We start from the raw sequence: 72089 nt of genomic DNA on the forward strand, positions 1-72089 counted from the left end.
GGAGCTCTACTGACACTGGACTAGTTACTATTAAGAAATGTGTAAAAAAGTATAACAAGGGATCAGGAGATAGAAAGCAAAATCAAGGTTATGGACTTTCAAATACCAAATTCCTCTTGCTCCAACCAAACTGGACAGACATGTTCTAATATCATTTTAACTTGCAGACTATTTCTTGTAGCAATTCACAGAAGTTTTATATTGATGGGAAATGAATTTGTGATTTTATTTCTAAAACCAGCAGGCTCTTAGAACAACGAATGCACATAGGCCCCTTATCAATAATCACTCTTATTTTTACAATTGAATATTACATAATGCATAAGATTTTCCAACATCTCAATGCACTATATTTCTTTGTCTTTTATGAGTATCAGTAGCTCACAAGAGCAATGCCACACAAGCAAATGGCAACAGATAACACTTTCAATGTGAGCAGTTATTGTTCTAAAATAGGAGTGTTACAGATAGCTAATTAGCCAGCACATGAGCATCTAGAATAAATCAGTAGAATACATTCATGTAAAAAAAACCAACATGGCAATGGCATTCTCTTTTTACTCTTGTATATGTGTTCAATTTAGGACTAGAGGTATGAATAGTGAATCCTTCACTAATTCGACTGTGGGTTGTTTTTAGAAAGCCAACAAATACATGACCTAAAGAAATCAAAATGAATCCCTAGTTTCTAAAATTAAGATAGTTTAATAGATTGTAATCCTTGAACTACAAAATCTCTTTATTTTTGGCTGCCATCACACAGCTGTACAATTGGCATAGATTCTTCTCAATGAAATGTGGTACCATCACAGATGGAAAAGTTTAAGGGTTTGTCTTGCACAGAGAGTAGGTGTTAGAATCACAATGCTACAACATTTCCGCTAAGCAGCATGACACTTTTCCTTCTTGCAAACAAACCACGTGATAATTTGAAAATTTTGCACCTGTCTTGGCACCTGCAGCAATATTTGTCACAAAGTTTGAATAACACTATGCTCCTACTTTGTATCTCTCTAGATGGCATGGGATGCTTGGGCTTACGGTACTTCCTACATTAGTAGCAAAATCAATACAAGGTCTAGTACAAACACACACACAAACACACACACACAATACATATAAAGGAATATTTTTGTTTTCTTAAGTAGATGCTAACTTTCAGTTGTTTTCATTAGATTTTTTTCTTATAGATTCACAAAGGAGATTCACAGCTTCTATCAAATGTTTGAAAATGACTCGGAACATTTTACTTCACAAGAAAAGTTGCACTTGGGATTTGTTCCTAAATAACTGTCACTTAAGTTTTATATTTCAGAGGTTACATTTTTTCCAAATTCATCATATTTAAGTTGGGAGAACTCTTGGATTTTATGTAAGTAATAGGGTGTGCCACTATAGTTTCAGCTCTAGAATGGACAGAAGGCATACATTTTTATTCCTTTTGCTATGAGAGCATAATATACAACAATGTTGCATTTTGTTGGATATCATGGCTAGCTGCAGCATCAACACACTAAATAAAAAGCTGTATGATTTCTGTGATTGCTTTAACAAACTAAAATTTTTGAACTCAATATTTCCTGCTTCCCTCAGTGCAAAATTTATTTACTGACTTTAAGAATTCTCCAAAAACATAAAATAATATAAGAATTCTCCTATCAATCCAGATGCACCTCCCATAATTCTCTAATACCCACTACTGCCTTGGCTAAGTCATTTTATCTTGCTGTCACTGAAATAAGTTCTCTTCAATGGAAAACACTACTTCAAAAAGATATATGCATCCCAATGTTCATGGCAGCATTATTTACAATATCTGAGACATGGAAGCAACCTAAGTATCAACCAACAGGTGAATGGATAAATAAGATGTGATATACATAAACACACACGCACACACTGACAAAACACAATGGAATATTACTCATCCATAAAAAAGAATGAAATTTTGCATATGTAATAACATGGATGGACCTCCAGAGTAGTATACTTAGTAAAGTAAGTCAGAGAAAGACAAACATTGTATGTTTTCATTTATATGTAGAACCTAAAAAAAAAAAGAAAGAGTATAACAAAACAGAAACAGATTCATAGATACAGAGAACAAACTAGTGATTCCTGGGTGGGGAGGGGCAAGATAGGGGAAGGAGATTAAGAGGTACAAACTACTAGGTTTAAAATAAATAAGATATGGGAATTCCAAAACAAATAAGTTATGGGAATTCCCTGGCGGTCCAGTGGTTAGGACTCAGCGCTTTCACTGCCGTGGGCCCAGGTTCAACCCCTTGTTGGGGAACTGAGATCCTGCAAGCCACACAGCATGGCCAAAAAACAAAACAAAACAAAACAAAAATAAAATAAATAAAATACAAGGATGTAATGTACAGCACAGGGACTGTAACCAATATTTTATAATAAACTTAAATTGAGTATGATCTATAAAAATATCAGACCACTATGTTGTACACCCAAAACTAATATAACATTGTAAATCAACTATACTTCAATTAAAAAAAAATAACAGGTTCTTTTCTACCTCTGACATTGACCAGTGTTCCACTTCACCTTGAGAATGTCAAAACTACCCTCTCCAAGGACTCAAACATCATTCCTTTGATAATCCACATGTGTAAGTGATACATGTTTTCAATGAGTAGTGAATAACCAAATCAAGAAATATTATTAATGATAAATTTTGTAATTCTCTAAGCTTTCTATACTACCTGATTATAGAAAGATTAAAAGTTTATTAAATAAAATATCATGTACATTCAAAACTTCTTAAAGAAATAGCTTAATACAAAATTTTCCTAGTATTTTACTGCATAGTGTTAGATATTATGAAAACACAAATAACTTTAAAGGAAAACATTGGGTAAACATAAACGCATACATGTGCTTGTGTATCAGTTATCATCTCGCTAATTTAAGTTGATAGCTGCTCCAGGCTCAGTTGTTTCCTTTAACTTTAGTCCAGCACACCCAAGGCAGCCTCGGGATGAATTCCTAACTCTGGGAGAGCTGGGCTTATTAGGCTTCAGAATTCCTCGGCATGTTTATTTACCCTGACAGAAGTTCCCAGGAAATTTCCTAAGGGCAATTTTGCAGAACGTTTGATTACAGAATGTCCCTTTTTAAAAAATCTAACTTCTCCCCTTCTTCAGATGAAAGATAAACTTGGAGAGTTGGTAGGGTTGCCAGACCAGAGGGGGTCATGGAGAAATGGAACAGGTGGGAAGGAGCTTGTAGGAACTGTGTGGAGACAAATAGTTAAGGACCTGACAGTGAGAGTACCAAGTTTCAAGGGTGAAAGTGTCAGAAAAACCAAAAGTTGGGGTGGTGGGCAGCAGAGGAAAGGGAAAGAAATTCAAAAAGGGAATGGAGGTGCTGACTGATATCACACCAACTACAACAATGTGTATGTTTTGTACTTAAAAGTACCATGTTATGGCAGATATTAGAATAATGAAGGTATTATAGCAATCACTACTTCAGAAATAATCCTCATACTTGGACAAGTAGTAAAAAATGGCTTAGTTAGTGCTAGTTTTAAAGAGATGGGGCCTGGATTAGAGAACTTCTCAAAGTGACTCTCTTTGAGGGTAGGTAAACTGAACCCCGATGCAAGCTGGCAGGGTAGAGGTCAAGAAGCTCCTACTTCAAAAACTCTGCGAATATATTTGAATATGTGGATTTTACAAACACTTAATTCCATTAAGGAATTCACAAAAAATTACCGATCCAGCACCTTTATGTGTCAGACTCTGTGGCAGGTGCAGGAGGAACCGAGCTGATGCTGGCTTGTACTGAGAGTGGTTCTGTAGAGCATCCTTTTTAAAAGTATTACAACCTGTTCTCAGGGATTCATTCCTGTGGGGAGCTGAAAAGCCAGCTCTCTGCCCAAACTTAAAATGAAGCAGTTTGGACCAACAAGAGTCACCTGAGAGAAGTAAGTCTTAAGACAAAGGGTGAGATGACAAGCCACAGAGCACATGGTAAACTGAGCAGAGTGGAGAGCTGGATTCTAGAGGCAGGTGGCTACTTGATGTGCCAACAAGGATCAGAACTTACGTACATGCATTCTCTGGAGATTGCCAGAAGTAGGGTAATCTGGTAAAAGCCTGGACATAACATAGGTGGAATTCCAGCTGTATGTACACTATGCATTAGAGGGAAAAATCATGTGACTTGTCGATTGAATTCTAGGATATTTAGCAGGCATTATCATTAGATTAGTAACTATATACATAATAATTATATATATATAATGAATATATAATTTTTTATGTTTTAAAAAGAGTAAATGGGTCCAAGACATTTTCATTCTTGTGTACTTTACCAATTAAATATCCCAGGGCTTGAAAAAATTTAAAGGATATATACCTCTCAAATTAAGTAACTTTAATTATGCATTCACCTATTAATTTCAACTTCTAAAAAGTCCTCTAATTCAGAGCTAATGCTTTTTCTCAGTAAAATCTTTAAAAATAAAATCATTATCTCCCAAATGCCTAAATAGCTTCCTGCGGTTTGCTCACTCAGTGGCAGGGAAACTGATTCAATTCAGTTGGAAACCTAGAAATGAATCTGCCCATCAGTCTTGGACTATATGTGAATCAGGGGTGTGCATAGGTAAACAAGTAAGGGAGGAAGACAAGAATCAAAGAGGAAATAAAATGAAGAAGAGAAAGAATTGTAATGACAAACTTACCCTTCTCCTTTTCTCTACTTTAGACACTAATGCAACCCTAGGTGCATTTTAAACATTAATGGATTCTACTCTGGACACCTCTTCAGATGTGTTTACACATAGGAAATAAGTTAACACATTATATCCCCCACCTATTAAAAAGAAGTTGTATCTTCTTGGACCCATGTAGCTTACACATTACTCCAGAAGGAATAGAATTTCAGAGGATATATTTTAGTTAAGAAAAAATGATATGACAATTCTTACCTAAAATTTTTTCTCTAGGTAAGGACTGTGATACCATGTATTTTTTTCCCTTTGGCTATAGGGTGTTCCAAGAAAATGCAATACATTTAAAATAAGAAAGTGTATAGTCCTATCCCTATCATATATATTTACTAATTTTGTGTTTCAAGATACATTGTCTAAATTTATATTTTAGGAATCTTGAAAAGCAAGAAGCCAAGAAATTAAAAAGATATTTCTGTGCTTGTAAAATAAAAATATGATCTACTTATAATTATTAATATAAATTAGAGTTGCTTCACAGATGCTAAAAATAAAAACTGCTGGTGACTATTTTAATAATACCATAATTATTACACTGTGCGTAGGATCTTATATTGTGACAGCTTTACAGCTATTTTAACTTAATAGAATATAGTTATATGTTCATAGGACTGTGAATTTTATTCTAACCGAAAATTTTTCTAAGATTCAGTGTAATTATGATTTTTCCAAGAGTAGAATAAGTTGTAAAACTTTAAAAGTTGTGAATCTTGGGGCTTCCCTGGTGGCACAATGGTTGAGAGTCTGCCTGCCGATGCAGGGTACACGGGTTCGTGCCCCGGTCCAGGAAGATCCCACATGCTGCGTAGCGGCCGTGCCCATGAGCCATGGCCGCTGAGCCTGCGCGTCCGGAGCCTGTGCTCCGCAACGGGAGAGGCCACAACAGTGAGAGGTCCGCTTACCGCAAAAAAAAAAAAAAAAAAAAAAGTTGTGAATCTTACATTTAATCCTTAAATTCTTTTCATCTAATTTACCTCAGCAAGTCACAAGGTAGTTAGTTCTTTTCATTTACAGAGACTGAATCCATTAAGAAATATGGGTCTGAGTCGGGTCAGAAGGACATGGATTCAAGCAATATGGAAAATGAATGAACGACTATTATTATTTCCAATTGACAGTGAGATTTTCTAAATCAAGAGAGATAGAGAATTCTAATTTTTACCTTGTTTCATTCATTTTTTAGTGGTAACTCAGATATTTAACTTCAAATCTTTGTTGAGAACTGAAATTTATTTGCAATTTTAAACTATTTGTTGTTATAGTCCCATTGATTCCAAATATATAATTCAACAAATAACTTATATTCTACTCTATCATTTACAAAAATGTCATCCTTGATTCCTTGTAATTACATTCTTTTGTAATTATATAGTATTTATCATTTAATCCACAACTATTCCGAAGTCAAGCTGTGTGCTCCATTGGTTAAGAAAGAAAACATTATTATATCCAATTTCCCTTGCTTACACAAAGGTTCTTATTGAATTTGATGTTTCAAATAACACACTTGACAATTTTATTGTTGTCACTGATAAGAGTGCAGCTCAAACAAAACAAATGTCCTTTGCTGTCAAAAACAAGGATATCTCATGCCTTGAATGCCAACACAGACAGGAAATTGCTAGTACTGGTTTGAAACAGGGATTTCAGGAAGGAAAAGGGAAAGGCTTCTTGACAAACTGCATTCTTTACAAATTGCCCATCAATCAAAGAAGAAAAAATTTCTTTAGATTAGATGTTAACTTTCTTAACAGATGCATATGGTTATGCCAAATATTCTCCATGCAAGAAAAACCTAGGAACTGTAATAATCAGAAGGGCACATTCTGAAAAACTTAATGAGTTTTATTCATTTTGTTGAAATACTGCTAATTAAATTATAGGTAATAAAATGAAACTGTATGGAAACAGACATGTTAACTATAATTTTAAGTCATGTTGGTTAAATGCAATGGCAAAATGTGTGAAATTTCTGAAAAAACATAAACCTTCACTTCTAATTTTTTAAATGTATTCAGAATGTATAATACATGTATTTTAAAAGAAAAAATGCAAATGATAAACAAATCACCCAAATATGTTAAAGATCATGAACTAGGAATCAGCTTTGGGTATATGTCTTGTTCTGTTACCTAGGGTGAAATCTCAATTGACTGGCAACTTATTATCCAGGTACTTTTGCTTCCACAACACAAGGCCTTTTAATGCATTTTCTTTCCCTTGTGCACGGCCATAGTATTTTTTATCAAGATATACTATTACAAGTGGGTTCAGCACATTTTGACGAGGAAAAATCTTCCCTTTTCAATTGCCTTTGGGATGTGGCAAGAAAATTAATTAAATGTATTATATCATGCTATTGACTGGAAAACTTCAATGTCATTACTTACGTTTCTCAAAATATTGCTACATTTCACAAAGGCATATCTGATTTATGAAACAAATCTTAGCCCAAGAGAAACGGGGTTAAAATGTACTTGTTCACAAATGAGTAGGATTTAATCAATACTCCTTGGTAACCTATCTTACCAATAAGTTATTGCAGAATTCATAAATTTCATAATAAAAAGATATAAAGTAAAAACATCACATTACTTTGTCTCTGAAATTAAGAGAACAAGAACATAAAGATTTAGGAAGCATTTGTATGTTTTGGGCTCTGTGTGAGTGAGGTATTGGATGCATTGGCTAACAAAGAGCCTATGCTTAAACCTGTAACTGAACTGGAAAAATATTTTCACTCATGGAAAAAGGGGCAAAGGCTTTACATCTTTCCTGTATTCCATCTCGCTGTGAAATCAGTGGGGTGAGAAATATAGGCAAGTACAGGACAAAGATTCATGACTGAGAACTCACAGAGAAACAGTTTAACGTCTTAGAAAGAACAGAGAAGGCATCCCTAGTCATTAATTACTGAAAAGTCACAATAAAAAGCATTGCATTACATTGTGAAAATGATTATACTACCCAAAGCAATCTATAGATTCAATGCAATCCCTATCAAATTACCAATGGCATTTTTCACAGAACTAGAACAAAAATTTTTACAATTTGTATGGAAACACAGAAGACCCCACATAGCCAAAGCAATCTTGAGAAAGAAAAATGAAGCTGGAGGAATCTGACTCCCTGACTTCAGACTATACTACAAAGCTACATTAATCAAGACAGTGTGGTACTGGCACTAAAACAGAAATATAAATCAATGGAACAGGATAGAAAGACCAGAGATAAACCCACGCACATATGGGCACCTTATCTTTGACAAAGGAGGCAAGAAGATACAATAGAGAAAAGACAGCATCTTCAATAAGTGGAGCTGGGAAGTCTGGACAACTATATGTAAAAGAAGGAAATTAGAACACTCCCTAACACCATACACAACAATAAACTCAAAATTGATTAAAGACATAAATGTAAGGCCAGACACTATAAAATTCTTAGAGGAAAACATAGGAACAACACTCTTTGACATAAATCACAGCAAGATCTTTTTGACCCACCTCCTAGAAAAATGGAAATAAAATCAAAAATAAACAAATGGACCTAATGAAACAAAAGCTTTTACACAGCAAAGGAAACTGTAAACAAGATAAAAAGACAACCCTCAGAATGGGAGAAAATATTTACAAACGAAGCAACTGACAAAGGATTAATCTCCAAAATATACAAGCAGCTCATGCATCTCAATATCAAAAAAACAAACAACCCAATCCAAAAATGGGCAGAAGACCTAAATAGACATTTCTCCAAAGAAGACATATAGATTGCCAACAAACACATGAAAAGATACTCAACATCATTGATCATTAGAGAAATGTAAATCAAATCCACAATGAGGTATCACCTCACACCGGTCAGAATGGCCATCATCAAAAAATCTACAAACAATAAATGCTGGAGAGGGTGTGGAGAAAAGGGAACCAAAGGCACTGTTGGTGGGAATGCAAATTGATACAGCCATTATGGAGAACAGTATGGACGTTCCTTAAAAAACTAAAAATAGAACTACCATATGACCCAGCAATCCCACTACTGGGCATATACCCTGAGAAAACCACAATTCGAAAAGACTCATGTGCCACAATGTCCACTGCAGCAATATTTACAATTGCTAGGACATGGAAGCAATAGGTTCTATGGAACCTAAATGTCCATAGACAGATGAATGTATAAAGAAGATGTGGCACATATGTACAATGGAATATTACTCAGCCATAGAAAGGAATGAAGCTGAGTTATTTGTAAGGAGGTGGATGGACCTAGAGTCTGTCATACAGAGTGAAGTAAGTCCGAAAGAGAAAAACAAATGCTGTGTGCTAATGCACATATATGGAATCTAAAAACCGGTACTGATGAACCTAGTGGCGGGGCAGGAATAATGATACTGATGTAGAGAACGGACTTAAAGAACACAGTGGGGGAAGGGGAAGCTGGGATGAAGTGAGAGAGTAGCACTGACATATATACACTACCAGATGTAAAATAGATAGCTAGTGGGAAGCAGCCGCATAGCACAGGGAGGTCAGCTCCATGCTTTGTGACCACCTAGAGGGGTGGGATAGGGAGGGTGGGAGGGAGGGAGAAGCAAGAGGGAAGAGATATGGGGATATATGTATACTTATAGCTGATTCACTTTGTTGTACAACAGAAACTACACAACATTGTAAAGCAATTATACTCCAATAAAGATATAAATTTTTGTTTTTTAAAAAAGCACTGCATTGAACCTATTATCCACCAAACCAGTAACATTTAGCTGGAGGCAAAATTATGTAGGACTCTGAACTGAGATTTGGGTGTCAGACAACTCAGGCTCTTCTTCTAGTTTTGTCACTCCAATGTTTTGTAAGCTTGGCAAACCTAATTAATCTTTCTTAGCCTTCATTTCTCCATTGACAAATGGAGCTAATAACTACAGTACTGAAGTACACCCATGGCTGCAAGTGAATTTCTGCTGCTTTAGTCAGTGGGCTGATGAACCTTGTAAAACGACTTACTGTAACTTTCTGCAAGTCATTAATGGATAAAAATCCTGTTGTACTCCATCAGTTATTGATAGTCTTAAGATCTTAAAATAAAGATCTGCTCAAAGTGATCACTTTTAAAGTTTTACAGTAAGTTAAAAAGTATATACTTGCCAATTCCTCTAGGCAAAGGAAAAGAGATATGTGATTTGACCAAAAAAAAAAAAAAGAAAAATCCTACCAGATAACCACGTTAGGTGAACAAGTTCAAACTGTCCAGGATAGCTGACATGAGGAATAGATAGTATTTCCTTTTATATTCAAACAGAAGTATTTGAATGCTATTGACTCTTTCATTTCTCACTATAAAGTGCTAATAGAACTTTATATAAAATTTCTAGATATTCATGTCTATAATGAACAATATTTCTTATGAAAACAAGCCCCATTGTACATGTAGAACATATGACTTGATCTTGCAAAGAGTATCTAAGAATCATTCACAATTTTTATAATTAATTATAATAATTCAAATAAACACTGAATATAAAATTAAGATATATTTGTTATTAAATAAGAAATTGAAACATTGAAAAGGCCAAATAATTTATATTATTATAGTCAGATTTATTCTAGCAAATACATTAAAATCATAATACTAACTATTCTGCTCTATGCCTCTCAGATGCCCATTGACCTTTCTGTTCTGTAACCACCTCAGACATGTTCCAACATCCTGACCTTTGCACTTGTTCCTTTGGATACTCTCCCTATGAGTATTCAGGTAGCTGAATCCATCTCATCATTCAGATCTCAGCCCAACTGTCATTTTTTCAGAGTCCCTTGTGGACCATCCTACCCAGAGTTCCTGTCCCAGTCACATTCTATCACATTCAGCGTTTGTATCCTTCAGAACAACTATTGCTCTCAGAAATTACCCTTATTAAATCACTAGTTACATATTTATATTTGTCTCCAATACAGTCTAGCCAATATAGGAGACATGCCTCAAGTTTAATATCCAGGGATAAAGAGTGGGAAGCGTGGGAAGATTCTAGACTTAATTGCCAGTGGCTTGTTTTAGAAATTGGGTAATTAGAGCCCATTTATCTTTAGCGTTAAGCCTCATACTCAATTTTGAGACAGCAGAGAAGCTTCACATAGCTTACACTGACATTGCTATTTGACAAGAATCTAACATGTAATCATGAATAGGTGAGCTAGAGGTGGGGTACAGGGCATAGTTTGCCTCGATTCACACCTGACTGAGAAAATACATCTCATTCCAATTATACATTAAGTACTGTTGGCAGAGAAAAAAATTTTTTTTCTGAACTAATGGCAAAGATTTAAAAAATTTTCAGATAAACTAAAGACAAAGATGGATGAATAACTGTATTACAATCCTGTTAATGGTTTCCTTATCTAACTTTAATGTTCAATACTATAAACATATATACATTTATATATATATAATATATATATAGCTTTTTATAGAGATATAACAAATTTCAAATCTCTGTTAATTCTTTGTGTGTTAAAATTGAACAAACTTTAATAAAATTATCCTTCTCATATGTTTATGTATTACTGATTCACTTTGTTATAAAGCAGAAACTAACACACCATTGTAAAGCAATTATACCCCAATAAAGATGTTAAAAAAAATCAAAAAAAAATTATCCTTCTCACTTAGTAATTAGCAGAATTACTTGTATCTTCTATTTTTCCCCAATACCACTAGATTCATTGGCTTTTTTTTTTCATTTTTTCTTTTTCCTTTATTTTTTTTTTTCTATAGACAAGTAGAAACCCACATCTCAGGATATCAGCAACTAGAAGGTTTCAAGGGACCTGGGGAGCAAGCTCTGTAATCTTTCATATGTGCTTCTTTCTGATAACATGTTTAAATAATTTTTCTCAACATATCTACTTTCTCTACTACTCAGGTCACATGAAAGAAGGAAGATGACTGCCAACAGTTCCTTAAATTTACATGAAAGAGGTCCAGTCATAAGGAGAGAGACCAAGTTTCAATCTTTATTTTTCTCTCTCTCCATTTCTGTAGCCCAACTCCAAATTTTCTCCTCCTGTCACCCCATAAAAAGGGTTTTGGATTGCTTGCATTGTCCTTTGCCCATCTCCGGACCAACCAAATGCTACCAAGACCCTCAGTAATGGATTCTCTTTACAGTTAAGGGAATTCTTTTGGATAGCAGTGCAATCCCCAAAGATATATGGGGTCAATGGGATAAAACTTGCATGTCATCCTGAGGTATCTGGACTTCTATCGGTTGGTAATTCAGTGCCATTTGAGATTTTCTATCTAAAATTTGGAGGTATTATATCTGTGTTTTGTAGTAAAAATTAATGGAAGTGGAGAGAATAGTTCAGAGCTAGACAGATTCTGAAGATAGGCACAAGAGTCAGGAAGCTATTTTAATAGATCAGAACACAGCTGTGGAGTTTCTGACTTAAAGCAATGTTTGGGAGGTTGTGATCAGAGAGGACAAATTTGAGAGATATTTCAGGAAGAATCTTGACAAGACTCAATGAATGATTATGAAAATGAAGGGGCAGGCAAATGTTAAGGACGGCTCTCGTTTCTATATTGAGTCATAAGTTAGATGGTATTTCCATGCATTGAAACAAGAGTCAGAAGAGCAGATGTGGACTGTGGATAGGATGAGTTCAGGGACGAAGAGAGATGAAACAATAGATAAAATCTATGTAAAACTAGGTTAGCATCCTCTAGCTGTAAAATCCGGGATCCACCACAAAGAAATATGAGTCTAGTTCTTTACACACTGACCAGTCAGAAGCATTTGACTATAGGTTTTCTTGAAAGTGTGGCCAAGGATATCATAAACTGTGCCATCATACTGGTAAGCATTTTTAGAAGTTTTCCTTTAGACCCTCCTGCTTCCAAGTTTCATTTTCAGGGTATTAAGAATCTCTCTTTCCTTCCACTCTGTCCCAGCATTACTACACTGTCACACTGCTCACCTCTCACTACATCTCCTCCAAATCTTGACATATTTTCAACCATGACTAGTCACTGGAAAAGTGTCATCCATCATCCATTAATTGCATTTTTTTTGAAATGAGCATTTTGCCTAGAATCCTAGTAAATAAAGCCTTCTTTTTAACATGTCATTGATTTGACAGTTATTGATATATGTAACTACTATAAGAAGTAATAAAATCAATGAAAAATTGTGAGAAATGTTTACTAAGTCAAGCTGGGTCTAAGGTGGAAGGAGACAACTTAAGGGCATAAATACCATGAGGCAAGGATCACTAGCAGTCACCAAAATAGGCAAACTAGAAAAATTATTCTCAAAGATTAGAGCTATGTTAAAATAAATTTGAAGAATCAATATAGCAATGTTAATATATAACAATGATAGGCTTATTTCGCTCTCAGTTAAAACTGAATATTATCAAGCCACATTCAACTCATTACTAAATTGCAGTGTTTTAATAAAAAGAATATTTCCAAATGACCTTGTATTTGTCAAAGATATATTTACACATTAAAATATAAATGAAGACCATATTCACAATTATTCAAATAAACTCAGTGGAATCACATAGGCTTTGTAAACAGCCTCAGAGGATATGTTAGAAAAAAAGTCATGTAAATTATAAAACTTTGCCTATTAACAGTCAAATTAAACAGACTCCTAGTTATAAATATGTACAGTGAAATTATTTTGGGAAATTTCCATAAATTCAAACAAATTTACTTGCCATGCCAAAATTTAGCACACATTCTTGAAACTGTGTTATTTCTCCCTCTTTTCTTCTCTCTTTCTCTCATGCACAAACACACACACACAGAGATGTTATTCATCTTTAAAGATGCTTTAAATCCTACCATTGACCTAAGAAAGAGCATATTTGCTTGTACTTTTTCCAAGTGGAGAAATAAATGAAAACAAACAAAGCAGTTTTTTTTAAAAGAAAACAGAGTTGATAGAATAACAAACATTTTCCATAAACACAAAAAAAGAACTTTTTAAAAATCTTAATCCCAACAGAAAATTAATAAAAAATGAGCACAGCCTTATGGAGTTGATAAAAATAACTACACTGAGAGGAAGTATTTGTTTCAAGTGATTTTTAAAACACAGTAAATCAATTGTTCATTCTTAACAGGATATACACTAAAAGGGAGAAAACTGAAAATGAAAAAAATTCTCAAACTATTTTCAGTAATCATGTTTTTGAGAGCTAGCACTGTTTCCCTGAGTGTGCTGTACAGAACATAACAGATGAATAATAATAATGATGTCATTGAAAACTGGAATTTTGGTCATGAGGAAAGAAGGCTCACATGTAAAAGGAATTTGGTTAAGTAAAAGTCCTGAATTCCTGGGCTTTCCTGGTGGCGCAGTGGTTAAGAGTCCACCTGCCAATGCAGGGGCATGGGTTCAAGCCCTGGTCCAAGGAGATCCCACATGCTGCAGAGCGACTGAGCCCATGTGGCACAACTGCTGAACCTGTGCTCTACAGCCCACAAGCCACAACTACTGAGCCCGTGTGCCACAACTACTGAAGCCCATGCACCTAGAGCCCGTGCTCTGCAACAAGAGAAGCCACCACAATGAGAAGCCCGTACACCGCAACAAAGAGTAGCTCCTGCTCGCCGCAACTAGAGAAAGCCCACGCGCAGCAACGAAGACCCAACGCAGCCAAAAATAAATAAATAAATGAAAAAATTTAAAAAAATCCTGAATTCCTAAATTTGTTTAATTTGAATTAGAGCATAAACATGAATATATGATTTAAAAAAATATATATGTCCTACTTCTTTTCACTAAAAAAACCTACACAGGGACAATAAATATCACTTTTAACCAGATTTTGGCTTCCAGATATCATTTATCACAAAGGAAATGGAGCCCCTCAAAAAATTTTTAAATTTCAAGCTGGGGTAGAAATTATGCAAGATGAGCTGAGAACATGTTATCAAACCACACAGTAAGGAGGCAAACATTACTGAAATCATGTCAAAAGGACTCAGAAGCCAACTGGGAAACACTCCTACTATCCAAATCTGGGAAAATCCAAACATAAATAGTAATAATAATTTCAATTGTTTAAAATACATCAAATATTTAAATTCATAAGCTCTTTAAAAAATATATTTTATAGAACTAATTCATGATTTTGCAAGGATGCTAGGAAGCCAACTCATTATCTAGAAATCTGGTAAATAGGGAAAAGACTCAAGCATCTACCCTGTAGTTCTATCCCTACATGCTCTGAGTTCAGATAAACAAAACGTTGATGGGGGAGAATTTTTTATTCATCTAAGTTTTTTCAGATAATAATTGAAAAGGAATGATTGAATTAGAATATCACCCTTTTACAACCCTTTATGAAATAATGGAACTAGCAGTGATCATCTGCTAAATTCACAAAAAATAGACAAGCAGATATAATGACCCTTCCAATGGAAATATTGCATCACCCATCAAGTAGCTTTGTCCAAAAACATCAAGCCTCAATCTGATCAATTTATAGGAAAAAAAGTAGAGGACCAATTTAAATATATCACAAGATGCAATCAGCAAAATTTAGACTGTGGGAAATTCTATAACACAAGCCATAACAAATAACTGTGAGAAAATAATAGTGAGATAGAGATAGAAGTTATAGATTAAAAGAGACGAGATATATCCACCAATTGCTGTACATGGAATTTATTTGGATCATGATTTGAAGAATTAAATTGTTTAAAAAAAGTGAGATACAGTTGTGGGAATTTAAACAATCTTTATATGTTCAATTATATTAAAGAATCCCTCCTAGTCTTTTATGTAATAAGAGAGGTTCTATTTTAAAATGAGCCATCTTTTAGAGATACATCGAAAATACAAACAATGTAATACGATATGTGGTGTTTTCTCCAAAATAACCCAAGAGAAAGGAAGAGGAACAGGCTAGGAATATAGATAAATCCAACTGACATGAGTTGATAATTATAGAAGCTGGGTGATGAATATAAGGGATATATTATATAATTTTCTTTCGAGTATGTTTTTTTCATTAAAAAGACTTGCAATGCGAATTTTTTTAAAAATAAAATAAACATTTGCCTGAGTCTTGAAAGCCATATTCAATCTGAACAGAGATCAAAAGAGAGAAATACAGTAGAGTCTCTAAGGAAGTGAATGGCCAAGGGCAAAGTTTCAAGGAACACTCTATTTCCTATGTCCTTCTCTAGTAGCTTCTTGGCCAGAGACCTCAAGTTCTGCTATCTCTTGTATCTTCTGCCAGGAAGAAATGATGAATTCAATGAAGCTAATGAATTGAGTGGGGAAAAAAATAAAGAAAATACGAAAGCAATCTTAAGATCATGAGCTGTATACACTCAGGCAGTTGAACTGAACCTCAGAATAGAACTTTTAACAAAATTACAAGAAGATAAGAGCAGGGATCAAATCTGTAATAATCATTTCCCTGCAACCCTATCTGAAAAGAACTAAGCATGTCAGAAACAGACATGCTGGACTGAGTGGCTACTGGTATTGCCTCTTCACGCCTTGAATCTGGGAAGTGAGCGAGGGCGCAGCCGCTCCGCCCTTCCCACCACGGGAGCCCCCCCCCTCCCCGTGAAGCTGTGGACGCTCCTTTTTCTGATGTGATTTAGCAAAACCCTCCCGCCCCCTCCCGTGGACTAGGACATGGCTGGTAGCATTTGTGAGAGAAGCAGCTCAAGATGCAGACAGACTCTGTTTTATAATTAGGGAAAAAACAAAGCCAGAACATGGACCTTTGTAAAAAGAGTCTTCTATGTTGGTGTTCTAATTTTGCTAAAAGATCTTAAATCCAGAGGATTCCATGCTCAATGGATGAATGTAGACACAAAACCACAAAACTTGTATGAAGATGTAAAGTGCTGAAAATATTTTTCCTGTTTCCTTTTGTCTTTTTTTTTCTATCTGAATTGTGCCCTGTACTGCAGTTTTTTAAATAAAAGTTTTATTTATTGCCTCAAAAAAAAAAAAAAAAAAAAACCCTATCTGAAAAGAAGAATGAAGGAGGGGACACTGTGTTTCAAGAGAAAACCAGATCCACAATTGTTCTGGCTTGTATCTATTAATTCAGTAGTGTTTAATATCTATGAAAACCAACAAAACTACCAAATAACTGGAGTGACCATAAAGAGAGATGAAGAATGATAAATGTGCTATTTTAACCATTATAGTAGATAGTCAATAGAAGACACTCTCTAAAGTCTATGAATCAGTATAGATGTTTAAGCATATAATATAGATTTATAAAGTTACCTCAATGAGTACCAAAATAAAAGTATAAACCTCCAAAAATAGTAGCAATAGAATTTATAAAAAAACAAAAGTATTTAAACTAAATAGCAGAATTTATAAACAAAGCACTAAAACAGAAAATATAAATGACAGATGTATAACATACAATCATATTGAATATAAACATACTACTATGATAGTAGAAATTATATTATATTTTCTTTTCAACAGATGGTGGAACATTTATACACATTGATCATATGAAATCCTCAATAATTTGCAAAATATATTTTAAACTACAGATTCTATTAGCTAACCATGTAATCATTCTGAAGTTTTAAAACTTAGAAACAAAAGTATCTAAACAATTGGAAATTTTATCTTAAATTACTCTTAAGTTAAAAACTACTTAAGAACCTCTGATTATTTAGAATATAATTGTAGTGGTAATTAGGATTCTTCACGAATATTCTATTTTTGGTGGGCACAGAGTGTATTCCCCTCCTTTTGATATTTCTATGTCAATAAGCATTTTTACAATTTCACTAACTAAATGCCCTTCAATTCTTCACTTACTGATCATGTCATTTCTGTCATAAATTGAAGTGCAATAAATGCATGTGTCTGTTTCCAAATCTTCTGTTTTGTTCTATTCTATTTTATTCCTTACAGGAGTGCCTGTTTTAATGATTGAAGCTTCAAAATAAGTCCTGATGTCTTGTAGGACTCATCTTCTATTCTTAATTTCATTCTTCAGAAACATCCTCATTATTCTTGGCCTTTTACTCTTTCGTCTTAAGAAGGACATATAAAGTTTTATTTTCTGCATTTATATGTTTAGAATATATAAATGGTATTTTGCTGGGAACATTATGTTTTTCTTTCTTTTTTTTTTTTCCCATGCAACACTGTTCCTAAGGGCGATCAAGTTTTATGTGTATATCTAGTCATTGTTTCTAGCAGCTTCATGGTATATTTTGAAGTGTAACCACCACATCACACGCGTCCATTCTCCCAGTGAAAGACAATTGCCTCTAACTCTCTGCTACTACAAATCATCATCAATGTCTCCTTACGTCCTTTGTAGAATTTCTCTGGGATATACACTTAGGAGCTGGATTGCTGGGTTTCGGTGTGGGCATACATAATTACACCAAGTGATATAAGATATCTTGACAATGTGGTTGAACCAGTCTGTACATTCAACATCAGTGCACAAGATTTCTTTCTATCTAAACATCTTCCAGTACTTGGAATTATAAAACTATATCATTTTTCCCCAGTCTGATGGGTACAATTTATACGAGCATCTCTTCATATAACTGTTAGCCTTTTAGGTTTCCCTTATTTGCATTTCATAAGTTGGCCTTTTTTTGAGGGGGTGTGCTTTTTCTTTTAACATAGGATGCTTACAAAGAATGAGAATTGGGCTTCCCTGGTGGCACAGTGGTTGAGAGTCCGCCTGCCAATGTAGGGGACACGGGTTCGTGCCCCGGTCCGGGAAGATCCCACATGCCGTGGAGCAGCTGGGCCCGTGAGCCATGGCTGCTGAGCCTGCGCGTCCGGAGCCTGTGCTCCGCAACGGGAGAGGCCACAACAGTGAGAGGCCCGCATACAGCAAAAAAGAAAAAAAAAAAAAGAATGAGAATTATATAAATATCTTTTCATCAATAACATTGAATCTTGGAACATAACACCATAAAAGGAATGCTATTTTTTTTGAACTTTGAATTCAGTCAGAACAACCCCTAAATTGAAATGTTTTCAGATATACAAGAAAGGGAATTAAAAGATGCAAAAAGAAAGTAACAAATCTTAAAGCACAAATTCTGAAACTAGAAAATAAAAGAAGCATGCAAACTAAACAGAGTAAAAAACAGAAGACAATAAAACCAAATTGGCTCTTTAATGAAAATAAGTATGTATAATTAAAAAAATAAGAATTATCATTTTTATAGATGATATAATTTTCCATCTAGAAAATATAAACTGAAACACTATTAGATCTACTAATTATCATTTGCCATATACTAATCAGGTGAAAATCAATTGTCTTCCTATAAACAACAATAATCAGATGTAAAATAAAACATACTCTCAGATTAGCAGTTGCCACACCATCCTAACAACAAATAAAAAGCTGAACAGACCCCAGAAATCAACAACTCTTCTAGGATTCTTAAGAAAGGGGATGACACAGAGCAATCTGCAGCCCACAACATTGGAGAGACAGGTGAATACAGGAAATGGCTGCTTCCTGAAGTGGAAGACTTATGCTGCAGGAAGCAGTGCTCTGGTAGGAAAATCTGAACTGTACTTGACAAACTGCAGACAACTCTGACAACTAAAAGCCCCTAGGGGATCCTGTCACAGGGGAGTCCCACAATACTGTGAGATTTACCTCCAGGAGCTTGACCAGATTCCCATGGTATATATTGAAATATTTTAGGAAAATACCCTTGGACTTCCTGCAGAGGGAAGGGAAAGGGAGCCATTTTGAAATACACCAGAGCACTCTGTCCTTCTTAACAAGGCCTGCCCTCAGAGGAAACTAGTTAACCAAAGCCTAACCTGATGTAGTATTATCAGAGCCTAATTGACCTGGGCAAGAGAAATTTCTAACTGCAGCAGCTCTGGAGAAGCTGGAAAAGGAAAATACCCAAATCCAGTCCACTCTAGCCATACTATCCCACCTAACAGGAAAAAAAACAAAAACAAAACTGAGACACCCTTGTGAAGTACACAGTCCAGAAGTGCAGGCTCACTAAAAGACTGAGACCCAATCATAGGACTATACACTTCATGTTATATATAAATAAGAATTTAGTACATTATTGAGTTGACCTTTGAAATCAGTAGGGAATGCACAGTTTATTTAACGAATAGGTTAGAGATCACATAAATAAGGCGTTTTTATCTCTTATGTAATACTATGTAGTAATTTCAAAGAATAGTATAGCTATTCTAAATACAAGCATTTCTCTGCATGTATTAAGTTTAAAAATCAGATTGCAGAAAAAAGATGAAAATTATTATTAATTTTATAAATAAATGAATCAGATGTGTGAGAGAGAGGCTATATGTATGTGTGTAAACATGTTCCTTTGTGGTTAAATACAGAGGGCTATGTCTGAAATGATTCACAGCAATCTGACAAGGTTATAGATAGAGAAGAAAGGTGACTTCCTAACTTTTGCATCTATATGATTTAAATTCTTTACAATAAAATGTATTTATAAATTCTTAAATGATTCAGTAAAGCTTAATATGAGTCCATTTAAGCTATGATCTTGAACAATTCAGAAATCTTAAAAATGTTATTTCATTATATATAAAATAATAGGATTACCTAAATATTCTCCAGGTCCAAAAAGGCCTAGAATCAAGTCTAGGTCTGGTTCCCACAACCAAGGTGACCTTTAAATTCAGGTTCCACATGAGTAACTGGAATTATATAGAAGTGGCTAATTTGCAGTGTCTCTGTGAAAAAGCATATCCCGGCAAAAGCTGCAAAATTCAATGTACTGTTATTATTATAATCCTATAACCCTATAAATCTATTAGTGTCATATCATATTGTTCACAGAATAATACAGTTATATATATATAAATATATATATATATATATATTTCTTTACTCTTACTATATCAACTTGCTTCTATAAGATGCTCCTCTATGCCTTTTCAACCTAAGTAAAAGAGCCTTATCTACAAAGAGGCGTCTGTACTGGTAGTATGTATAAATATAAATTAGAATGAAGTTCTGTCTCTCAAGAATCTCCATATACCTTGAAATCATCTTACATTTATTCATAAGTGGAATGTAAATTTTAAGTAAAAGTACTGATTTCTCTCTTTTGACAGAAAAAAAGGAAAAAGAAACAATTTCTTGGGATAGTTTTTACACATCATGGAGTATTAAATAGATGCCAATTGATTTCCCCTCACTTGATTGTCTCCATGTCAAAGTAACTCTAGCTAGCCTCCTCTAACTTACTCATTCCCCCAAAGCTTTAAGGAACTGATTCTTCCTAATAAAACAATTATGCCTTTGTAACTAAATCAATCATTCTTCATGAGGCATGGGCTTACATTTACTTGTCTGGAGCAGGAAGGCTGAGGATAATGAGCCATTAAGAACTATGCTTTCCTAGCCACAAAAAAATCATGAGGCTTACTGGCAAAGAATGGGTTTTTAGATAAGAATGAAAATCTTAAGAGGGTCAATTTGTTTATAATTTGCTTGGAAGACTACCCCCCCTTTTTTTTAAAGTGTCACAGTGACAGAGTTGCTTATTTTTACTTCAGAACAATTATGTTAAATTAGGAGCATACACTTATGGAATTACTGACACTGGAAATCTTTCATGAAAAACAAATAAAATCATCTCTGATTATAAACTTTAACATCAGATTAAATACCCCAAACTATTTTGAAACAAAGAAAATGTGTCTTTGTAAGTTAATGTTCAGTCATTTCTGAACATTAAAATCTGGAGGGCTTCCCTAGTGGCGCAGTGGTTGAGAGTCCGCCTGCCGATGCAGGGGACACGGGTTCGTGCCCTGGTCCGGGAGGATTCCACATGCCGCGGAGCGGCTGGGCCCGTGAGCCATGGCCGCTGAGCCTGCGCATCTGGAGCCTGTGCTCCACAACGGGAGAGGCCACAACAGTGAGGGGCCCGCGTACCACAAAAAAAAAAAAAAAAAAAAAAAAAAAAAAAATCTGGAGAAAGAGTAACTAAATATTTCAAGGAGAAGTCTACTTGATTTTTCTCTTTCCCAAACTAAGAAGTATGTTTAAATTGATAATTCGCCGAACAACAACAACATAAAAAACAAAAAACCACTTCCACTCCCACTTAAACTCAGTCATTTGCAATAAGAAAAATAAGTTCCCAAAAAAGGCAAATGTGAAAAGCTTTCTCCTCTGTAAGAGGTTCATCTCTAAGGTTCCTTATCATGAAATACTATAAACAGTGAACTTAAGATACTGCAGAGATGCACAAACACTCACCGATTCCTTATCAAGAGAAAAGTGTATATGAGAACGGACACACTACTTCATTGAAGCACATAGAAATCATGCCCTTTGTTCCCCAGACCAGCACAAAGGCTCAGTCCATGGTGATAACCTATCTGGGGAACACCTTCTCTCTGATCACTTTTTCCTTGTTTGTAGGATGATGCCACTCAGAAGGAGCAGTATAATACCTAGAAGCTCTTTCTCAGAGAGGCTCTTTATTTATGGACAGGAGGGCTAATGACACCGATGGGAACAGTTGGTAAGAGATTTGCATCTACCAGGTGTATATTAGCCTGGTAAAATCATGTTTCTTTGTTTCTCAACCTGTCGTCCACCTGAAAAGTGACCCGCATTTTGACAGACATTCTTTCAATTCAAACCCTGTAGCAAAAAGCAAATGCCCTTTGAATACAAGGCAAAAAACAAAAGACATTCAAAGGTGCCACAGGATTAGCTTTCATTGTTCTTTCCATTGTATATTGAACTTGATACAGTTAAAAAGAATAAAGCATTGGATGAACTCTGTAGCAATTTAGAAGGCTTTTTGCTATTATTGGTAAAGGAGATAGCCTTTTCAATATCTCATGATTTTTTTTAATTGATAGTGATTCCTTTAAAAAATTATTAGCTAATATCAACTCTTTGTTAATGAGCTATTATTATGTCTAATGGGCCATGTCTTATCAAGAACTGCATTTCTAAGCCCAGATTTATGCTTTTAAATTATTTTCCAAAATATTTCTTTCCCAATAAATCCTTATTTTTATAATTTCATAAATATAAAGTGACACACAGATGGTAAATATAGGACCGTAATTTTGCGGGTGAGAAAGCTAAATCCTATGTGCAAGTTAGGGATTTTAGAATCCCAGCTGTTGATTCAGCTGCCACAGCAAAATCTCCCAAATATGGTATTAGTGGTAGCTACTAGGTGCTGAGCTCACTCACCACTCCTGCTTCCAAGAGTGAACTGATGTGACCCCAATTTGAAAACCAACTTATTTATAAAGTACCTCTTGCCTGAAGAACAAGATTATATCACCTTTCCACACCTTGGTCTCACTCAAACCCTGGGCCAACTCCAAGGAAAAAGCACTTTTCCAAGTCCCTCAGGAAGGCATATAACAAATACTGCTTAAGCTAAAATCCCTTAAGAATGTATAAGGTCCCTGAGAGCAAGGACTTGTCTGTTTTGTCTGATGCTCTATCCTCTGTCTAGATTAGCAATACCTCAAAATAATCATGAGTTTTCATCAAAAAGTAAGGAAACTATATTCTGCCTGACCAGTGGGATAAAAAGGACAGTGGAAGATGAAAATAAAGTTGCTTTTATGATTATACCCTCTAAATTTTTCTTGTTTAATGTACCCACTACACATGGAGTCAGTCCTACTTTGAAGGAAATACTAGGTTAGTTAGTTGGCTTGCATGGGTTTCCTGTGTACATAGAGGATGATGAGATAGAGATAGAGACAGAGATGGTATAAGATGATATAGACAGATGATAGATAGATAGATAGATTTTTTTCCTCTCAACCAACAACATTCCTTGAATGGGGGACACTAATTCATGGTTTCAGGTTATTGTTGGGCTGGGGCCTAGTGACAGTTTTGCCAGTAGGGTATACAGATAAAGAACCACTAGTTAGGCAACTGGAAACTCTCCTCCCCTCCAACAACATTTTACAAATTAAGGAGGGTACATACTTTGTGGGGTTTTTTTTTTTGGTGGGGGGGTGCGAGGCTGAGAATAGAGGAGTCTTTTTCTTGCATTCATTGTTTAAATCTGTTTACCTCAAATTCCACTGTGCTTCTCTCTCTCTCTCTATCTCTCTGTCTCTCTCTGTCTCTCTCTCTCTGGACCCAGTAAATTCACCCCTGAGGCCAATGACAAACTCTTTCTAGAGCAGTTGCCTGGCTTGAGCCTAAGGGTAAAAGTCATTACTGCCAGCCTATTTATTTAAATGAGAAAGAGGCAGCTCAGTAATGAATTCGCTGTGCTGGTTGCTCCCTGGCCCATTCCCACTTGTACCTGTAGATTATGACCTTGGAGTTTCCAGAGAAGATCTATGCTTCTGTCTAGTGCCCAGGGCCAGTTTTCTTTTCTTCCTCCTTCAGTCTCATCGCTTGCTTTCTAACCTCCAGGAATCCTTTTAAGCTTTTGTTGTTCTGGCAAAACCTTTCCTTGATTTTTAATGACAATATTATATCTTTGTTGTTTTTGTTAAGGTTTTTCTGTGATTTCAGAAGAATCCTCAGAGGAGAGGAAATAGTTGCCTGAGATTAATATTTAGAGACTCCTTTAAATGGTTGAATTCAGCCAGAGAGATATTTTTCAAACAATTGCAGTAATTCATAATAATATAACTGGATCTATGACAGAATTTGAATGGTTATTTTTCTAGATTCAGTTTAAATCATTTAAATATTTTAGAATTTTAAAAGTTTCTTTGGGTGGACATGTTGGAAAGAAGTAGAGCTATCTTTCCATCTTCTGAAAATTAAAAAAAAATTAAAAATGCCTTTTGAATCTATTACCTACTGGAGAACATCAGATTCTTATGTTGTTATTCTTCTTATTTCTTTCAAAAAAAAATAATAACTGTAGAGAGGAACCTCATGATTCAGGTGGGCCACAGACTGAAGCTACAAAATAGGAAACCAGGGCCACCTCCCGTCTTGTTGGAGACACTTCCTCTCAATCACTTCTCCTCTGCCATAACTTCGGTTTATGTGTGGCGCAGATTCCAGCTCTACTTAAACTTGCCACCCTCACAGACAAAATCTACCTATTTCCATACTCATTGTGTTTTCTTCTGTCTCTTGAAAAAGCCTAATCACATGAGGTAGTTGTGGTGCACTGGAATGAAAAATGGACCAAAAGTCAGAATATCTCAGCTTGAGAACTAACTCAGATGCTCAGCCAGTCACTATACTACTAAGACTCCTTCATTTCCGGTAAAATGAAATTAATAAGAAATTTCACGGGGAATTGTTAGGATCACATGTGTATTAAAACAAATGGGGAGGGCATTATAAAATCCATAGAAAGCTTGGTTGTTACTATTAATTGGAAAACATTATCTTTTATAGTCAGAGATGACATCATCTAGCCATCAGCTTAATTTAATGTAAATTACAAACATAAAAAAAGAAAATTTTTTCTTTCCCAGTCTGAACATAACAGGACACAGCTCAAAATAGGTATTCACCACCTTAGAAAAAAAATCTGTCATTTTCTGAAATTGACGGTTCTATTTCCTTAGTAGTAAGCTGAGTAGAAAAGATATATACAGGTCAGATGTAGCAGGCTAGACTGTAAAAAAATATATAAATAAATCCTGACCAGACCAAAGGATTTGCTTTCACTAAAAGAGTCTTTCAAGCACTGAAGAGTAAGCTTGTTCAGAAGTTCAGAAGTTCAGATCAGCTAAGCACTCCCAAAATCTGGCAGTCGATCCAAATGTTATTTGAACCTTTAGAACACATATAATTAGACTGAAAATCTTATTAAAATAAGATCACTGTCTGGTACTATTTCCACAAGTTTTGCCTCTTGATATAGCCATAACAGAGGACTAGAAACATATGTAAATGTAATTGATGAAAATTACCCACATTTTTTTGAAATACAGGACAAGACTAAAGCTGGATCATGCTCATGTACAAAGTTCAAGTTGCTTTAAATGCATTCCCATGTGGCAGTTCAAGTGGGTGAAAAGTGAATGGTTTAGGTGATAGCTTTCTCCTAAACTAAATTGTGAAAACAGTCAACTTAAGAACGCCACCAATTTCTTCACATACAGTGAAGCAACAATTGTTATTTCCCATATAAGATACTGAAGAGCATTTTTTTTTTTTTAGGCATACCAGTCTTCTTATAGGCTGATAAGATCTACTTGGTCAAAGTTTATAAAATTCTTGAAAATAGAAATTGTACTGCCTTTTAAATGTCACCAGCTAATTTGATTCTTCTCTCCACTCAACTGAGGACAACATGCTTGCAAATGTAGGATATAAATGTAATTCCCCCCCTCCCCAAATAGTATTCTACAGCATAATTACATGTTACTATCAGTAATTTCAGGATAAAACACATACAAGAATAACATGACCTTTAAAATGCGAAAAAGTGCTCTAATCCCTATGTGAACTCTGTGAATTCTGACATTGCCTCATTTCCTAAAGGAAGGAGAAAGAAGAAACAACATTTTTTGACTGCCACTCTGTGTCAGGTTTTGTTTTCTTATCTTATTTCATTCATCATCAGTCTAATCTTGAATAAAATAACAGCAGGGGGCTTCCCTGGTGGCGCAGAGGTGGAGAGTCCGCCTGCCGATGCGGGGGGCGCGGGTTCGTGCCCCGGTCCGGGAAGATCCCACATGCCACGGAGCAGCTGGGCCCGTGAGCCATGGCCGCTGAGCCTGTGCGTCCAGAGCCTGTGCTCTGCAACGGGAGAGGCCACAACAGTAAGAGGCCCGCATACCAAAAAAAAAAAAATAATAACAGCAGGATCGTGCACATAAATGATAAATACTGTTAAAATATCTGTGCAGTAGCGAAAACAAGTGTGAATACAGAGTCTACAACTTCATCAAGCTTTATTTCCTTTTCATTTGAAGTGTATTTTGGCATGTGTATGACTATGACACCTCACCTCCCAACCCAAAAGGAGAGGGCACAGGAGGGAAAGTAAGAGAGAAAAACAGAGAGATTCATGCAGTTTCCTCACCCCAGTTTGCTTGAATAAATATTTCAGTTAGTATTGCGTTCACCTTTATATAAAAACAAAAATAAACAGGGCTTATAGGGTTTAACAAAAAAACTGTCATTCTCTTAACAGATAGTCCAGGGTGAAGATGGCAGCAACACAGTCATCAAGTCCTCAAGTTTCCTTTTACAGAAAGGAAACTTGAGGACTTACTTACTTACTTACTTATTTACTTACTTACTTACTTATTTATTTATTTATTTATTCCAACATCCTTGCTTCTGAGATCTTGAGGCTGCATGCTTCCTGAAACCCAAAAAGTCTCAGGGACTAAAATTTCTTATTAAAATTTTTCTTTTCCATAAAGTAAATGTATGTCTATTAGTTTTTATTTCAAAGAGCTTTTCTTCACAAGCCAAGTTTTCAAGGTAAACATCCTGTATATTTTGATTACCACCTAATTCAGTAATACTTGTTGAGTTGGAAACCAAAAAAACAGAACCTTGGAATGCAGATTCACAAGGTACTTCCAACAGGAAGAGTTAAAATCTGTATTCTAATACATCAGCTTCTTAGGCAGGCAGGTGACAAACATTACCTGACTCTCAAACAATTTGCTTCTGAATCATTTTACACAACTCGGTCAAAATGTGATGTTTGTGCAATAAATTTTAAATTTAGAACCTTTTTTTACAGAAGGAAAAACCCATGAAAGAAGAAATCCAAACTAGCTTTTCCAAAATCATGGAAAACATAAAAACAAAGTAATCATGGAACACAAAGAGAAACAACCTCACACCATGTAGTCTTAATCCAGAAAGCACACACCTATAAGACCACCAGTATGCTTTCAGAAATACACTGAGGTATGTTCTCAAGGCATATATTAAATGGGCATTTGGCTCAAAATTTATGTGTAGTAGAAATCGTATTCCATTTAATAATTCCTCAATGTTTTTCCAGCTGTCAAAGTAGTTCACATTTAGTTTATATTCATAAAATTCCTTAAGAATAAGGCAATTACCTGGATGTTGTTATTCTTTGACTCATAGCATCACTGAAATTCTTAGATACAGTTGGCTGTCTCTCTCTTAACACTAACAAAAAGGACCCTAAGATTTGAGACAGTGATACAGCCAGAACTGGCCCTTAAGAGAATATGAGCTGTCCCATCCTGGAGGTATGTTTTTACTCATATCAATACCAAATAAAGGAATGACTTAAGAGCCAAATGCCATTTAAATTTTCCAAGTCTAATAGTCACCTTTACGTCACTGTAAGACACATCAAATGCTATATTCAAGGCCCTGCTTCAAGAGACCGTGAATTTCAGTTACTTATCATTGTAAGTACAATTATTTAAACAATCATCTCACCTTAAAGCTTGCTCAATTATTTTAACTGCATTGTTTTCAAAAGAAAATTTTAAACTTCCTTAACTATTGAACACAGTCTCTGAGGAAGTCAGATAATTCTTGCCCATCTTCATTTCAAAAACTTACTTCATATTGAATTTAGCTACAAAAAGTAAAAAAAAAAAAAAAAAAGCTAAGAAATTGTATGACAAAAATGATGTTTTCTTTTCCATTTTGATTATTGATGTCTTCTTTGCAGAATCCTCTGACATCCTACTGGAGTACAGGTCTTAAACTGACACCTGTCAGAGAGAGCCAGCCCCACCAATTAACAGCAAATCTTTTTTTGCTCCTAAATCCTGGCAGCAGACCTGTACTTCTATAGAAAAGAGCTTCCAGAAATCTCATGAATTGCTATTTCCTCAGAGGGCAAGAGAAATGAACCTTTATATTAGCAGAAAGACAATATTAAACAGCTGCTCACAAGTCTCTCTCCAAAAGCACTTGATTTCTATAATAAACAGAATTAAATTGTGTCCATTTCTAGTCCTAAACAACAGGGCTGGGCTTTAAAATGTAGACCAGGCACATAAAATGCCACCGTAAAATCCAGCCTCTATCATAAATAGGGTAGTCTAGGGAAATTCCAGATTGAAATTGTAAGCCAAAGCTTATTAACCAACTGCTTTAAAAGGACATAGGCAAGTTTCAATTTTTTTTTTCTTTATACCTGTAAACCAAATTAAAAAACAGAAAAAACCAGAAATGAAAAACAAACAAAAGAACCCTTTTTGTTTGACAAACAACAGGGTTTTTCCTTTTTTTTTGCCTTTCTAATTTGGAATGAAGATAAAATTAAAATTTCCATTCTTGTTTAAACCCCAACGCATGTCATTTGTGCCAAAATGGCTTTATTCTGTGGACCAGCCCCATCAATTAAAATTCACAAGTAGAAGGGACTTGGAGATTTAATGCTTTGCCTGTTGAGCAGCCAGTGAGCAGAGAATTTCTTTTCTTTTACATTTAATCCCTGCTGATGACAGGAGTACACACGAACTCTGATGAGAATAGCTGGATTGTTTCCAGGCTCCTTACACCTCCCCAAAACCTTTCTAGGTTCAGTTGTTGTTTTGCTCTGTGTGCCCTCAAGACATCAGAACTGAGCTCTTGAATCTATTTACCTAGAACAGGATTCCTTTGGTCTGTTTAAGTACTTCCTCTTTAAATGCTTGAATAAAAGGAAGCACTAGAAACCAGAGGAAATAGAGATCGAAAACCCAGAAGAAATATTTAAATGGAGAGAGGCCTGAAGGTAAACATTTTGGAAGCCCTCTCTATTGTTTGGAGTTTTTTCCCCTCTTTAAGTGTGAATAGATTCCACTCTAAACTGCAAAAGAAATACAACAGTACCTTAACCTTATAAACCTGCACAGACTGTGTGCCTCTCAGATTCCTAACTCAGGTGTGAGAGTCTAGTAAAGGCTGAAGAAGCAGAGCATCCTGAATGAGAACCTGGCCATTCAGAGACAAGCACCACACTGGAAAATGACCAGTTTATTAGCTTGGGCTGAACAAATGAAAAGAATGTCTTTGACATGATCTACTTGGTTAAATAGTTAAAAACTTATTGTTTTAGATGTTCCTTAATTCACTCAAAATGTGTTCAATTCAGTTACTGAGTAACTTGGGCTTGATTAGCAATGAGAAGAAATCATAGTAAACATTTACAAGAGTATTTTTTAAATATATAAATTACTCTCATAAAATATGTATGCATGATTGGAATAAAAAAAAAATTAGTAAGTGCTGGGTCTTTCCAAATCACTGAGCAAAGAATAAAAATAGTAGCCTCAAACTGTTAAAAATTATTTTAAATCAGTAAGAAATAATGTTCTAAAAGTTATATATCTGATCTATACCCTTTCATATTATTTAGTGAAGTTGTGAATCCCTTGCCATTGGATTTATATGAGTAGAAATACCTTGAAATTAAAAAAAAAATGCTGTGATACTATTTCAAAAGTTCAATTGGGTGATATTGAGAATCTCATAATCTATTTTTTTCATAATCAAGATACTTGGAAAATGAATAATTTATTACATCAAATAAATATAAAAATGGGAGGTAGTCTGAAAACTTACATACTAGAAATATTCAAATTGAACTAATGCTATTTCATACACACACACGTGCACACACACATATATCCGTTGTTCATCCAGACTGCCTTTTGAGTTCCACTATGTTTAGGGAGCATATTATAAATAAATAGACACATATGGAAAAAAATGTGTATTATGTGTCTAAATGCATGTGCATACATGTACACACATGCACACAATACACACACTCAGGTGCCATATATTTCAATGTAAGTTTCAGTCAGGATTGCAAACAATAGAAACCATTTTAGCAGGTTACGTAAAAAGTGGCCTTTAGGGGCTTCCCTGGTGGCACAGTGGTTGAGAGTCCGCCTGCCGATGCAGGGGACGTGGGTTCGTGCCCCGGTCCGGGAAGATCCCACATGCCGCGGAGCGGCTGGGCCCGTGAGCCATGGCCGCTGAGCCTGCGTGTCCGGAGCCTGTGCTCCGCAATGGGAGAGGCCACAACAGTGAGAGGCCCGCATACCACAAAAAAAAAAAAAAAAAAAGTGGCCTTTAGGGCCTCTGCTACTTATGTCCCCCCCAAAAAAGAAATGTCTCCACCAGGCTCTGCCACAATTGCCAGAAAGATCCTATGAGTACGTCCTTCTTCAAGCCACTCTCTTCCAAACAGAATTCTTGAGTGGTATGTCTGATTGGTAGCACTTAGGTCGCGGATCTATATTTTAGCCATAAGAGAACCTGGGGAAGGGGACTTCCACCTTGGAGATGTGGGGCTCCTAACACTGGAAATTCAAAAATAGAGGAGGAATGTTCAAAACATGCTGATGGCCACAATAGATGACAAATATCCACTATTATCCATTTCTTGACATCCCAACATCACCACATATTTTCCTTTCATATTTAAATTTCCAACAAGAAAATGTCCCAGGCTAACATATTGCAATTTTCTTCATACAGATGAAAATACAAGTGCCCTCACTCTAAACAAGTAGCAAATCCAACGCTCCATAGATTTCCCCATTCAATTCCAAATCTAAGGTATCTAGGTGGTAGTCATTATTTTTCTAAGTCATAAGTCCATATTTATATTCTCTTATATACTAAATTGTGAAATAAAAATATATAAATATAAAATAATAATAGAATGGGAAAGAGAGATATTTTAAATTATGTAAATATGTGTAAGACACTGCAGGGAATATGAGTAGATACTATATTCTTTATTTCTGGAATGGCTTATTATGTCAAGTTTTGATTTTCTTTCTCTACTACATATTCTAGGCTTCTTTTTCCCTCAACCAGTTCCTCAACTGTTCAGGGTTCTTACCTGACATAGTACACCACATTTTATTCCTTAGATACAGGGACCTTGGTGGTCCTTCCTTTGTGTACCTACCTATGGTAGCCTTCCATTCACTTTATCACTAGCTATAATAGTACTATGAAGACCAGCATATCCCCTATATTTTAAATATTCATCCCTGTACCCATTATGTAGTCCCCTATCACCTCTGATAATCAATCACTCTAGCAACACTTTAACCCCCATTCTTGTCCTGTTTATAAGAAGCTTGTAACGGTCATGAAGCAGTCTCTGATCCCAGTTATATGGAAACACAGTTGTGTGCCAGGGTGAAAGCAATCTTTTCTTGAGTACTGAGACTTCCAAACCAACAAAGCCAAAAGTCATGGACCATGAACTATAATTTTTGTCAATAGGTCATGAGGTCTAAAAGTGAGAGGTTATATTCTGACTCCCAATCACTTTGTTCCCAGATCTTTGAAAGAAAAAGCACTGTATATTATTGAATAGTATATAACATATGCCACATTCTGCAGGATGGCATTCTAGCCTCATAAGACTGGTGCCATAATGTGTCTTCAATAATCTTATACACAGCAAGACCAGCAACTTTTGGGTGACAGGGTACAAAGCTAGACCTCTAAATCCAGTGAGTATACATCTATGCCTTAATTTTGTCCCTGTAAAATCAGTTCCAGGATCAGAAGCACTGGTACATGGATATCATAATGGAACACAAGGCATTCAATTAGTCCACAGATATTATTCATGGAAAAGAGAAAAAGTAAATCCAAATCCAAAATAGTAATTTATTCCTGTAAGCCCAAATCATTGTCCAGTTCATGGTAACTAGTTCACACTAGTTGACTAGCTCTTGACTCGTTCATACTCTACCCACAGGTATGGATGGTATCTATATTCCTCAAAGAGCTATTTAGATAGAAAATAAAATATACCTAGAGTGTGAGTTTATTTGCCAGCCATCTACCATTCTCGTTCCTTCTAAGTAAGTCCAAGCCAATCCAGCCTAACTATTAATCAGCATCTATGAATGGGTGTGAAAGGTACCTAGTGTCATTTTTCCTTCCGAGACAAATAAACAATGAGAGGTATATCCCCTAGTTCTCCCCATTAGGATATTAATTCTTCCCCACTGTCTTTTAGGAACATCCCTGAGTACTATTCTAACACTGCAGAGGTCCACATTCCTGATATACCATGCAGGACGGTCTATAATCCAAACCAAGCTCAATTTTTTTCTTCCTCCATTAATTAACTGCTCATGAAATCATAGGCATAAATTAATGGAATGGATGAACTCACGTTATGGTGGAGGTTTACCGCACATGCCCAAATATATGGTTTGGTGCACCAGGTAACACCCAACGTGAAATGATAGCTCCTATTCCAAATCAAACTCTTGAATGGATGCTTCTAATTGGCAGAACCCTCTAATTCCATAGCCTAGTTTCAAGGGAGGGTGGGAAAGTAAATTCCTGGTATTTTCCTTGAGAAGACAAGACTTATAAGGAAGAAAATTCCCCCAAAGATGAAAAGGAGTGTTCAAAATGTGGCAGACAATCACTGAGTATGAAGAACAGTCATTGAAACATACTTGTAGATCCTAGATGCAAATGGAATTGGCCTTCTAATTTAAGGTAATGGAGGCTAAGAATCAAATGAGAACATATTACATACTTTTTTGTAGAATATAGTAGTAAACAAAACAAAACAAAACCCAAATTGTCTCATCTAGACTCTCTCAACCTAAGTTAAAAAAATCTGCTGGAGGGAGTAATTCACTTATCCATGTTATTTATTCACAACATATGACATGATGGTTTCATTGCTAAGCACTAAAGTTACAAGAGTGAGCATGCATTCCACTGGGAAAGCTTAAAGAATCACATAATTTGAAGTCAGACAGGGCTTTATGATCAGACCCTCAAAGTACAGTCCCAGCAAGTGAGACAGCTCTATTGCTAACTGAATAAAAGTGAGCAATGATAGCAAAATTAGAGATAAAAAAAATTCTCTTCAAAAAAATGGAATTTTGACGTCATTACAAAAATGTTTATTCAGAAATTCAACGAGTTATATTGAGTGACCCTAATTTCTAACTAACTCATTCTCTAATAAGAATTAAAGAGCTTAAGGAGATTTCTTGGTCCTTTCTAGCCTTTACTATTTTCTATGCATTGCTTCCACAGGGATTAATAGCCAGGAAAGGCAAAAGAATAAAATGAAAATGACAGAGTCATTGATTTTCTAGTCAACAAATTCCAAGTTGACAAATTATTTCCAGGTTAGGCTTCCAGTCAGGCTGTAAAATGTTTCTCTGGCTAAAGGTTTTTAAAAGGCACATTATGAGACATCACCTGTCTGTCTGTCTATCTATCTATCTAAGAACATTCTTTGAATCAACCATATGGAGGACTACAACTTACAAACCGTAAAAAGCACTTATTTTAAGAGAATAGCTCCGTAAGTTTTGGCAAATGTTATACACACATTTAACCAACACCACGATCAAGATACAGACATGTTCATCACTCTAAAATAATCCTTTGTTCCCCTTTCCATTTGATACCTCCCCCAACTCCTAGCCATCATTTATTTTAATCTAAAAAAGCTAACATTTGGGCTTCCCTGGTGGCGCAGTGGTTGAGAGTCCGCCTGCCAATGCAGGGGACACGGGTTTGCGCCCCGGTCCGGGAAGATCTCACATGCCGCGGAGCGGCTGGGCCCGTGAGCCATGGCCGCTGAGCCTGCACGTCCGGAGCCTGTGCTCCGCCAACGGGAGAGGCCACAACAGTGAGAGCCCCGCGTACCGCAAAAAAAATAAATAAAATTAAAAAGCTAACATTTGAATTATTAGCTTGTAGATACGAATTTCCTGTCTCTGCTTCTCTCTAACCTTCCTGATTTTGCCTTCTGGCTGCTGACAACAGCCTTCACAAGGTTAAACTCATTCTGCATTTGGCCACACTTCATGTGTATATCTGGTTGTGTACTGTTGTTAAATCTGTAAGTGTAGGTCACCTTATGTCTGTATAGGAAAAATTCACTTAAATCCTCATACTCATTGCCAGGCATTATATTTAGCATCAGTCTCAGACTATGGTGCTAAAAAAGTTAGACAAGATCCCCACCCTCATGTGGATTACAATCTAAGTAAGTTGAATAAATTTACTGTAAACCAAACCCAATATCATTAATTCTATTGAATCTAACACGTCCTGTGCAATTTTAACACCACAAAAATGACAAAACTGTTTCAGCTGATAGAAACTCCATATATTTTACATGTATACAATTCAATGCATATAATCAAAAAGTATTTAAACAAATAATCATTGTACACTCAATAAATAAATTTTGTACTTTTCATTCATTTATTTCATTCAATATTTGGTTGGTCTAATACATTGTAAATCAACTGTATTTCAATAATCTTTTTAATTAAAAAAATATTTGGTTGGTTTGAAGAATTATATCATTATATATACATAAGACAGTTTTGAAAACTAGTGCTAAGAGTCTTTCTTTCATTAAAACTAATTAACAAAATATATTATATGGCAACAAAACTCTTCCACCAACATGTTTTTTTTTCCCCAGTATCTATCTATCTTCAATTTGATAGCTGAAATGACTTCCAGACTCCTCTGTTATTTCCCATAATGTTCTGACATTTAAAAAAAAAAAAACCTTTTCTACACTAAACTTTATATGAACGGCTTTCTTCTCTGAGTAAAAAAAAAAAGTTAAAATCAATTCCATAACAAAATATAGAAATGGCTCAACTGAATGTGTGCAAGCTAGGGAGCAAAACAGGCACAGTCTATATTATGTTACTCGATGAAACAGAAATGGACAATAAACTGAATGAAAAAAATATACAAGCAAAGATGGAATACAGCCAAAGAGCTAGTAAATGGAAGGTTGTAATTAAGCAGGCACCTAGTGGATTAGAGGAAATTAGACCACTGCTGCTGTGTTTCTGCTGCCAGCACAGAATGCTTTTTAACTCAAAATAGTCAACAGCCTACCAAGAGGACTGTAATTATATATGTTTAATTTTATTTCACAGCTTATGATTGAAGACAAGATAAAATCAACAAAAACTGAGAAAAGTGCCTACTATCAATGACATTAAGATTAATAAGTATATCTCTGTGAGAAGAGTTATTAAATATTAAGTTTAAAAACTGGATTGCATATTTCTTTTAATTCCGGTCATGTGGCATTCAGTCAAAGCCTCCCAGATAAAGATCAAAAGGTAAATATATGAAGAATTTCATTGCCGGCATCCTGCACCAGAAACATCTGGCATCATAATCCTAAAATAACATGTATAGAGAGCAAATGCCTTGAGCTGAATAAATAGATTCAAAGCATTGCAGACTACAGAATCTACATTTTGAATTAGCCCAGTTTCCCTAGGAACTTTGATTGGGGGGCCAGCTTTCAGGGAAAATTAAAACTCAAAGGAAGTTTTCAGAGAACTTGTATATTAGCAAGTTTCTCTTCCCTCTCTGCACCATTCTCTTCATACCAACCCTGCCACCCATCAATGTGTCTATAATTCTCATTCAGTTATTTAGTTAATATGGGCTCTCCCAACTCTAGATTCCCACAGTATTCCACAAAGTTGTCTCTGTTTACTGGTCCTGATGACAGGAACAAGCAGGTTAGCTTAAATACCAATAGTTAAATGAATAATGTCTTTATGTGCTACTCATTCTAAAGAACATCTACCTACAGTGAGTTATATTACAACTGCAGATTGGGTGGTAACGGATAACTAAGGCAAAATCTATAGGAGGTTGGAGAAGAAAAATTTCTAGAAATTATTGCTTTATCTAGTGTAATCTCTGACTAACCCTTTCTTTTCCTTTTATTTTCCCCAGATTATGTTATAGATCTACCTGCTTCCTTTTCCACTGTCACCACCAGTTATAACACCAGTTGTTATAAACTGGTCATTCTGACTGAAGGTTCTTTAAAAATAGATAGGGCAAGCCAGTCTACCTCCATCAAATGGCCTCCAGTCTACTGAGATTGTCATGTATACCTGTAGCCAAGTAGAGATATTAGATTGAAACTCAACCTCTCATCAAATCTTTCACGATTAAAAGAATGAAGAGGTATGTAAATAAATACAGTGGAGATGTAATACTACCCCATACAGAGAAAAATCATTAAAAATCACTAAAAATCACATTCTCAGTTACTCTAAAGTATTTAGACTTGCGACTTGTTTGGTGAAACCTAGAGGTTGTGAACTATGGGCTATTGAATCACCATTTTCAAAAAAGAAAAAGGAAATACTTGCTTTTAGAAATAAAAGTACTTTTGTTATAATCCAATCAGCCAAACTGCTATTGAACACTTAAAATTATATAATTTTAGATGTGGAAGGTGATTTAGGGAAGATTTGCTAAGTACTTTCATTTAAAATATGATGAAATTGAGTCCTTCAGATATGAAGCAATTTACATAGAATAATACAAGTTAAAACCAGAAGACCTACTGTAACTGAGAAGGACCCTATGGGGTCTTCCTGGGACAGACCCCTCCCCCATATCCTCTGCTTTAGCTGCTCTCTCAAATACCTAGATAACAGCTTTTACAGATGCATTAACCAATACCAACTGGAAGATATTAACTACTTGATGACCATGAGCACATAGCCCCCAGGCCTAATGGAACCTAGCAATTGACAATGTTAACCCCTGTGACACAGCCCTGTTACCTCGCCAACAACCAATCAGAGAATTGTGCATGAGCTGATCACATACCTCGGGATGCCCCTCTCTCACCTTGCCTTTAAAAATGCTTTCCTGAAACCCACCAGGGAGTTTGGGTATTTTTGAGCACTAGTTGCCCTGGACTCCTTGATTGGCACCCTGCAATAAATGCTGCACTTTCCTTCACCACAACCCGGTGTCAGTAGATTGGTTTTACCACACACAGGTGAGTGGACCCAAGTTTGGTCCACTGTGCCTCCCAATTTTCAAGGCAGCATCTTACCTTGAATGCAACGAAAACACAGGGGTATTTTCACACTGGTCAATTCAGGGAAATGAAAATGACTGTTGGGCACTTATTTTTCTTCCTTCAAAAGTAAAATAAGGGCTTCCCTGGTGGCGCAGTGGCTGAGAGTCCGCCTGCCGATGCAGGACACGCGGGTTCATGCCCCGGTCCGGGAAGATCCCACATGCCGCGGAGCGGCTAGGCCCGTGAGCCATGGCCGCTGAGCCTGCGCATCTGGAGCCTGTGCTCCGCAACGGGAGAGGCCACAACAGTGAGAGGCCTGCACACCGCAAAAAAAAAAAAAAAAAAAAGTAAAATAATTTTATTAAGACTATGAAAGAAGAAGTATATTCTGTACATTAAATTCACAACAAAGGGTATTTCTGAGGAGCAAGATGACTGGGATATTTCACTTTCTATGTTGCGTATATAACCAGAACATTTTGAAGTTATGCAGCCTTCCAGAGTTACCCTTTATTAATAGCCTTATAAAGCCGACCCAAGCCTCCATTCCATGAAACTGGAGCAGGTTCATTCCTCTACCCACTATTTCTGAGTCTTCCTGAGTTACCACACAGAATCAGAAAGGACACTTGCAGAAGGGACTCTTAGACTTGCACAGACGCTTTTCTCTAAATCCCTGTTCCCGGTTCAATTTTAAGATACTTAGTAAATCTCAATGCTACCTCACGGTGCTCCAGTTCTCTGTGTGTGATTTTACACCAAAACTTGTATTTAATTTTTACACTATGCCTAGAGGTGGTATAAGAACTTCATATGCATTAACACAGGGGTCCCCAACCCACCCCCCCCCAAGGCTGCACAGCAGGAGGTGAGCTAGCAAAGCTTCATCTGCCACTCCCCATCGCTTGCATTACTGCCTGAACCATTCCCCACCTTTTCCCACCACCCCCCCCATGGAAAAATTATCCCTCGTGCCGAAAAGGTTGGGGACTGCTGCATTAACAGATTTAATCCTCAAACAACTCTATGGATTAAGCACACTTTACTCCCATTTTGGAGCTAAGGTAAATGAAGCACAAAGAGGCTGGTAGTTTTAGACCTTAAAAAAATTTATCTATCCCTGATCAATGCTTCTTTTCCCTCTAAAATTAGGGTGTGAATATAGTTCAATTTTGTGAGATATTTTTTCTTCCCATTGTATGTATTTTACCAAAAATACCATTTTTTTAATTAGAAGAAATTATTCTACATTATAAAGTTTGATTTAAACTTTTTTAAATTGTCAATATGAAAATTGACACTTTTCTAGACATTAAAATGTAATATAGGGGTATATTTGATAACTCGAATAGTAGAGGATCCTTTCTACTTTTTCTTCCTGTGTATAAGTTATGGACTCTACTATAAATTTAGGTGGATTCATGTCTGTTAAGCTGTGTGATATTAGGAGAGTAATGAAGAATCAAAAATGAAAAAAATGCTACTATGTAAATTGTTTAATGTAATCATTAGAAAATATCTACTATATAATCATTATTTGGAATACTAAAATTAATCATCTTAATTATTTAAGATGCTTTTCAGTTTTTGAATACTTACTTAGAATTAGATGAGAACTACAGACTCTTTATGGAGAAAAATACATGTACACATATACAAAAAGAATTGTGTACAAAATAACAGAAAGTTGACCCTTGAAAGGGGTCCACTGAGTTCTAGGTTTGAATTGTGAAGTATTACGTTAAATTTATTTTAAAATGTTTATTTTGTACAGTTTATTAATCTTACTTTTGGTAATGAATATCTGTTTCTAAATTTAAGGCATATTATTATATTTAATCAAAGCAAAGTTAACTTCAATTGTAACATGCCTCATTATTTTAAGTTTCATGAAGAAAAAACATTATTCAATTTTAATTGTAGGATGCCATTAATTGTAAGATGCTTCCAGGTTCCAGAGGTGTTAAGAATGTGAAAAAGTGCATCTTAGAATCAATGAATTATGGTATTTCTTTTTTATTTTAGATATGAAAAATTGCTTTTACTTCAGATAAATGAATATATGAAATATTAGGTCTTAGAGGCTTTGCCATTTTTCTTTATTATTTTCCAAGAACTAAATTCACTTTCCCTCAGAAATTCATATACTTGTACCTAATTTTATCATAGAATTATTATTTTCAAAATATTATTTTAACATGTCTGACCTTATCCTGCAAGCTTCCGACCTTTCTTGCTTAAAGTGATATCTCAAGACCTGAGCCTACCCACTCTAGGAGGTAGTATAAAATGGAGCAGAGGCCAAGCAGCCTGCAATCTCTAGAATCAATCATATTCATTCTCTGATTTCTTAGATGTTCTATCTGATATATTTCAGTCTAGAACTGAGGTGTCTGCCACACCACTCCTACCTATTGTGATTTTTTTGTTCAACCTCATGTTGATGTAAAAGTTTACTATACCCTTGATCTAAACTTTTGCTTCAAATAAGTCCTAACACTATCCTTCTGATCCACCTTTGCCAGAGTTATCAACAATGCCAGCATTAACTATAGGACTGGCAAGGTTTTCCATCTGGAACTTGGTTTTTGGATCTGATAGTTATTTCTCCTCATTTCTTCATAAAATATATTTCATATTATTATCTTCATTGACATAAACCAAAGGTCAAAAGTCAGTGATCCAAGAAAAAGCTGAGAAAGATTGAAAACTTTAAGGTACTGAGAGCACTAAGCCATACTGACTTTCTGCTAATGTCCAGAAAGAAACCAAAGGTGGGAATGTTGACAGGAATTAGGCTTATTTATGTTTTGATATCTTTAATTTACCAGATGCTCAGAGAAGTCATTTGACTGATGAGGTCTATCCAACTCATCAGATGTGTAAGTAAAAAAAAGTATTTCAATCTGAGTATCCTTGAACAAAGGAGAGTAATTAATTATTTAGATGATTACCTTTAAATGTAGTTTAGAGATTGAAAATAGTATACAGAACTTTGGTACTAGCTTTTTGTAATGGATACCTGACTAAGAGATTTTGACATAACTGAGAAAAACTAAAACCCACAAGTGATAAGCAAATTCATAGATGTAAAAAGATTTTCAAAGTATTAGCAATTAACCTGGACAACCAAATAGAGAACAGATATATAACTTCTCACATTATCACATTTATCTAATAATAGAAATATACTAGGAATTTTAAATGTTGAAAGGTTTCAATGCCAATACAGAATTTTCAGGTATGTTAGATGATTAACTTACACTACTATGCTTTCAGTTTTATATGCATGTGTATGCTTTACAGTTTGCAAAAGCACAGCACTATTTGTTAATTCCAAATATATATATGTATACACCTTTCATATTTGTTAATTCAACTACTTGCTGAAATTTATTTGTAACCCCAAAATCAATACTTGTGGCATTTTTGCTGTCATTTGCAGACATACTCAAGCACAGAGCAGCAAAACATTTCGGCTGCCAGCACTCACATTCCCTTTGGAAATTGAACAAGGCAACACTCTACCTTCCTGTTTTAGCTCTCATACTGTAAACAAGTGTCCTTTTCACAGTTTATTTAGCACCACACTTTTTGCATTTTTGAGCTTTTTGTTGATGATTTTGGTGTTTAAAATGGCCGCCAAGCATAGCGCCAATGTGCTATCTGGTGTTACAAAAGTCAAGAAGGCTGTGATGTGTCTTATGGAGAAAATATGTGTGTTAGACAAGCTTCATTCAGACATCAGTTGTAGTGCTGTTGGTCATAAGTCCAAGGTTAATGCATCAACAATATATGTTAAGTAAGGTGTCTTTAAACATAAACACAAATAAAACAAAGTTATACATTTGTTTTGGCTGATGAAAATGTTGTAGCCAGTGGCTCACAGGAACCTAATTCTGTACTTTTCCCTAATTGCAATGCTTAGCATTGGCTAACTCAGTGTTGAAGGAGACTTTATAGAACATAAAAACGTGAATAAATAATCAACTGTCTATATATTATAGAATGCTTAGTTTAGAGGATATCTGTTTGTCTTTAGTTTCCCTTTATTCAAGGTTTCTTCTAATTTAAATGGAGGGTATTCTTCCATTGTTTAAACCTTGGTTGGAGTGTAAATTGTCAAGCTGAAGGGTATCAGATACTGTCTCTCCATAACCTTGGCAGTAAGGGTCAGGCACTTAACTATTATCAGTCAAGTGAATGTTATTACCTATGACACTGAACCTCGAGATGGACGTGAAAGCTTGTGACATGAAGACAAAGGCATAATTTTTAATATATTCTCAGGGGGCAACTTTCAGCAGCAGCAGCGTTTTGTCATGGAGACCAGATCAGACAACTTTGTAATGTGACCAGAGCTGGAAATCTTGATGTTGATTCTTCCTTGTTTCCTATTCATTCTCTGAGCCTGATTCTCCAGTTTTCCCATTAAGTCTGTGAGTGATGGCCTGATATACTTCCAAGAAATTTCTTTTCTGATAAGTTAGCCAGCTATTGTTAGTGTGGCTTGCAACCCAGAATCCAGACTGTTATAACCATGATATGCCAAGTGTTATGCCACACACTGTCAGATTATATTGAAAATATATATAAATTTGGGATTATTTTGGAAAGTAGAAAACCTATATGAAGTAAATATATCTTCCTTAAAAGGCTTATCATCTTATGTCTACCTTCTATCTAATAATTTAATATAATAGAGAGAACTAGAGTTTTTAAAAGGTGTTTTAAGATATTTTAAAAGATTAATACATACTCAATAAAACTATTAAAATATATGTTAACGACTTAGAATTAACTAAAATTAGGCTCTAGAATAAATCATTTCACTGATAAATTGATCCTAATTTTTACTTCCTTAGAAAGACCTTTCACGATATTTTACCTTTTTTCAATCTTTCTGAATTTTAGGGTGTGACATTTTCTCCTGCAGAAATATTTTGTAATTATAAAGCATAATTGAATTGCATTTCCACTCCATCAAAACGTGTAAAAATATGTCTAACAAAGAATTAAAACTTAAAGAAGCCAAACAACTGTTCTATAGATATTTCTTACAAATATAAGTTTAAGAAATTTGCCAAATACTGCACATTGGTTAGATACAGATAATACAGCATTTATAGGGTTATTTTCCTGGCATATTGTCATGAAGCCATTTTCTTACACTCTCGTCCATATTGCCTTCATGTTAAGAATCTGAAGCCACCAAAAATATGCAGGCTTTAGTTAATTCTTCCATCTATTTTACAAACTATTCTGTCCCACGGTGCTTTTGGTTTTATTTATTTCATTTTCACATTTCAGATGTGTTGAATAATGAAACTGTTTTCACAGATTATATTTCCCCCAAATTGTTTAGATATATTTGCAATTTCTCTCACTTCTTAAAAAAGACAGTTTCTGGCCCCACATGTTGAAGTGTTGAAGGGCCCCAGGGGGAAAAAAAAAATGAGATTTTTGTTACTCCTAGATTAAGCCTGATACTAAAAGCAATTAGAAACACTTTTTGCATACTAGAAATACAACTGTTAAGTTCTAGAAAGAACAGCCATTGACCCCACCTGAGAAGCAAAGCTGACACAGAACAAAAAGAGTCTCATGGGTGCTGAATATCTTGGCAGCTTCTAAACACAACATCCCTGGGTGTTTGTAAACCAAGTGAGCAACTCCAGGCCATCACAGAAATATGTGCACATGACATCTATTCAAATAAAATCTGTTAAAGTTAAAAAGGAAATACACCAACAGTAACAGAGTGACCAACCAAATTGACAAGGGTCTTCTTCATGTACACTGTAGAAGATGGAAAAGCCAGATAGCCAAGAAGCTATTCTAAATTCCATTATTTACACTGTCTGGAAAATAGCCCCTTTCACTTGAGGTAGATATTTTTAGAAACCTTTTCCTGAAAATATATTAACACTAAATTTTATATAATAGGATATTGGAATTATTTTTTCTAAATCTTTTTAAGCATCCCTTAAGACATTTAACAAATGTCTTACTAATTCTATATATTATTAACAAATATTGTTTAAATGGCCATACTACTCAAAGGCATCTATAGATTCGATTAAATTCCTATCAAAATTCCAATGACATTTTTCACAGTAATAGAAAAAAACAATTCTAAAATTTATGTGAAACCACAAAAGACCCCAAATAGCCAAAGCAATCCTGAGAAAGAAAAAAGCTGCAAGCATCACACTTCCTGATTTAAACTGTACTAGATACCTATAGTAATCAAAACAGTATGGAACTGAAATAAAAATGGATACATAGACAATGGAACAGATTCAGGAGCCCAGAAATAGACCTTCATGTATATGGTCAACTAAAATTTGACAAGGGAACCAAGAATAATCAATAAGGAAAAGATAGTCTCTTCAATAAATAGTGTTGAGAAAACTGGGTAATCACATGAAATGAAATCAAACCCCTACTTTATACCATGCACAAAAATTAACACAAAATTAATTAAAAATTTAAATGTAAGACCAGAAACCATAAAACTCCCAGAAGAAAATCTGAGGAAAAGCTCCTTGACATTAGTCTTAGAGATGAGTTTTTGAAACTGACATCAAAGGCACAAGTAAAAAAAATAAATAAGTGAGGCTTTTTACAAACAAAAAAACTCTGCACAGCAAAAGAAACAATCAACAAAATAAGACTTATGTAATGAAAGAAAATATTTGCAAATTATTTATCTGATAAGGGGTTAATATCTGTAATACATACAGAACACATATGATTCAATAGCAAAAAATAACCAATCTGATTTTAAAATGGGCAGAGGATCTGTATAGACATTTCATCAAAAAAGACATCCAAATGGCCAACATGTAAATAAAATATGCTCAACATCATTCATCATCAGAGAAATGCAAATCAAAACCACAAGATAACATTTCACACCTGTTAGAATGGCTGTTATCAAAAAGACAAGAGATAAGAAATGTTGGCAAGGTTGAGAAGAAAAGGGAACCCTTGTGCACTGTTGATGGGAATGTATATTGGTTCAGCCACTATGGAAAACAGTACAGAGTTCTTCACAAAATTAAATTTAGAACTACCATATGATCCAGCAATCCCACTTCTGAGTATAAATCCAAAAGAAATAAAATCAGGATCCCAAAAAGATATCAGCACTCTCATGTTCATTGCAGCATTATTCACAATAGCCAAGATATGAAACAACCTAAGTGTTTATCAATGGATGAATTGATAAAGAAGATGAGGTACATATGTACAAAGGAATATTATTCAGCCAAGAGAAAGAAGGAAATCTTACTATTTGTTACAACATGGATGAATCTTGAGAGCATTATGCTAAGTGAAGTAAGTCATAAAAAGAAAGACAAATACTGCATTATATCACTCTTATGTGGAATCTAGGGGAAAAAAGTCACACTCATAGAAAAAGAAAGTAGAATGATAGTTGCCTGGGGCTGAGGGTGGAAGAAATGGCAAGATGTCAGTCAAAGGGTACAAACTCCCAGTTATAAGATGAAAAAGTTCTGGAAATCTAATGTACAGCATGGTGACAATAGTTTAAAATACTATATTATAAACCTGAAAATTGCTGAGAGAGTAGGTCTTAAATGTTCTCACCACATAAAAGAAATGGTAATTATGTGAGGTGATAGCAATGTTAAGGAACGCTACTATGCTAGTTTTGCAAAATGAGTGTATCAAATCATGTCATACACCTTAAACTTACACAAAGTTATATGTCAATTATACCTCAATAAAGCTGAAAACAACATATAAATTCAATAATATGTTAAATGACAATACCTTATATGAAGAAAATAAATCAAGGTAAGATGAATCGTGAATTTCAGGTGGTTGGTGTTGTCTCCTCTCTGTCTCCTGAAAGTTAAGAATCAACTGAGAATAATCTGTGCAAATATCTTGGTGAAGAGCATAATGAGAACAGCACGTGCAAAGATTCTGAGGTTGGAACATGTTCTACATGTTCAAGAAACTGCACATTGGCCAGCATATCTGGACCTAAGTGAGCAAGGAGGAGCCCAGAGGTGGAAAGCATAGAAATGTCATGGAAGCCAGATAATTAGGACTTTAGATTTTAGCCCTGTGGAGATGGATAAACATTGTAGGGCTTTGTAGGGGATGACATAATCTGACATGTTAGAAAGAATCACCCTGACTGTGGGAAGAGACTAATCTGTAGTGAGAGAAGGGTGATAATGGAGACCAGTTATAAGGCTATTGCAAAAGCCCAGGCAAGAAATAATGGTGTTTCGTATGTAGACAGTAGCAATGAAGGTAGTAAGAATTAAATTCTATATTGGACTGCAAACAGAGATGATAGAATTTACTATTGGTTTGGATATAGGGTGGGAACTATAGAGAGAAATCAATGATGACTTCAAACTTTTTGTCTGAACAGCTAGAATAATGGAATTGACTTTGACTAGGAGGTGGGATTATAGGTGAGAAAAGTTAGTTTAGGATGGGAAATCAGGAACACAATTTTTGATATATTAATTTGAGAAATCTAAGTGGAGATGTCTATGGCAGTTTAACATACATGCCTGGATTTCATAGAAATGGTTCAGGCTGGGGATATAGAGTCATCACAATATCAATGTTATTTGAAGCCATATATGTGATCTGATGAGATCACTGGAAGTGTGTAGATAGGCTGACAGGACAAAAGCTTCAAGACTGAGCCCTGAGCACTCCAACTTGAAGACATTAGGAAGAAAGAAACTGACAGAGCAGACTCAGGAGGAAGAACTCATGAGGTAGAAAAGAACCAAGAGAGAATTGTATCCCAGAATTCAGGAGAAAGTGTTTTAAGGAGACAGGAGTGATCAAATGTTTCCATTGCTGCTGCTGCTGGGTTTCAGGACATGCTACCCCCAAATTTGTCACCTTGGCATATTGAATATTTTAAGCTGAAGGAGTTTGAGAAGCAGGAAGTTCACTCTGACCTCCAGCCCCAAGCTTGCCCTTCTTCCCTGAAACAGACCATGAAATCCCTATGTGAGAGGTGTCCTCCCTATACCCAGAGGAAACGAGCATCCTTATCTCCAAAGACAAAGGGACACCAAGAAGAATCTGAACAAATAGGCCTTGCTAAGTTTCCCCAGTTTGCTATACTTACCTCATGCTCTCTGACCTATCCTATATCTACACGACTGTGCATTCTTCATCAAACCTAGCATTAAAATACTCAGGTATGTTTCTTTGGGTCTTCATTTCCTTAATAAAATCTCCCATGTCACATAAAACTTATATAAATTTGTGTACTTTTCTCCTGCTAATTGCTTTTTGTTAGTTTAATTTTCAGATGCAGCCAAGGACTGCAAGAGGATTGAGTAACCCTTTGTCCTCCCCTACATTGCTGATAGATGAAGTTAGCATCTGACGGCATGAAAGTCACTGGTGCTATCCAAAGCTGCCAGGAGCTCAAAACTCTATGAGGGCATCTTCTCTCCAGAGATTATAGGGTGACTTCTAGGGAAGGGTTGTCTTATGTGAAGAAGGAAACCTCCTCTTTCCTAAGATCATGAAGCAAGGTATTCATTCACTTCTATAGTGAAGGCAGCATGTCAATAAAATTATCTGCATATCAATAAATTATTTAAATTATTTAATTTTAAAATTAAAATTATTTTTAATTCTTCTCACATCCAAACATGGGACCACTAACTTTACCATGCAAAGCAAGTCCTGCCCCAGGTGCACCTTCCAAGAGTTAACCAAGTTCCAGCATCTGTGAAAAACTGAAATGGCATAGGGATTGGATTAAATGGCAGTGAAGGTAATCAAAGATATGCCTCCTGAATCAAGGGGATATGTTGCAGGTAGAGTGGAGGACTGGAGTGATTTCCAAATTGATTAAGTAAACAAATTATAATCACTCAAGGAACTTCATGATTTATATAGGTTTTTATAACTTAAAAATCAGTTATTTCAAGGCCACCTGTTGAAGAAGGTACCTCTCCCACAAGATTTTTAATTCCCTGGTGGTTGGTTTCTGTTGTGTGTATATCTTTAGGGCCTAGCATAATGCATGGCCAGTAGGTGGGTGCTCCATAAATGTGTTACCAAAACCCAGGCTCAGTTAGTATATGAATAGTTGTAATGACCTCAGTTTCCCTAGCCTGAATCCCTGCTCTGACACCTCTAAGTTCACTCCTGGTTTGGGCTCCACACTATCTCTTAATATTTATGAGATCTTAAGTTGCTTGTATTGTACCATATCTCCATAATACACTTCCTGATGCTGTGGGATTCATCTCCTGCTACCTGTCATTTAGATCAATTGCCACCCAAACAATGTGTCCTTATCATAATACCACTAAAGACGTAGGGAAAGACATATTTACCACCATTTGATGCTGGAAAGTTGAAGAAAATCTTGTTCAGCATTGTATTGAAAAGCAAAGGAGAGTGCATTCTTTCTGTTTTTTCAGGTTGACACCATTTGTTTCCAATTCAAAGGATAGGAGAATCGTGCTTTCCATAAGATTACAAGAGACCAGGGTAAGATTAACTATGAAGCTAATATAGCTTAAAATTTGGGACCCTCACTAGACCACACCCCTTCCAAGACCCTAGGAGGTGTCCCTTGTAGTTATGTGTTTGCAATTTTGTACTTCATTCCTTTAAAAATTTTAGAAACTTCAGACACCACAAAACCTGTATCTGCCCTGACTAAAAGTCTTCTGTTTGATGGACCAGGAATGAAGCAAACCTAGTCACACAGTGCTAAGTACCATTAATTAATATTTGTTGAATAAATTAGCCCTCATAATAGAAAGACACTTGCTTAAAAACATAATTTAACTTTGTTGAATATGGAAAATAATCTCTTTGCAGGAGTAGAAAGAGGATGAAATTTATTATGGTCAAAATGAAAGTCAAAGCTATAGGTTTATATAAACGTTTTCAAAGTTCTTTCAGGACTGTTGTGTCATTTTAACCTATTAGTTCCCTTTGAGTAGGAAATTATATGCTTCACTTATGTGGTAACAATATATAGACTTTATGTTTTGGTATATTAGCCTTCAATCATAAAGTCTTCTTTAATATTAAGAAATTGGCATTTCTTAATATTAAAAACTTAGTATTAGCTTTTATTTATCTCTAAGCCTAAGCAAATAACATCTATGAATACCTATATGTTTTTCAATGTGTCTGCAAAGTATAGTAACTCATTTTATGGGGAACCTTTCATGGTGAAGCAATAGATTATGTGAAACCTGCATCAGCCTGCTCTGTCTGCAATGGCTTGTCAATCTTTGATGCACTCACCAATTGTCCCCTGACCATCCGGTAATTTAAAACTGGTCACTGGGATTGAGACAGAGCTTCACTAAATATTGTTCAGTTTGTTCAGGGAGGATAACTAAAATGAGTTTTAGAAAAAAGTGTTTGTGGTTTTTGTGTGTTTAAATTCAATCTCTTTTTTTCCACGTTCTCCAAAACCCAAAATAAACAAGTGGAATTCAACTTGATTCTGGTTCTTTTTCCAAATATTGTCTGTCTGTGCATCTGTTTTCCTTTCTCAGTTCCACAGTTGTTAAATGAAGTAGGATTGCAAGCTCAAAATGAAGAAAATCTAATTCTTGTTTTGTGTTAAGCTTCAGTCCAGGAAAGTAAATACCCCATCCACATAGGGAATTAAGTGTCTGTAAAGTTTGTGTATGATGGGAGTCCTTTCTCTTCAGTTATATTTTATTGCTTCATCTATCGACTGGAGCATATTAATTCTCATGCACTTAATTTCTTGCACAGATGAGAGCATTAGGCTGAAAAGAACAATGTGAAAAACTACTTGCACACATAAAGTATAATAAAACCAGGCTCTCTCACTTTTTTCTCTCTCACCTCGCCATTTTTTTCCCCAAAGCCTAAGACTAGCAATGGAAAGAAAATGTTATTAATAGGAAACATAGCACATACATGGGCTACCCCTTTGTCTTTAAACAATGTGAGACCGATGTAAGAAATAAGATTCCTATTAGTCTTCATAGACCAAAGTGTTGAACAGAGCTGAAATATTCCTTTGTATAATATTACAGAGTTTCTGGCTTTCAGTTCAATCTTCTTTTTGACTATGAACTGAATTTTTCTTGGTTATTATTCAAATTGTGAGAATATTCATATTAGTATTATTCCATATTATAAATGTAAAATTTAAAAAGAAAATTTCAATCACTCATCAAATGTGTTAGTGACCATTTCCATTTTCATAAATAACTGTGTATTGCAAATGACATCTGTAAATCTCTGATATCTCTGGCTCTTTCTCTTGCAATGTATCTCTGTCACTCTCTCTGCTTTCTGCAAAATCACTTAGAAATTTTAGTTTAGAAAACTAAATTTGCTCAAAGCAGCAAAAAAGATATTGGTAGAGATGGGCATATAAGATGTGCCATCTGAACTATGAAACTTAATAAATAATATCAAAACTTAGTAGGGGAAAAGATTCGAGTCAGCTATCCTGGCAATTTACACCTCATTACCCACAATGCCCAGTACTTGGAATAGTATTTAAGAAGTCTTCATGATTTCATAGGAAAGAATAAAAAGTAAACCCTGACAAATATCCAATCTAACTTCTTGAAATCAAATGTGTGATAATCACCTATTAAGTTGTGCTGAGAAGTGTTTTCCATGCTGTTTGTAAATAAATTAAAAAAAAAAAGAACGTGAAACAAAGGTAATTTTGTCACACAATAAGGGATTGCATTTGAGAGCAAAAGCAGATCTCTGCAGGGCCATCAGACAGCTTCCTGGAGTGGAATAATTAAGTTTGAGATTGCTAGAGGAGACTGCAATGGTATTTTAGTTTATAGCCTCAAAGCCAAGGGGACCCATTAAAATGAAATAAGTGAAATTGTGCTAGTTCCTTGTAGGCCAAATACCTGAGTGACATCACCGTCATCAAGGTAACATACTTAAATGATGCTGGGCTACATTTAACAGTAGTGGAATCTCAGACAGCCTTTCTGCCCTATGGGTGGTGCAACAGTGCTCTAGGACCTGACAGAAAATGAGCCACTAAAGGAGAAACAATTAATTAAAGACTCATTTGGGAGCTTAGAGAGCTGATAAACGGTCATGAGAAAGTCACTAAAATCTGATATTAAATGTGATTTAGCTGAATTTGTTTAGAAGGCAGTTTCACATTATGACTTCCAGACAGTCTGTCTCTAAAAGTCAGAGTTTTCTCATCTCCAGTGAGTGAGGTGGGAGGCAAGGCTGTATGGAATCATGAGTATTGACCCTGGATGACAGACACACTCTCACTAACATAAGGGACACCCAGATTCTTCTGAGAATCACTAAGTTTGGAAATGAACTATAGCATGACCTGAAATAGTATGGAAAACACATCAAGGATTAAACATGTATGACTTATCATTTTAATAGTGAAAATGATGGAGACTAAAACATATCAGTTGAAAACTAAGTACTATTAGACTCTACCCATCTATTCATCTACGGTACTGTAAAAAAAAAATAGTATGTTGCATTAAAAAAAAAGAATCAGTTATCAGTATGAGTACTAATTGCCTGGATTCCATTTAAGCAGTATAACCAGTATAATGAACAAATAGAACTTGAGACATGAATAAAACACAACTTTCTTTTGCTCTAACACCATTCCTTTAAACTTTCTACAATAAAGACCATCTCCCTGTAGCCCTGGATGGAAGTTCAGTGGGTCCCAAGGCTTTTTTGCACATTCTTGGTGGTCATTTCAGTTTGCAGATACTATTTCATTTTAGTAATTAGAATATCCACTATCAGATGCTCAAAACACTCCAGTCGATGTTGTTTGAAATCTCTTTCTTGCTCAAGTGGAAGCTCAAGGAAGGTGGACGAGGGTGGTGCCCAGGGCTTCTGCTGTCTACCAGCTTCTCTTTCTACTTGCAAGCTGCTGTTTGGTTCCTTACCAGATTTACTTGACTGGGTGGCTTTGCGCTATCTGAGCAGAGGAGATGGGTGAACCTCTGGGTGCCTTCAGTGCACCTAGCAGATAATCAAAGTTGACCCTTTCTCTCATGATCTTGATTTTATAAGCCTCAGAATCGTTCTGTGCTCCTCCTCTTGCCTGAAATGCCCTTGTCCCGGGTTGATCTGTCTCTACAACATGTGGCCTCTTGTGACTCTGCCCTAGTCCCAGAGCATCCAGAGCACACTTCCAGCCCTCATTGCTTCCTCCTGAGATCCCTAATGGACACCCCCACGCCCCAAAAATCTTCAAAGCGCATCCACGTCTGGTTCACCAGGAACAATTACACCTCTTTTTCCTTGACAGGATTTGAGAGGGTGGGTCTACCCCAGTGCAGCCACCAAAACAACAGCTTTTGGTCAGAACTTCTCTCTTCCTTTGGGTTTCCTGGGCAGGAAAAACCTCAGAATTCATTCTGCTTCACCTTGCTTTATTTTGGTCAGGCACAAATAAAGTTTCCTGACTATTTCAAAAGTCACCAATTGTGAGTCTAGAAGCCCACCCTCTTAAAGCTTGGGGTTGGAAAGTAACTCCCCTCTTAATGCCTCTTCCTCAAAAGAGGATGGAACAGCCCAGCAGGGCTCCAAAGAAACATCTTTACTAATCCTTTTCATAAGATCCTCTCTTTACACCGTGATCCTCTTGTATAGTCTCTAAGTAAGTGAGAGTGTTCAAGAAATAAAAGAGTAGGTTCTTAATCAGTCTCTTTTAAAATCTTCCTGGGTAGATTTGTTTCACACTCACTTTGGTATCTGATATTATCAAAATAGAGTCTACATTGAAACTGAAACAGGAAGAATCCAGTCCTAACACACACCCTAGAGTCATATAAATGTCATGTTATCTTTGACTAGAGATAAGCTTATTAAGCTTACTAAATTAAATGATTAGAATGCACAAATGAAATGTACAACTTTCAGGAATGTCACTTGGATAAAGCTGAATGGCTTTAAAATGAAGTGGAACTAGTCTTTATTTGGGCAGAGTCTGTCAAAGCCAATAGTGTTAGTGGATTTTTTTTGGAGGGGTGGGGCTCTGTTGGGTCTTTGTTGCCGCGCACGGGCTTTCTCTAGTTGCAGCGAGTGGGGGCTGCTCTTCGTTGCGGTGCGGGCTTAAGGTTTTAGAATCTGATGATAATAAATGGGCCATACCCTCCCCCACCCCGCAAAAATCGCAAACACACACACACACACAGAAAAATGCTTAAAATATTGCATACAATTTCAGCCATGAACTCTGGATTAAGCACCCCTCAGGGACATGACAGTTATAGGTTCCTTCAAGCTGGTTGCTACCTTGAGGAGTAATTTGTGTGTTACATAACACTGTAGTTATATCCTCTGCCAAACAATCTTCTGTTAGCAGATTCCCTTAATAATTATAGTTCAAATTAGAAACAATTATGAACAATATAAAGGTATTCCTTTTGGATTATACTACTGTTCATATATACTGTCAACCTGGGCTTTATGTCAATCTGCAAATTTAGACATTATATCACAGATATAAAACTTTATGAAGGAAATGAAAATAATATAAAAATAATGAAAATACAAACTAGGGAAAAAGAAGATACAGAAATGCTTATCCTAAAAATCACTTTATTTTTGTCGCCCAATTTAATAAATGTAACAAATTAAAGAATATGTAAATTTTTTAAAATGTAAACTATCTTTTTCTATAATTGCAGAATGGGGAGAAATAAGAGATATAAATTGTCTCCCACACTTTCTATCCCTGACAACATCTACGCTATCTTTTAACTGTATCAGGCGCTCACCACGTTTGCAGAATGAGCAAACTTTTAGTTTAAAATTGTAGTAGAAATTGCTCTCTCACTCTCTTATTTTTTAGTGGTAATTAAAGATGTGAGCAAATAGGAAGATTCATTTATGGACAAAAGGTAGTAAATAACAGAAAGGGGAAAGATCAGATAAATGGCTTCTTGCAATTTTATACCACCTGTAATTGCTATGGAAAATTTTTGTGACAAGTCACAATTATCTCGCATAATGAGAATTTTCTCTGTAACATATATACAAATATATATATATAGGTGATAATATTTGACTTCATTCTATGAAACATCTATGAATATCTCATTAATATTTTCACCTTTTTTAGCATGTGCTCACTAATTAGATTCAATTAGAAAGAAAAAGTGTCTGAAAATAAAATGATCCATCCTCATTATAATGTTGAAAATGCTTTGCCATTTAACACTGAGTTTCCAATTTATTCGTTTGAATTTTAAAATTCCTCAGTTTCATAAATATTTTAATCATGGTAAAAAAAGAATTCTGTAAAAATCTAAAAATAACCATAGACAATATTTAGGGATCCACACTTCTCTCATATTAAATCTAGAACTGAAAACTGCCTCTATTCGGGAAATCATCAAATGAATAATTTCTCTGGAAGTTGGAGTCAGGTTGAAATTTTTACTATGTTACAATAAGACCAAACTATTTTAAACCCCTCGTGACTCTGAAAAGAATATCATAGTGTGAGGATAATGACATAGTAAAGGACATTGCAGATGTATATACCAGGAAATAGGTGAAGATCCATATATGTACATACATGAGTACTCTGGAATTTTGATGAACTTTAGAATTTTATAGATCTCTGAAAGTAGGTATAGATCAGTGTTATCAAACCATCTTTCCCTTTTTATAGCAAATAATTTGTAATACATGGTTTACCACCCAAATGAAGACCACAGATATGAAGATCTACCTACACATATTTTTTAATATCTATATAATGCCTCATCTGCTATTTAAGTATAAATAATAAGAAAGCAGTTTATTAGGGAAAAAATCTGAAGTTCAGTATGTATACTCTTAGGCATAGCTACACAAGAAGATTTCATGACATAGTCAGGTGCTGGCCTCTATCCATATAATTACATAAATGCAAAACTACAAATGCTACCTGATTCAGGTGTGAAGGATTGGGGACTCAAATTCTATGAATAACTTGCTATTGCTGAAATGATTTTGTGAAAGAGTGGCTGATACTAAACAATGCTGGCTAAGACTTTAAACAAAATAAAGTGCAATAATCCCTCAATATACACAGTAATGTGTATTTCAGGAAAAATATCTCTGTAAAATTATGCAAGGAATCTTTATATCTCTCTCTATAAAAAACAGAATTGAGTTTCTATTCAAATAAATAAGAACAGATTTTTTTTCGTTGCATGACTGTCCTATGTGCCATTTGAAAATCATGTGGAACAAAGGAGAATTGCATATATAATATTTCTGGTCCCTTATAACTAAAAAGACTAGTAACACTCACTTCCGATCATTATGACAAGAAATATATGGTCTCATACTGTCTAAGTGGCATAGAGAACAGATGCATGGACCATTAAATGTGGAATAGACATTAAAGGCCATCTAGCAGAGGTTAGGAACTGGCTTCCAGAAGACTTGCCATGATTGGCTTGGCTAACAATGTCAATATCTCAGGTAAGTATTGACACTTTTAAGTTGATTGCAGCCCCCATTCACAGTAATTACTCTGCACATTTATTTTCCCTTCTATCTCCTAAAAACCAGTTACGTAAGAAATGCCTGATTTTTGTCCAATTCTCTTACTTTACAAAGAATTAAATTGAAGAGTTCAGTTGGACATCATATAAATAGTAAAATTAAATCTTGCTAACTGCTTTTTCACATTAAAGATTTTAATCCACAAACTTAAAGATAACTAGTGGAGGGATTTCACATAAAGTATATGTAATGTTATTGAGTGAAATGGCTCCCAGTGCGCCCCAAATCAGTGTCCAGCATCCAAAGTTGAAGACAAAGAGGCACTAATTACCCAACATTTTAAGGAGAGCTGGTCAACAGCTAAGGGCAAACATTGTCTACCCCCACCCTGACTCCTGAGTTAACTATGGGTTTGGAGAACCAGCCTCAACTATACCACCAGCTGCAATTCCATCTTCTTTCCCAATCTAAGAAAGAGGTTGGGTCCATGTGGAGTAAGAGAGAGAAAGACATTAGGTTATTTTTCTTGTAAAAACTGTAAGTTCTTAGAGAAAATATTATTAATCCCTCTCCCCACAGGGAAGGGGGTGCTGCTTCTCAAAAAATCTGAAACCATGCTGTACTCTTAGAAATGAATGTCCTTCAGGAGAAAGAGCTGGCATACCCTTCCCTAAGTTAGTTGACTGTTAGGCATTAGACTCCTCAGAGCAGGACAAGAAAATTAGGGAGAGGTACAGAAGTGAAAGGACTAGAGTGACCTGTTTTCAGTATTTGTCGTGTTGAAAATGTGTGGGTTTCTCAGAAATCAGGGGAATACAACAGAATATCTGAGCTATCTTGCCAGTGAGCCATAAATGAGAATTGACCTCAAGGCAAGAGGATAACAACAGCACAAACTTTTGGATATACTGCTTGCTACAGGGGTTAAGATGAGGAGGGAAATTTGAGCTCAAGGCTTACTTTTCAGATCAGGGAAATGACAGTGGGAGACTGCCTAAGATTCTCTTAAGAACTCGAGTATACAGCCCGACAGGGCAAACATTTAGATATCTGCCACACACAGGTATCAAGAACAAGACTGTATTAGTTTCCTATAGCTGTCATAACAAATTACCACTAACTAGGTGGCTTAAACCAATAAAAACTTACTACCACACGGTTCTGGAGTCCAGAAGTCCAAAATCAAGGTGTCTGAAGTGTGGGTTCCTTTTGAAGGCTTGAGGAAGAATTCATTCCATGTCTCTCTCTCCTAGCTTCTGATGGCTGCCAGCAATGCTCGATGTTCCTTGGCTTGTAGATGTAAAACTCCAATCTCTGTCTCCATCTTCACATAACTTTCCTCTCTGTATGTCTCTGTGTTTTCTCCTTTTCTTTCTTGTATAAGGATGTTCATTGTTGGATTTGGGGACCATGCTATAAAAGCAGGAGGATCTTATCTTGAGATCCTTAATTACATCTGCAAACACCCTATTTCCAAATATGGTCACATTCACAGATACCAGGGGCTAGGACTTGGACATATCTTTTTAGGGTGACTATTCACCCAATTGCTATCTGTCCTTAGAAGCTTTGTAGCCAAAAACAGGAGATTCTATCTCTTCCCTCTGAAATGATAAGAGTAATCTTGTCCCCTAAGCTGAACCCTCAATTCCTAATGGAAAAAATTTTGGACCTGGAAGAGAGAAGTGGTGGATGTATTCCAAAGCCATGCTCCTCAGCATTCCCTTCATGTGTTGGAGCCAGGAATCTGGTCTGTGCTAAGTAGAGGTGAGGAGATGAGATTTATAGAGTTTAAGTTTCAATGTTTTAACTGGGCTGGTTATAATAAGTGAGATTGACTGGGAATAGGGAATCTCTCTCAAATATTTTTTAAGGGACCAGAAATGGAGATAAGTTACAGCATAGCTAAAGGCAGTGATTGAAGAAAAATAAAGCTGCTTTATTTTTTTTTAAAGCAATTGAATTTAGACGGCTCAACAAACTGATTATTTAAACCTTGAATGGTTTTAAATATATATATTTTTAAATGTTTGAAGAGAGTAGTTAAATTGTGGGTGAAAGGGGCAAGACACAGTAATCAAATCCCCCCATCCAGAAGTTGTCTTCTTTATTCAGTACTTAAATCTGATCTGATACATTATCATCTCTTTCTTGAATAATATGTTTAAAATGTTTTCAATATGTTCTTACTCCTATATCTAATGTTTTTCATAAATTTATAAATATACGGTTTCTTGTAGAACAAGGATTTATAGTAAATCTGAGCTGAGACAATTGCATGTTATATTTTATGGATAGAATTTGTAGAAGATGAATAGAAAAGTGATTAGATGAAGAGCCTATGAAATGTATCTCAAGACTGCAAAATATAACAAGTCTTAGCTCATCCTTTGGATAAGTGTGAAGGGCTAAAATTAGTAATAATAGCATATCTTTTAATGGATAAAAATCCCAAACCATCTAATTGGAAAAAAATCCATTGGAATCTACATCGAATTAAATTAAATTCAATCACATTAAATCTTAATTACTTACATTTTACTGTGAGCAGTACCAAGAAGTCAAAAGACACAGATCTTGTCTTGATAGAGATTAAAAGCTAATTGGGGAGATTAGACTTGAACAATGAAGAATTAAAATCACAGTGAGGAATAATTTATAAAGAGTATTTGTAAAACAGTAGTAATATAAGATTTCAGAGGAGAGAGGGTTAAAGAGGGTCAGTCAGGAAGTCTTCTTTGAAGAAGTGGAATTTGAAGAACAGAAGAACAATTGTAGGGAGATATTGTTGGGTGAGAGAATCACATCTGTAGATGCAGATTTATTTTTCCAAACATTGCATTAATCAAAAATTGCAGTATTTGGAAACTCAAATTAATAAGATAAATACCTTGATAATATATTAGTCTCATTTTAGAGTCTGACATGTTTACCACTATTAAAAAATGTACACAACACACCATGCTTTACCTAGGAAAAAATGATTATTGACCAAGTTTCCTAGAATTTTTTGTTTTCTGTTGGAAAACTATTATAAGAGAATTTCTGTTAACAAATCTCCTGAGCTATTTCAAAGGTACTGACCTCTGAGTGTTGATGAACCCTGATGAAGAAAAATTATGAAAGTCAATTTTTTCGAATAAGATGATGCCTAAGACTTCAAATAATTGTATTTTTATAGATATCAAAGTATTTTTCCTGTACTAAGATTTTTCATGCAATGTGTGGCAAGTTTTGTATACATCATACAGTGATATTCATAACACTTCCATTTTTATAGCTTTTTTCCTATTTATCTAATGACCCTAACAACTAACTTCTCTGCTAGCTGCAGTGGCCCCTTCTGTCATTTATGAGTCAGTTAATACTTATAGGCTCACCATCACAAGCTTGATAGAAAGCTATGTCAAAAATATAACTTACATCTGGTTAAGTGACTAAGAGTTCATGCTTTTAAACAAATCTATTTTTTAAATTATGATTGCTAAATATTTATAAGGGATGGATAAAAGTTTTATGAGGCCTAAAACTCAAACAATTTGGAGGACTCTACTGAAGAAAAATAAACTAACATCTTTTAAAAAACTAACATCTTTTGATTGTAGCACAAACATAAAATTGAGGGAAAAAAAATCTGTATTAGTTAACTGCCTGACACTTTTGTACACCTTTCCTGTATATTCCAAAATACATATAAAATTAATGAATCTAACACATATAAGTGCAACTTAAAATTTCTTCTAGGTCATATTGACCTACATAATTATGTAAACAATATTCTTCTATAAAGTACAGCAGAATATACACCCCAAAAATGCCTCTTTGGCATAAGCATTATTTTGAGCTGATTATTTTGAGCAACAGCACAGCAGGAAAAGCTCTCAGAAAAGTAGAAGGTACCCTTTTGAAAGAGAAATTTACATTTATAAATGAAATCTTCATTTGTAAGGGTGTCTCCTTCTCTGTATCAGGAAGAGAAGGATGACTCTAAGTCACAAGAGAATCTTAATCAGTAGAGAAGGCACTCGCTTAAGTCTTCATAACAAACATTATAGTTATTTGCTAAGCTTTTCCTAGTAACCTCTTCATAACTGGCCTCTGCCAAACACACACATTTCTTTCTTTTATCTTTAGGTTAAAATGACATTCAAGCCTGAGTTCTAAGCCACCCCAGAGAGTTTTTCACGTTTTCCTGGGTATCTCCCAAGTATACCTGAGTTGTACATGTTAATAAACTTGCTTGGTTTACTTTTGTTAATCTGTCTTTTATTACAGGGATCTCAGACAAGAACTCAGGCAGATAGAGGAAAAATTATCTTTCCTCCTCTATATTCTTCATTTTTCTACATTAATATATCCAAGTGCAATTGAGTTAAACAGAGATTATCGAAAGGTCATCTTTGCCAACCCCTATGCAACCTCCCCCACCTCCCACTCTCACTTCCCATGTTCCAATATTTAGGAGGATGTGGTGGTGTCAAAAAATACTGAAGAAAGGAGGTATGTACTATTGTGCTCACTCTGGTGTTGTCTCCCGTCCTCAAATGAATGAAGGAACGAATGAATGAATTCTATTCAACATTTAATCATGGTCAGTACAGTCTAGGCACTGATAGGCTGGATCTCAGAGATTTCAATTGTTCTTGGTTGTTGTTTCAGATTTTATTTCTCAAGCAAGATAGTTTGTTGTTTCAGAGTCTTAACTGGGTCTTATGGTTTATTTGTAGCCCACTTCCTTACCTGGCACACTGCCTCTAGCATAATAGTTGAAGATTGCTTCTTCAACTACCCCTAAGAGCCCTTTAAAAACTCAAAGACCATAGAAATAGTATATTTTTGTGAGTACTTCTTATTCTTACCTCAGTCTTAGTGTACTAATGAATTTAACATCATTAAAGAGCTGCAACTGACAAAGTGACTTAGACTCCTCCAACCATGGTCAGCCTTATAAGATGTTCTTATGCATGTTTCAGACACAGCAAGCCTGAAATAGCACACCAAATTAGGTATTTGCAATTATCAGAGGTCTTGGAATGTGCTGTTACATTTGAGCCACGCTCTACTACCACATCACATATATTGCCCGTGCCCATATCAGATTATGCTTTTCATCCTCTTACATGTTTTTGGTAATCCACATACCCACAAAGCATTCCTTTATTTGACCCATTCATCTTCTGGCTCAAGACTAAAACAATATAGAGGGGGTATAATGAAAAGAAAATTGGATTTATAAACATAAAGTCCTAGGTCCAGGGCATTCTCCAAGTTTGATTGTTTTTCCCCTCTGCAATGACAAAAAGAGTGCTATAATCAACATGTATACATATTGAACAAACTGAACTTGCCTAATCTGACTGTGAAGTTTAGTCAGTTTTAATGAAGACTCATGACAATAATACAGCTTCCTTTATATATCATGGACTCAAAATACTGCCAACTGCACTTTTACTGAGCCTTGAAGTCATGTGCTGAGCATGTGAAGATGAAGGATTCTATCAATTTTATTCCACTCTTCCCTTGCCCTCTCCATTGCACCTCTCTGAATAGATTTTTCAAATAATTTCACTGAAATCGAGACTCTTAGAGTTCCCTCTGGCAGACCTATAAATCACATATTTTAATAGTGACTTCTATTTTCTGGGCCTTCTCTATTTTTCTATTAGTTTTCACATTGGGTTTTGTTGTCTACCTCTCAACTTCCATGGAATACAAAATTATATCCTTAAGCATGATGTTCTGATTTACTTCTGGATTAGCTAATTTAGCTCTTTACTTTTGTTATGAGAGTGACAGTAATTTATCTTGTACTTCTGTCCACAGCTGCTTCTCAACTTCCAAGATTTCTATTGCTGTTACAGACTGCATGTCTATAGACAACACCAGTGATCAAAAAACTTTTCTCTGAGCCGGCTGGCTAACAAAGCAGTCGCTAAGCCAAAGAATCCAATTTATGATAAATGGTTAAGTGCTTTAGAGTTGTTTTCCATATATAAAAAGATCCATTCAGATGACCTTGTACAGGTCTTGTAAGCAACTCTTTTGCTTCTTTCCTATTGGCCCATTCCTGTTCCCCTTTAACGTTAGAAGAACCTAACTACAGAAAGGAGACCATGAGACAGTTTAACCTAACTCCTGACTTATGCTCTACTGAATGCACACCATGCCTTGTCTAACCTGTTGATTCTTTTCCTAGATTAAAATAAATAAGAATGAAGAATTAAGTAGTTAAGGAATGACTAGCTCTATACCCCCCAGGAGCTCCCTTAGCAATCCTGCAGGCAGATCACATGGTCTAGATAAAATCTGAAGAAAGATAATGAGAAGTCAGCCAGTCTTCACACAATGGAGAATGATGCAGAACCTAACCTCCTGCCTCGATGATTCACCGGGATTCTTTCACCCTTTTCCCTTTAAAAACTGTTATGGACAAGCCTAATTTCGGAGTTGGTTTTGGAGACATAAATCCACCTTCTCCACAGATTATTGGCCTTCTGATTAAAGCAACATTTCCTTTTTACCAACACTTCCCTCTTGAGTATTGTCTTTTGAGTGGCAAACAGCCAAACCTGAGTTTGGTAACAGTCTCAACACCTGGCATAGGAACAAATAAATTTCATTTCCAAAGACTTAGGAAGATAAAGCAGGTAGAGGAGATTGAACCATACAAATAACACTACAAACTTCATTTAGTCATTGGGCTGAACCTCACTCTTATAGTTTTATCTCCTCTCCTTTTTCTACAATGAAGGTTCTGAAATGTAGTGCAGCAGGAAAAGGAAATCTGCAGGAGAGAGTGGAAGGGAAAATGAACATTTTGAATAGTCCACAGATAACATGAGTGTCTTAAAAATATATATATCGGGCTTCCCTGGTGGCGCAGTGGTTGAGAGTCCGCCTGCCGATGCAGGGGACATGGGTTCGTGCCCTGGTCTGGGAAGATCCCACATGCCGCGGAGCGACTGGGCCCGTGAGCCATGGCCGCTGAGCCTGCACATCTGGAGCCTGTGCTCCACAACGGGAGAGGCCGCAGCAGTGAGAGGCCCACGTACCGCAAAAAAAAAAAAAAAAAAAAAATATATATATATATATATATATATATATATATATATATATATATAAATTGGTGGCTGGTACATAGCTTTCAGTCCTGAAATGATGGCAAAGGTCTATTGTTGTGACTGTTAAAAGCAATGAGAAATAAGTTAAAAGCAAATTTGAACTAATCCACAGCAAAGGAAATAACAACTTTTAGAATGATTTATTTGAAAGTCCATTTAAATACATGATAAATTAGAAATCTAAAGGAGTATTATTTGGCAGCATTTCTGGGGGAAAAAAAAAACGAGTATGAAGATTAAAATGTAGCCAAAAAATAAATGAACTAGAGACAAATTCATATCTAAAAATAGAACCTCACAATTTACAACTCAGAACAATTATTTCTAAATTTAAAAAATACAAGCACAAGGTCAATTTGAAAAGATACACTATCTTAGTAGTGAAATTTATGAAATGCTTCAAGAATAGGACTTGGCTTCTTTTTAAATGTTTATCCAAAAAATTTTGCACTCAAATGAGTTCAGAACAGCACACTATCACCACCCCATTATCACTGGAACCATTTCCTGTGGCTAAAGAATGTGTTCTTTTAGAATTTTCAATGCAACACAATTGTTTTAAAATAGTTAATTCTTCTCCATTCCTACTCCAGCCACCTTCATTGTGTATCTAGAGGATTCATGTGGTGAAATTCTGTGTTTCAGTTTCAATCTTAGTCACAAAAGCAAGCCTTCTAATTCTGTCACCATTTAATGATCGACAGACGATTTTGCACTCATTTGACCTTTTCCATGCTTTCCACTCTCTCTTGTTTGATTAGGAGTCCATTCCTGCTTTCTTACAATAAAAGGTAGAACGGATAAACCAGTCAGAATTCAGAATATTTAAGTAGTTAAAGCATAACAACAGACTTCTGCTGGCATGTAATGCTGATGTTAAAATTCTAATGACTCATTCCCCTGCTACAGAGGAGGAAAGGAATAGAAATAGACATAACATGAATCTGTTCTTCTGAAACTAATTATAACAGGAATTTGAGATGGTAGAGACTTCATCCACTCATGTAAATAGTGTTTTTCTTTAGCTTGATGGGGAACCCCTTGGGATTTACCAAAACTCAGGCTTTTGGGGTATAGAATCAGGTTAGTTTAGGGTTCAGTATTAAAAGATATGTTTTAAAGATAAAAGAATAGAAGGATGTGAAAGAAGGTAGAGAGAGAAGTTATAAACAAAGGTAGAACCTCTTTATTGAGGCATAATATAAAAGAAAACTTGTTTAAAAAAGAAATCAGACTCTAAGGAAAAAACTTGGAATCATTCTATGACAATAAATGAATATCTATACAAGATATTTCCTTTTTTTCCCTTGTGCTACAATAATGTAATCCCAGATACTATAAACTATTCTTATCCTACACTATAAGAAATAATAGTCAAAATAATCCAATAAATGTATTTCCTGAATTTGGGGAGGTGGTTTGCATGAAATTAGTGATATCAGTGACTGAATCCAGCATGTCTCCTGTCCTCTTGGAGCCTATATTCAAGTTCATAAGAGAGACATTAACTAAATGATCACACAAAGAAATATAACATTGCCATTGTAATAAGTAATGTGAAGGATACAGGAATATGTCACCCCAAAATATGCCTCTTTGGCGTATGGATTATTTTGAACTAAAGGCCACAGAGAACCAGCAGATGCAGAAAAAGTGTTAAAAACAGGGCACAAGTTTTCCACTTGTGAAGGAAATTTACATTTATAAATTTACATTTATAAAGGAAGTTTCTATCTGTAAAAGGTGTCTCCTTCTACCATACTAGGAAGAGGAGGACTTTTAATACCTCTTATCAATGGAGAAGGCACCTACTGACTTAAAGCTGCATAACAAACCTTATTAAACCTTTGTTTACTATGCTTTTCCAGGTTACTGTCCCCTGCCTGGAAGCCTAAAACTTCTTTTTCATTGGTTTAGCTTAAGATATTATGTTAATTTAAGTTCTAAACACCCCTTTGGGTTAGTCATCACTAAGTGTTTTTCTGTGTATATGTGTGATGCACATGTCTATAAATTTCTATTGTTTTTCTCTTGTTAATCTGTCTTTGGCCAGTCTAATTTACAGAGCCCCAGCTAAAGAACCTAAAATAGGTAGAGGAAAAGAAACTTTTCTTACCTTACAAATGTTTCAGGAAGGAACACAGTGATTATGAGAACTTGTAATGGAGGAAATGACCAAGGTGGAAAGTCCTGGAAGGCTTGACCAAGGAAGTAGTGATTGACCGAGACATGAAGGAGAGGGAGAGTTTAGTGAAGGCAAGAAAGGACTCCTGGTAGAGGAAACAGTCCCCAGAAAGGCAAGAACAGAAGGTAGTTTGACACTTTTAAGGAAATATGAGATTGATGTGGCTTTTGTAAAAAGATCAAGGGGAAGAACGTTGCAAGACATGGAGGAAAATAGGGATAAAATATAATGCAAACCTTTGTATCTTGTATCTCATGTTAAAGATTTTGACCTTTTTAAAAACAATGAAATAATTGTTTGAAAAATAAATAAATAATAAATTCAAACAAAAAATAAAAATGAGACATGTGTGTGCATCCACATGTGTGTATCTGTACGTATGTATGAATAAGAGATGATTTCTATTTACAGTACCACATTAGTACACTGTGGAGTACACTGTGGAGAATGGGTTGGTGGATAGTAAGGCAACAGGAGATAGTGAGGATCCAGGTGAGGAAACTATTGAGACTCTCTAAGTCTGTGATGGTTGCAACCAGGATGGAGCAGGAGGTGGTGAGGAAGAGAAGTATTTGGAGGATACAGGTTATACAGCACTGAAAAGTTTACAACCACTGTCTAAAACAGAAGGGAGTTGAATCAATTTTAAAAGGCATGGCAGGGCTTCCCTGGTGGCACAGTGGTTGGGAGTCTGCCTACTGATGCAGGGGACGCAGGTTCGTGCCCCGGTCCAGGAGGATCCCACATGCTGCGGAGCGGCTGGGCCCATGGGCCACGGCCACCGGGCTTGCGCGTCCGGAGCCTGTGCTCCGCAAGGGGAGAGGCCACAACAGTGAGGGGCTCGAGTACCGAAAAAAAAAAAAAAAGGCATGGCAGTTGTGAAATTTAATACACAGATGATACTGGTAAAAAATAAACAAGACCATATAGAAAATAGATTATTATTTAATCATTCATATTATCTCTTTTACTCCTCACCACTTTTCAGTGAAGTAGAATCTATTATTCTTTATCTTAGGTTTGCATATGAGGAAGCTAAACTTTAGAGAAGTGGAGTGTCTCACCCATGGTCACTCAGATAAAGGGTGCCACAGCTAGGCTCTGACTCTGAGTTTGAAGCCTGGTTAATGACTTCATCATTACTTGTTTGAAGTAAGTTTTCTTGTTGTTGAGGTAAACCATTAGAACTTATCTCTGACCCAATAGACAGTTTATTGTCCACTTTTTGAGAATGGTCTAGAATAACATTTCCCAAAGCACCTAAGATTTTATTAGGTATTTCATTTTAATAAAAATAACTTCATGGCCATATATATATATATATATATATATATATATATATAAAGTTTGCAAAATTTTCATCAAACAAGGCTATTTCAGATTAAATTGAATTATTTCCCTGATTCTTCTCCCTTACAATGCATCCACACCTTGCCATGGCCTCATCATGGGTATATTTCACCACCCCTTGACTTTGGCTTAGTCAAATGACTGACTTTGATTAAAGGTCTATGGGTAGATGTAACAATGTGCCAGTGCCAAGCCCAGAACTTAGAAGGATGCATGTTTGTGCTTATTATCTTGCACCTGTGTGCCAGTGCTATGAGAGGAAGGGACATCTCTGGCTACCTCTCTGACACAAGGAAAATAAGAGATACTGAATATGCCCACTCTGACTTCAACCTTTAATTAGAATCAGGATCTGAGGCATCACTGTCTGCAGAGTGCCACCTAGTCAAGTTCAACTGAGATCAGCCAAGCCCCACAAGACAAACAGATACACAAGAATAAATGTGTTATTTCAATCCACTGAATTTTGGGGTGGTTTGGTACAGATCATTGTTGTGATTTCTCAGAATCTTTATTATGCTGGGAGCCCGAGGATCTCTCCATTAGAAGAGTCTTTCTCTGCAGCATTAGGAAGTACTAGATTAGAATAAGATCAATCAGAAATAATAGTTTTCCCTAAGTCTATATTAGTTTAATACTCTTTAGTTTTGGGGGGCAGCAAATGAGCATAGTAATATATGTCATATGTTTTAGGATGTTGAATGGGACGTTTCGTATTGACTTGAAAAATTTGGTGAAATCCCCAAGCTGCAGAAAGTAGGTGATATATAACTGCCTCAACCAAAGAGAGCTACAAACATTCCCACAGAACTTAATAACATGTGATTAAATTGGTTCTTTGACTATCAATAACCATCATCCACTTCCAGTCTTTGTTAAAAATGACTGGAAGATTCATAAGGAGATTACTTAAAGGAAATTCATAAAAGTAGAGAAACCTGTGCCTCAGTCTTTCCTTCATCCATGGAAAGGAAAGAGTGTTTCCATTGTCCCACCACTGCCAAGTGAAGAGAGGTGCCCCCCAAAATTATTAATATAAATAAGAGTTTTCTGTAAGAGGGAATATTAGCATCTCTCTCATTATTTGTATCTTATGCTTGTGAAGCTACAGATCTAATGACGTAAAGCATGAGAGAATTCTTAAGAAAAACTGATGCGAGTCTTCTGGGTTTGGGGGTAATGTGAAGAGAAAGACTGTACACACTTATCTTGGGAACTTCAGAGGAGGCAATGATGCCAGCCTTGGTAACATTAACTGACAAGGTGAAGGGAGAGGACAGTACAGCAAGCAGGCAGCCATATGCCTTAGTTCTTCTGGGCAGCAAGTGAGCATAGTAACATATGCCATATGTTATGGGACATTTGATGGGATGTTGAATGGGACATTTGCTATCAACTAAAAAATTTAGCTAAATTTGGCATTTTGTAGAGCCAGGAGGCATGAGTTCCCTTGGGCCACAAGAATGCCACTATGGGTAAGTGGCTTGACCTGGAGCTGTGGACTAGGGGACAGAACCACTTGGATGGGAAAGAATTAATAAAAGAGTAGAAAGAGACCAGCCCAAAAGTATTATCTGTTGTGTATAAGCCTACATAAACCCATGCATGCCTGACATGGCAGAGTGTATTGAGAGTCAGTTTACACCGGTATCCAACCAATGAAAATATTTGCTCTATTTCTCTGTTGAATTATTTCTCTGTTGAATATAAACCCTACCCTGGCAGTATCAGAAGGATTGGGAAGGAGGTGGAGGGAAAGGGAAAAAGAGACTAGGTCTCATCCCTACTGCAGGTACCAGGCCACAGATTCAGTGTGAGGAAAGGGAGAAGAAAAGACTTAAATTTTATTTAAGATTAAATAAGACTATTTTTATAGTTGACAGTGACTGTGTACAGCCACAGGATCTGCCAGAGATACTGTCATCAGGTAGGGAAAGAAAAGCCTATATCAAAACACAGAAAAAGGGAAAGAATAAAGAATAAAGCTGTTCCCTTATTGCCCTTTACTAAGTTAACCTGTTTTCTTAAAAAAATTAGCCATATATATACATATATATGGCACCTGTGTGGTGAAGAATTTGACCTTGCCCCACAAGAGCTTGGCCTTTGTCTTCAGCTTCTGCCAGGTATTCTATACCATTGTTTAAAGGTGAGGGCTCTTGCCACACTGGACCTTAGTGTGGAGCTGGTCCTGCTAGAAAGACCAACCATGTGGATTAGAGTGGGGGCTTTGAATCCCATGGTATCAACTGACCTGGTTTTATGGGTTGAGTGTTTGTGTCCTTCCAAAATTCATATATTGAAGCCCTAAACCACAATGTGACAGTATTTGGAGAAGGGGCTTTGGGGAAGTAACTTTGGTTAGATGAGCTCATGAGGGTGGGGCCCTGGTCTAATGAGATTGGTGCTCTTATAAGAGACACCAGATAGCTCTTTCTCTGTGAGCCCACAGAAAGATGGTGGCCATTGACAAGCCAGGAGAAGAGGCCTTAGAATAAAGTCTACCTTACCAAGACATTGATCTTGGACATCCCAGCCTCCAGAACTATAAGAAATAAATTTTTGTTGTTTAAGTCATCCAGTCTGTGGTATTTTGTTATGGCAGTCCAAGCAGAGTAATCTACCTGGTGATTGAGTTAAACCACATAGGCAACAAATCAATCAATTATTCCTATGTAATAAAACCTCAGTAAAAACTCTGGACATTGAAACTCGGGTGAATTTCTCTGGTTGGCAACACTTCAGGTGTATTGTCACCACCAATTCCAGGAGAGTAAATCACCCAGAAGTCAATAGAAGCTTCACATCTGGAACCCTCCCAGGCTTTGCCTTATGCATCTCGTCCCTCGACTGATATTTTCATATATTGTCTTTTCCTGTAATCATCTGTAACCATGAGTATACTGGCTTTCAATGAGTTCTGTGAATCCTTCTAGCTAATTGTTTAAATTTTGAGTGGTTATGGTAACCCCCAAAACTTGCAGTTGATGTCAGAAGTCTTGGGCACACTTGGCAGTCTAGAGGTATGTATCCTCAAACCTCACAATCTGGCAAACTGGTAACATCTTATTATATCTGTGAGAGTAAATGTTTAAGTCTAACTAAATTCACAATATGTGAATTAAGTCCTGCTGCTCATACAGTTGATCAAATTAATTAACATACATTAATAATGTATATATTTCTTATTTATAAAGGTAATACAAAAAGATAAAAATTAAAAAACAAAATGTCATTTTAGAAGAATTTAGGAAATAGAACATGAAAAAGGAAATTAAAATCATTAGTAATAATATCAACCAAATATATGCAATATGAGTATGTTAACCTTTTACTGTATTAACATATATTCTCGGTCATATGAGCTAATATTATTAACATATTGTTCTGCAAAAAGGTTGTAACTACTTTCCAAGCACAGATGAATTTCTAGGCTCTAAACAATGTCATTCTTTCCTAGTCTCCTTATTTGTTTACTTGCTGTACTCTTCTTTCTTCTACATGTAAACTTTATTCTCAGGCACCACAGAGTGGCAGGATGGCTGCAGTAACTCCAGTCATATATTCTTGGGTTCAAGTTCAGTGGTAAAGCCTCTTTACAAGTAGCCCCCAGAAAGAGCCTAAGATCTGAATGGATCCTCTTTGGACACATGCCCAGCTCTGAACTACTGATTGCCTTGAGCCTAGATTACAAGGTTCACCTCTGGGGTCGGAGGTGGAGTCCCCAAGTGAATTTCATGGAGTGATGTCAGAAGAGAATAACTGCTGGAGAGTTCAAGGAAAAACAAATGGTCATCACAGTACACTTATAGGCTATTGGTATTTCTCTGTGAGCTATTTCCAAACTTTGTCCTAAAGTAATTAAAATTTCCTTGTGAATTTGTTTTTTTGAAAAGCAAGAGGTTAAGGTTCTAAACTATTTTTCTGTCATATTTCTTAATCATATCCGTCCAGTTTGTCATTACATTTGATTTGATTAATATTTCCACATAGATATTTTTCTAAGGGACATAACTGTCTCTTTTGTCATTTCTTTCATTTGTTTTGTGCTTTTAAAAGTCCTCCCTGTAATACAATCCAAAGTTATCCACATATTTATTCTTGTATTGATTTTTGTTTTGTTTTTTCATTTTGTTTTGTTTTGTATTATTTTTGAACAGTAATTTTACTATTTTTGCTCATGGTCCTCCATAGAGCATACAAAGAAAAACACATTGGCATGCCAAAAGAGTACTGCATATCTTTCTGAAATTTGACCTGCCTGGTTTTCTCTTAGAAAATTCAGACAACTGTGTAAACTGTTCACATCCTTTAATAAAAAATTAAAGGATTCTGTCAAACTCTAGAAACCCACGAATTGTGCTTCTCCCACTTTGTTTGCAAAGGCTAGCCAACTGTATAGAACTTTGCAACCACAGATCTTACCAATTCCTGTCATAACAGGAGATGAATTCCTAATGGCTGCGTAGTGTGTATTGTGGTCATGTTGGATATGATTTGTCAGTCTAAGGTTATTCCTCAGAAGGGAGAAGAAACAATCCATTGGATAAAGTTTTTCTCCCATCTCTTAGTTATAAAATCTTTTACTCTGCCTTATTGTTTGGATTTACTAATAATTCAGCACCTTACAACATTCTGGAATCACACTAGGAAATGGCCCTAAAAATAGACAGGAGGTGAGTAGGAAAATTTTGCCTCACTGTCTCTAATAAGACCATTGCCTCTGATACCTCCTAAAGAGCAGAAGGAAACTGTCAAGATATTTCAGCTGAAAGATTCCCAGGGGCTTCATCAAAATGTCTTCGTCTCCTAAACAACAAGACTTTCTGACTAATCTGTAGCCATATGTTTCCTAACTTTTTCTTGATTTATGGGGCTTGTGAAAATCAGTTCCATCTAATTCTATGGGAGGGTCGCAGAAATGAATCCCATGCAATGGTTAAACAATAATGATTATAATAAAAAGTATATGTGCAACAGAGGTCTAGTTGAAGGGCAAAATCTGTGAGTGTGCCATGAATTCTAGCTTGTCAGTTCTTTTCATGCAAAAATGAAGTGTTTCCTTAGAAAAACTGTGAAAGGACCCTAAAGTCTGACAGTTAACCTCAGAACCAAGAATCTATACATGACAGGCACCAGGAACTCCTCCCTCTCATTTCACTCCAACATTCACATTCAAACAAGCATAAAATACTGTGAGGTTTACCTCCTAAGCAGCTCTTAAACTTTCCACCTTATTCTGTCACGATCACCAGTTAAAATGAAGCTCAACTGTATTACTGCAATAGGTTCCACTCTGCCCTACCCAATCAATCTCCAGTCTTGCCATTTTCCCTTTTTCCACTGCAACATGAGTCAAAGAATGATCTTCCTAAACACCACTCTTAAAATACCACTCCACTTCAAGAATTCCTCTTCATCCTTTATATAAAGTCTAAACTTCTTAAAATCACTCTCAAAGTCCTCAGGATCTGGCTAACCTCTCCAGTCTTCTCTCTTCCCATTCTCCTGTCATACCAAATGCTTCAGCCATTCTGAAATCACTCAGAACTTTACACACACCAGCCTCTCTTAATCTCGAAGTATCTGCTTTAGGCTTTTCTTTTTCCTTTGAAAACTGTATTCTCCATGAAGCCATCAGTCCTATCCTCTCTTGCACTTCATTTGTCTAAGGAGTGTTGATCCTTTAAGTCTCATCCTACTGAACATTTTCTCCAGGAACCATCCTCTAACTCTCCAAATCAGAATTAATTGCCTCTCCTATGTGCTCCTGTAGCACCCTAAATGTCTAATATTCTCCAGCATATCACTCTGGAATATAATTACCTGTTTCATGTGTTTTTTTCCCCATACTTAATAAACTTCTTAGGCAGAGATTGTGGCTTTCATGTTCATCAACACAGGTCTGATGTGCACTACATTTTTAATCATTATTCACATCCTAGATCGACAGAAAACTCACTCTGTGCTTGGCAAAAAGAATACCTTCATCTTGAACATCTTCTGTCAATGAGACATCTGATGTTAATGTCCTCCATTTTAGCCTAGGAAAACTGCTTGAAGTGCCTTGCAAGAGAAGGCTATGAGAGACCTATAGACATCAATTAATAAAGGAGTATACAATACTCAAGTTGGTAAAAGAAAGAAAAAAGAAACCTAGGGGAAGAGAAAGGGCCCAAAATGGCCTTGAATCATCAGAGTGACAAAGAGAGAAAAGGGTGGGGCATCTCACCCATAATTGAGGATTCATGGTGAATGGAGCAACCCTGGTTGGCAGGGACAGAGCTAGGATGCATCAGCAGCATTGTCAAAATGTCACTGACACAGGAAACGCAAAGGTGGACATCTTTGCAGATCAAGAGTGAGAATCAGGAAAGAGGTGGAAAGAAGAAGATTTAAAAGTGTATAGAATACA

The sequence above is a fragment of the Orcinus orca genome, chromosome 4 (assembly GCF_937001465.1).
Source record: "Orcinus orca chromosome 4, mOrcOrc1.1, whole genome shotgun sequence".
Taxonomy (NCBI): Eukaryota; Metazoa; Chordata; class Mammalia; order Artiodactyla; family Delphinidae; genus Orcinus; species Orcinus orca.